At 37.5% G+C, this 72,089-nt stretch overlaps 2 protein-coding genes and 1 long non-coding RNA gene across 3 annotated transcripts; 2 read left to right on the top strand and 1 right to left on the bottom strand.

Annotated features, from left to right (window-relative positions):
* The first annotated feature begins 17,493 nt into the window (after positions 1 to 17,493).
* Positions 17,494 to 42,798, top strand: elovl6 (ELOVL fatty acid elongase 6). Its single transcript, XM_041989933.1, has 4 exons — positions 17,494 to 17,717; positions 35,657 to 35,788; positions 37,452 to 37,603; positions 40,742 to 42,798. The coding sequence occupies exons 1-4, from the start codon at positions 17,635 to 17,637 to the stop codon at positions 41,182 to 41,184; spliced, it is 810 nt and encodes a 269-aa protein (XP_041845867.1). The 5' UTR covers positions 17,494 to 17,634; the 3' UTR covers positions 41,185 to 42,798.
* Positions 42,799 to 43,346: 548 nt separating this feature from the next.
* Positions 43,347 to 60,846, top strand: LOC121643436. The gene is made up of 3 exons (XR_006011113.1): positions 43,347 to 43,632; positions 59,617 to 59,730; positions 60,772 to 60,846. It is a non-coding gene; the product is annotated as an uncharacterized LOC121643436 (long non-coding RNA).
* egf (epidermal growth factor) lies at positions 52,366 to 69,070 on the bottom strand. Its single transcript, XM_041990855.1, has 22 exons — positions 68,850 to 69,070; positions 67,350 to 67,531; positions 66,524 to 66,751; positions 66,099 to 66,301; positions 65,862 to 65,975; positions 65,449 to 65,571; positions 62,690 to 62,812; positions 61,460 to 61,585; positions 61,159 to 61,295; positions 60,757 to 60,905; positions 60,417 to 60,521; positions 59,598 to 59,821; positions 58,388 to 58,555; positions 57,987 to 58,136; positions 57,727 to 57,894; positions 57,511 to 57,627; positions 56,632 to 56,754; positions 56,199 to 56,361; positions 54,830 to 54,994; positions 53,479 to 53,569; positions 53,043 to 53,139; positions 52,366 to 52,926 (listed from the first exon to the last, which is right to left on the bottom strand). The coding sequence occupies exons 1-22, from the start codon at positions 69,000 to 69,002 to the stop codon at positions 52,739 to 52,741; spliced, it is 3,297 nt and encodes a 1,098-aa protein (XP_041846789.1). The 5' UTR covers positions 69,003 to 69,070; the 3' UTR covers positions 52,366 to 52,738.
* Positions 69,071 to 72,089: the final 3,019 nt, after the last annotated feature.

The raw sequence follows: 72,089 nt of genomic DNA, 5'->3' as shown, positions 1-72,089 counted from the left end.
AGGCATGTACTAGTCTTATTTGTTGTTAATGATGCCATATACAAGAAGATATACAGTGTGTCATACTGCTGTGAGGTTTAATACTGTTTGTGTAGTTAGTGTAATGCTGTGATCTGTGCAGGAACTCCAAAACTTATGTTTATTTAAAAATCCTCTGGAGATTTCAGCCAACCTCTTTAGCTGGTGACTCACAAAAACAGTGTTAAGGTCACATTTAATGGTTGTAGGTGATTCCTGTTGGGTCAGACTGCTCTGTTTTACTTTTTTTAAAAAGAAAATGAATCAGCAACTTTTGAGAAAAGCCAACTTTCTTTTTGCTCAAAGAAAAATCCCCTGTTCACATGAATCCATGTCACTCTTATTGTCTTACTTATGGCAACAGAAACTTGAAATTGAGGGGAAAATAAACATTTGTGGGAGAAAATAGTGAGGTTAATGCTGCACAACATGCATGAAACACATGTTAGACGATATATAAATAATTAACTTTTTCCTGAACACAGAGAAAAGTATCCAAAACCTGCTCAATAAATTTCAAGCATGTCATTTTTCCTGGCTGTATGTTGTATCTTAGAGAATACACCATCAAAGATAATCAATAGGTGTGTTGGGCCAGGGAAGCATCTAAAACCTGCAGGAGAGTGGCCCTCGAGGAGTTTGAGTTTGAGATCAATAATCAAAAGACAAAAGGTGCATCATTTTATTTAGCGTATAAGAACCAGCAGAGGGTGCCAGAGATAATAAAAGCTCAAAAGACAGCAGTCATTCATATTAAAAGACATTTTTAATTAGAAAAGATCCAGTTTTGAACATATGTCATTTGTGTTTAATCAAGAAGAAGCAGAGTTTGTCCCAGATTAAGTTGTATCTTTTAGTCTTTAATGGAAATAATTTCCTCAATTTACATGAACTCACAAGTGCTCGTTTCACATCATAAAATATTTTTACACCAATTTCAGTATTTGACAGTTATATTACATAATTTGTTTTTGCTTGTTACTGGTTTATTATTGCACTTTGAGTATATATATTCAAGATTTTGACATGTACTGTTAGCCTATAAGATCATTAAATTCACTCAGCAAAAATAGTCAACCAGACTGAATTTCACATCAAGAAGGGGGAAAAAAAAAGAAAAAAAATGGTGAAAGAAAAAAAAAGGTGGGGGGGCACCTGAAGTGGCCTCCTTTGCGTGACAACAGCACTGTATTCTCCTCAATTTATGAGGTATCATGGCAGGTAATGAAGCAGAAAGGTCAGGGGGAATGTGTTTTCATCTGCACTAAACCAATAGGTCAGATTTCCACTTTCAGGACTACAGCTATGTGACTGCAGCTGGTGCCCTCATGGCTAAAACAATACATTCACCTCATCCACTCATACATCATATCATCAATTTCCCATCTTATTGGCAAAGTCACACCGAGGACTGGGAGATATTACAGAATAGATTTACCGCAAGGGTTCGTCCACATTCTCAGATATAAGATAAACAGGGTGTAATGTAAGCCATACATTATGAATCCAATTTGTTTGGGTGAAATCGGAGTACTTCAGGTGCAAAGTAGAGCTGCACAAGAACCACTAGATGGCAGTATGCTTGTTAATATGGAGGTTAACGTCTCACTGAGGAAAGTCTTGTGTTCTTTTTCCCAGATAGTCTGCATACCAGAAATGCGACTTTAAGCTAAAGATTAAGACTAAAATTATTCTTCTTTTCCTTTTTGGCTTTTCCCTTCAGGAGTCACCACAGCAACTCATTTGCCTCCATCTAATCCATCCTTTGCATCCTCTTACACCAGCTAACTTCATTACTCTTTTGCATTACATCCATAAATATCCTCTTTTGGTCTTCCTCAAGGTCCTGTGCCTGGTAGCTTCAATGTCACCCTCCTTATGACTAAATAAATACATGTTTATAGCTCCTATGTCCTTATCATCCTGTTTCCATGGGTCTGAATCAGTCCAGGCTGTACTAGGTTGCACAAAGAAGAAGGGTGTAGCAGGGTCCTGGCCATCCAAACCAACCCTGTTCCACAAGCTACACCAATCCTGACAGGCCACCACCACCAGCATATCTGCCCTGTTCTAATAATTCTCTTTTTCTTTTCTTTTTCTTTATTTTTTTTTTTATTTTTTTTAGATCAGACCAGACCGGTTGTGGTAAAAAACAGACATGACATGTAGCATGGGCACTGCTCTGGCTGGTAGGCAAGAAAGGCCTAAGCAGATACCACCCAGTCCTCACTGACAGTCATCCACCTCGTGTTCACCCTATTCTGTGTGTTTGTGGGTATAATAAAGATAATGATAATTATCATAATCAAAACTGTATTATTATCATAATCATTAACCACTGCCATATCAGCTCTGCTAACAATATTTATGCATGTTGTGTGTTGCGCCAAGTGTGCACGTTATTGTAAAATACGTAGATGTACAAATTGACGTGTTCATGTATGTATAACCTCTGATTTGAAGTGGTTTTGTTCTCTCTCTCTCTCTCTCTCTCTCTCTCTCTCTCTCTCTCTCTCTCTCTCTCTCTCTCTCTCTCTCTCTCTCTCTCTCTCTGTGTGTGTGTGTGTATGTGTGTGTGTGTGTTATCTGGAAAGTTTCTCTAAAGGCTCCAGTTTTCCCCAAAGGACAGTGTGTCACCTGTACTGAGAGCTGTAGGTTTTGCAGTTTTGAATTATATAATTGACTGAAATTAAATGTTTGTTTTGTTTTTTGTTTTTTATTTCCAGTTTCCCTAATTATTTTCTTGGCAATATTTTGAAAGACTAGTAAGCTGGTTTTATATTAATGCATACATTTAGTGTTTGAAGACCTCCCAAAAAGTATGGGCATGGAGAGAGCGGGCATCTGCCGCTCAGGACATCTGAAAGTTTTTTGTGTGACTGTCAGAAAAAAAAACTTCAGCTATGGAGTCCAAACCCAAACTACTGATCAGCTACACCCATGATGTGTGCAGACGTCAGATATCATCATATATATTTAGAGAGAGCGAGCAAGCAAGAGAGAGAGAGAAAGAGAGAGAGAGAGAGATTCCCCTTTAATTGTAATACCGATGATGAATTTAATTTAAAATTATTTAAAAGATTGTTGATTTCCAATTTCATATCTTTTAACTGACTCTTTAAATGTCACAAATTGACATTATTATGATTATTATTAAATAGATTATTGACATTATATTATTAAACATTTCCTTGTTGAATAAACAGCTCACCAGCTAACAGGTGACCAGTGTATTGAATTTTAATTGCATTACTTCAAAGTAGTTTCCATCTGTCAACACATATCTCCATATTCCATTTATTTAGTTTTTTCTAAAATTGCTTCCCATTGAGCCAGAAGTGCTGTAAGTAGCTTTAAGGACTAACATTACAGTGCTGCTAAGCCCAACATCACGCTTTAGTTTTGCATTTTGCAAATTTCTTTGCATAGATTTTTCCAAAGGAAGACTGAAGCACGAAGCCTACAGCTTGTTAAGTCACTTTCACCTTTTTCCAAAAGCTTAAAGTTTTAAATGATTGATAAATTCTAAAAGTTGCAAATTACCTCATTCAGGAAGTTTGAATTGGTACTGTTCGTGTTTGTAAATGAACTATGGCTTCAAATTATGCTTTAATACAAGGTTTGGAAGAGTACTGTAGTACACTGCAGATTAACATGATATAGTGTGAGTTTTGCAGGGCATCCAGATGACCCCTGGAATGTACTAGATAATTCTCTTTTTCTGGACGATAATTATTAAAATGAATGTTATATTTTAGCCCAAGGACAGCACAGCAAGAAAAATAGAGCAAGTTAAGAAATGTTGAATCTACAAAGGCAAACGTGACACAGGGAGGGTGTGTGTGTCATGATGATGTATGTTAGAACATATGTGAGAGCCATGGGAACACAGTTACTGTTCCTCAGAGAAAAAAAAAAAGGATAACACATAACAGCAAAAACTGAAAATCTGAGCCTCGGAGCACATCTCAGCACAGATTAACATCAGCAATTTGCAGCATGCTGCAGAGAAGAGCCAAGAGGACATTTCATGGTCATGGGTTATCTAGTGGAATTACTGCAGCTGGTATCTCTGTGATCTAAAGTGAGACAGTAGCTAACAAAAGCAACTGTTTCATAATTCTGTGGTACTGACACCATAACTCCATTGTTCAGAGTTGCTCACTCGGCTGAACTTCAAGGAGTCCTGATGTTTAGCACATTTTTTCCCAAGAGATGAGACAAAATGAGGTGGTCAGTGTTTCAAAAAATGCCTTTAAAACCTTTAATTTAATAGTGGGTTAGTAGGGTTAGTTAGTTAAGTGAACATCCATGTCTCCATTTGTCTCATAGAACATGAAAAGATGAGACTGAAATCCTATGAGGTAGATTTTTTAAATAAACTTGATTTTAATTGAAGAGTCAAGCTGCTCTTGTTGCTCTACTAGATGTTTCCTAGATTAGTTTTCAGTCCTTCAGCTAGAATTATTTCCTCGTGGTTGCATGCCTTCAGCAACTGGTCAAGCTGAAGTTTACATGAAAACTCTGTCATTTCTTGTACTGGGGAGATTTCTGCTGGAAAAACTTAATCTGATCTTTTTATTATAATTATTATTAACTCAAGCATTAAACTCTAAATTTACTGGATCTCAGCACTGGAGGGAGTGTGGATCATTCTTTGCAGATCTTGCACATGTTTTCTGGTTACACCCAAAAGTGAAATCTCTCCAGAGGAGATTTGTTCATTTAATTCTGACATTTAGGGCTTTACATGTGGGATGTGTTTCACCTTACTGTACCTTGGAATCTTACCTAAAGGCCTAAGGAAAGATTTTTATGGCTTCAAGTAAAAAAAACTATTACCAACGGCTGGCTACTGAGGATCCCTGCCAATAGAGCACATTTTCAATTTGTTCAATGGAGAAAATAACATTCCATCTCCAAAAGGAAAAGGGAAACTAGGTAAGGACCTATGTAGTATGTGAGATCACCATAAAGTTGATCTTTGACCAACAAATCCTCATATATTAACTTTGAAGAATTAATTTCATTCGTGTTTAATAAATGCAATTGACAAACAGGCTACAAACACAAACAATTTGCCCACTACTGTAAAAACTAAAGAAAATAAAACCAAACAACACCAGCTCACTATCAAACCAAATATGAAATATGGAAAATCTCTGTTTCTGCTCCAGACTTGGATGTTAAATAAAGAAGACAAGTTTATTTACATGGAACATTATTGTGTCACGATGAAGCTGATGTTTGATCTTTGAATATCAAATGTCAGCACCACGTAGTTTTATTGTTTTTTTTACATATAGTGCAGAAATTCCAGGGTTGCAAACATTAAAGCATTCTGGGAAAACACTACAATCCTCACATTTGAGTATTGATACCAAACTTGCATCAGTCCCTCTATCAGAGTCAGAGTCAGTGAAACAAAGAAAACATTGTTTTAAATTCAAATTCAATTCAAATTCTCTTTAGGGTCCCTTTAGAGAAGACAAAGTGTCATTTTTCCCTGCTGTTCACCTAAATGGAAATGGCCACTAAGGTGTCCTAGTTGTTCTCTGTTATTAGCTGTGATTTTATTTATTCTATTTAATCTCATTTATTGTTATTGAATTGTGTAGATCTCTTTTTTTTTTTTTACATATACCACTGGTTCTAATTTAGTTTTTGATTGATTATTGTGATTTCTCTCTGGAGACAATAAAGAATTTGAATTTGAAAAAGTTGTATGAAGGTTTTAGCAAGATCATGTTTGTAGGGTCTTTTTTTTTTTTTTACTACAGATACAGTCCAATATGATTAGAGGTCATGAATGATTTTATCTGGTTGTAAATGATGTGACTGCAGCGTTTTATGCTTGTTGGCTTATTTTACTGCATGAAATATCAGGTTGGTTAATTGAATGGAGACTCTGCATTGGCTTTGGTGTCATGAATGTCTTTATTGGCCACATTTATGAAGGTGATTCAAGATACAGCATTTGAGATTCAAGGTCACTTTATTATTCCTGAGGGGCAATTTTGTTTGTAGCCAGCAATGAACAAAGAGTCTCTCCAGAGAGGGCTCATCACGGTTGCTGCTGTAGCGCACTTATGTTTTGTCTGGTCTAGATTTTAAACTTTACTAATTTTCATTTCAATAAAACATTTATTTATTTATTTATTTATAAACTAAGCTCACATATCTCAAACAGTGAACTGGTCAGCTGTGCTACCGGTTTTGACCAAAAATCTTTTCTTCTAAACATCTTAAAAATTCACTGGTTTTGCCCCATTTACACATTGGTGCACATCAGCACTGAACTATTTGATTTTTTTTTTTTTTCTGTAGCAAATTTATCATATCAACAATTAATAATATAACCAGCTTTTATTTCTCTGATAGTAGCTTTTTATAGGTGATGCCTCTTCCTGCCAGTAATGATTTTCTCTTCATCTAAGAGATGTCTTCCTTCTTCACTGCTTGCCATCATCTCTCGCTAGCTCATGAAAAGAGGGAAAGAAAATAAGAGACCCCACTGTTTTTCTTTTCTGCTGGAGGCCACCACATATTTAGTGCCACAACTATTCTGTTACTTGCAGTGTTATGTTGAGTTCCTGGATTGAAACTGTGCATCAGCTAAATCAAAACTGGGAAAACTGGGAAAGGTTGATGCTGCCGTAATCAAGTCATTACCAGTTCAGCAGTTTTGCACAAGATTGTGAAAAATGTAAAATAAAAAAATAAAACATAAAAAAACATGCATGGATGAAGAATTGTATGGTTTATTTTTGTTGTTTAAAGGGTAGTGTAAATGCATTGATCAGCTACTCAGAATATTTTTTTAAACAAAGTCTTTTGTTTAAACAAAGTTTGTGTTTGTTACATGGAGGAAATATGTCTTAAAAGATAACAGAGAAAATGAAAAATCCTCCACTGTTTGTTTCCTATAGAGGAACCAGTCAAACCAGCATTTTATTGTATTCCAAGTCTTTTTTTTTCTTCTTCTTCTTTCTGGTATGTCCCTAAATAACTAAATTAATGAATTAATTCTTTCATGTGTTAAAAGCCTAAATGAATTGCAGCACTTCGGTTAGTCCAGCCATCGCTCTTACAATCAAATTGATGTAATTTACATTTAGAATAAAGGAAAAATGTTTGGATGCTCACACTGGAAAAGAAAATGGAACCTAGATAAAAATACATTACTAAAAATATTGTTGTTTATTCATACAGTAACTATTTGTTTAACCATTTTCAACCACAGACAGACAGGTTCTCTCTCATGCATGCATATGGATACAAATACATGTTTCCCCATCAACGCAGGTTTGTTTGCTTCAAAGAGAACAAACTGATCCCAGCTGCTGCTGTTTGCACTGCCCTGAGCAGCACATGTTCTGCTGGGAGGCTTGATGATGATATGTTTAGACAGACAGGTGAGAGGTTACACCTTCCACTCCTACAGCAAAATTACTCTCAGGAGAGCCATAAGAATGAAATCCAAAAGCTGGATATTTTAGGAAGTATAATCAGGTAACAAGGGAGGACAAAGAGCTCAAATGAGAACAAAAGGTTTGAGGACAAAAGGGCAGTTCAGTCACCTGGCTCAGCGGACTAGATTTATTTATGTGGATACAACCAGATATCATCACTCCCCATCAACCCCTAGTTGTATAATTCAGGTACAAATATGTTACCAGTCATAAGGAATCATGTTGATTTTGAACTGATGCAGTTGGTTGTTCACCAGCAATGTATCTCTAAACTTTGAGAAAACATTCTGACTCCGATCAGCATGTGCAAACTAAGCAATCTATGTAATGTACATTAGCAGGAAGACATGACAGCAATGCAGCAAATAATAACTCTTATATCACAGGTATTTATGGTGGTAGCTGACAATCTACAAAATATATGTCTGGTAATAAGCTGAGAATTGATGTAAGGGAATCAGGCTGAGTACTGTAGCAGCATAAATTATAGTAATGCAATTATCATAATGTGGTGAACCGTTCTTTGAGTGCTATTGAACGATTTCTTGCTAATTTTGTACTGAACAGGTTTGTCACGATGCCAAGATTCCAGAGATAAGTGTGAAAGCACAGAATGTGCCAGAGAACAACAGTTATATAAAAGGTACACACTCCGTCTTATGCAGTTCATCAGAAACATAAATAGTTGGCTGTTGTTACAGAAAGGTAGATTAAATTTGATCGTTTCTCTGGGGCTGAAGTTTATGACTCTGTTAAACTTCTTTAAATTAGCTTTCTGGCAAGAAGTTTTGTTTCTACATCAGAGCAGAAAATATGCAACAGAAAGCTGCAAAAGCTGGTATTATTGTTTCAGTTTAAAATGGTTGATTTAAAAATCCTACAAGAAACAGTTAAACATCTGCAGCTCATCCAAAACGCTGCTGCTAGAGTTTTAACCAGGACTAAGAGATCTGAACACATCACACCAGTTTTGAAATCTTTACACTGGCTTCCAGTTAGTCACAGAAAAGATTTTAAAACCCTTCTGATTGTTTACAAATCCCAGAATGATTTAGGCCCAGAATACATCTGTGATATGTTCAGAGAATATAAACCTAGCAGAGCTCTTAGATCCAAAGACTCTGGTCAACTAGTCCAGACCAGAGTCCAGACTAAACATGGAGAAGCAGCATTTAGCTGTTATGCTGCAAACAAGTGGAACAAACTGCCAGTGGAGATTAAACTTTCACCAAATGTAGACATTTTTAAATCCAGGTTAAAAACATTTCTTTTCTCATGCGCCTATGCATGAAATCTGCATGGAAACTTTTTAACTTATCTTGCTTTTAATCATTTTAATGTAATTTATTATTTTATTGTGATTATGTGCCTTTGTTTTATGTAAAGCACTTTGAATTGTCCTGTACATGAAATGTGCTATACAAATAAACTGCCTTGCCTTGCCTTGCCTACAGAGTACAGACAGTTCAGGCGAGGTCTCTAAAATGGCCATTTTGGCAGTTTGGTACCGTTTTTGATAAGGTATGTTCACAACGTCTACCAGTTAGGAATCTCCAGATTTTAGACTTTAAAACACATCAAAGATGTTAAAAAAACTGACTCATTGAGCATGTCAAACCAAATCTTTGCCCTCTCCCTTCATTTTTATAGCATTGCTTGTAACCATAAAACTCCAAAAGAGCCACTGCCCAGAAAGCTAATAATACAGAAAACATACTGACCTCAAATCAGCAATTCAAGCAAGAAAAAAGTCTATTCTTTAGTTAAATGCAACAACATTTTGTTTCTATGTTTTTTTTTGTTTTTTTTTTTTGTTTGTTTGTTTGTTTGGAGAAACTTGCGATAAAATATGAAGGCAGCACACCTGGGTGAGTGTGATAAAGAAAGCTATTTATTAGGTTGATAAAGATCAAAGCAGGTGGGGAGTGTGCAGTGTGCATGTTTGTATGCAGTGTTAATAAATGTGTGAAAGTTCAGTCATATTGCATCACAGGCTTGGCTCAACCCACCCATTTACCTTTATGACCGATGAAGAAATGGTTTTCACTTGGAAAAATACTGCTTAAGCAATCATTGCAAATATATTTCACTGTATTTCAAAATGTTGGGTTACATCAAATAGTTGAGTAACAAATCAAAGGTCTTTTGCGATCCATAAATAAGGTAGTGAAACATTTAGTATAATACTCTGTTTTCCTCTCATTTGTTTCTAGTATGGACACTAAACCCAGTATTTTGGTGTCACTGACAGTTTAACTTTGAACTTACTTTGAATTGTTTTGTACATGAAATGTGCAACACAAATAAATTTGCCTTGCCTTACTGAGATATAAATGCTTAATGAATCGCTCTGTTACCAGAGAAATACAGGTTCTGTACAGTCACATAATATAGAAACCTGTGATGCAACCTGATGGAAAAACCAGTTATTAGATGACACCTCTCACACACTCGTGTCTTCATGCTTGACATTACATAGACTTCTACAGCTTTTCCAATTCAATTATTTCTGTAAAACTCTTGTAAACCACTAACAAAGGCTTGAGAAACAATAACAGAGCTATTGAATGTCAAACTTATGAGAAAATACAGTTCAAGTTAAACATGTCTTGGAAAAAGACAAAAACTTTGAAAAATATGTCTTATAAAAGCAGGATTAGTTGCAAGAGAACTAGTTTCTTGTACGCCTCAGGCAAATACACACAGACTCGTGTGTTTAAAAATATTTTTCCCCACCTCCCTTTTTCACAAAAACAATAAATAAAAAAAAAATCGACGTGAATCTGAACACACATAGACACTCGGGGAATGAAAATATATTAATCTGCATTGGTATATTATTTGAATAATCCAAAAGCATTGGCCCAAAATGAAAATCAAACATCAATGCAGCATTCATTGTGAGTCACACTTAGGAAAGAACATGTGGAATTGTTCACATTTGCTTTGTTTTAATAGCTACAGTATCTCCCAAAAAATAGTTGAAAGATCATTAATCCACATACACTGAAAAGGTGTTTTGGTGTTGTGCAGAAGGTAGCTCGTCTCAATGAAGCGTTAGAACAAGGGCACTGATAAATCAGTGGAGACATATGGCAGGACATTGAACAACCAATGAAGGATTCAACTTGATTGAACTCAGTTTAGATGTTCTCACTCGACTGAATCGACAATATCAGTGGTTATCAGTCCATATGGGACAGAGAACCTTTATCATTATACATATCACTGATCAGCAGCACTGATCCAGGAAGACTTCCAACCCCATCCAATGGGAATCCAGTTCGCCGGCAGACCTTAAATCCTCAGCATTACGGCCCATTTTCAGGAAAACATTCAAAGTGACAATAAGTGGAAGTTCTAGACTGGAGGAATTAAAAAAAACAACTATGTGAAGAACTAGAGGTGTAATTCTATCCAGAATAGCATGACATCACACACCATCTCTCTGTGTTGATCTTCAGCTCCTCGTTTACCAGCTAGTCCAGCCTCGAGTTCATGTTCATATGAGTCGCCTCCTCTCCTCTGTTGCTGTTTCTTTCTGTCTGTTGTATCTTTATCTCATCTTTCTTCTCCTTAACCCCCCCCCCCCCCCCTTTGTCAGTCTAGGGCTAAGTCCAGACTAAAGATTACATTGCAAAAATCTGTTGCCAACTTGATTCCATCTCATCAAATCAATATAAAAATCACCACAAATGATAAATAATCTCTTGTCACAAACTTTCCCCCAAAATATTAACCACAGTATTCGTAAATGTCTCAATACATGAACCAGGTGCTCTATTTATGCTACTTAGGAATGTACTTTGTGGAATGAATCTCAGCTGTTAGACTCTCTGTTAGACATCTTTTCCAATCCCTTACACTGGAATTCTTTCTGTACATAAACTGCAATGCCACCTCTCCTTTTATTTTGGTGGATGACATTGAAATGATCCTACCTTTTTAATAAAAAATCAAAACTGTTTTCATATGTTAGCCAAATCTCACTAATAGCAATAATTTAAAATGTATGTTTGAGGGATTGTAAGTAGTTTTTTTTTTTAGTTTTTTTTTTTTGAGCAAAATTTGTATAAAATTTACTGTTGAAATGTATGATTGAAAATCCACCCAGACTGAGCTCATTAAACTGGTTCTCAGAATAGTAAAATGCTTTTGTATCTGGATCAATCTCCCTCTCAAAACTCAATAACTTATCTTTAATTTATCTCACAGAACTCAAATTAAACTCCCAATACTTTTTTACAATAAAAAATATATACTCAGTAATATAGTTTTTATTCTCACAAGAAAAACATTTGAACTCTTCCATAGCATTTCTTATCTTTTTATTCACTTGTCTTTTTTTCTTTAAACTGTTCCAGCTCACTCACATTCTACAACCACCTTAGCTTGCTCAGGGGATCCATTTAACTTGATGTAAACTTTTCATTTTTGACCAGGTGGCTTGTTTTTCATTTTGTTTTCTCAACAAATGACCTTGTTTTTGGTATCTCAGCATTTTTTTTGTCAGATGCTCATTTATAGACAAGCCAGTGCTTGATTGCTTCAACACATCAATCTTGTGCTTCCTATTAACAAACTTAACAACTGAAGACCTAATTTTATTGTCTTTGTGTGGAATTGTGTAACATATTGAGATGTGCTTTATCTTTAGGGATATGTTTTTAATGTTTGGGTGTTGTATCACTTGCTCCTGGAGATTATGCAGTTCCTCAGGAGGTGCGTCTTCACCATGCTGGTCACTGGCTACGGTCCTGGCATACGCAGCCACAATTTTTGGTTTCCAGACCAGTGATGACAACATCATTAATGCGGGAATGCTGTTCCATCTCATCAATTCGTTGTTCCAATACTTCAGTCTTGTGATCTTTCTGGTTACGGTTACTTTCAGCTAGGGGACATCTTCCATAAGGCCCACGAGACTGACTTGCTGTTTGACCACTTTCTCAATTTCCACAGACAAAAAAAGACTGACGGATGTTTTAATCTCCTCCAACTCCTCTGTCAACCTTTTAGTTGCCATGATCCACTATCTAAACACCAGGAAGGCTTGAAAGCAAAAAAAAGGTTTGTTGTCTGCCATCATGTGCTCCCAGGCCTCGAATGATATTTTGAAAAATACTCCTATTTTGGAAATAAATAAATAAATAATAAATAAACAAAAAATATATAAATATATAAATAAATAAATAGAAGTAAAAAGGTTCAATCAAAATTTTGCTTTATCAGTAGCAATTTTTCAAAAATTAGCTGATGGTTTACTGCAGGTATCATTCTCTTCCTTCACCACTAATATAGGGGAATCCAGGACTTTTCTGAGATTTTCATTAGACATATATGTTGTATGGTTTCATACAAACAAATAAAATCACTGACTGTAATGATGTTTTTTTCAGATGAGATGTATCAGAACAATGATGATCACACTATTTTCCATATTGGGTAATAAAAGTTCATGCACATGTTTGTAACTACCATTTTCAAATATGGCTTTGTGAGATATCGGTTTGAGCATGATGAGGAGAGTTTAGTTTCAGCCATGTCTTTTCAAAGAGTTAGTTCATGGTTATTCTTTTATATTCCTTATTTTGTATTTTTTTGCAAGAAATTTCCCTGTAACTAAAAAAAAAACAATCATTTTGCTGCTTTATATGGTGAGCGTCCCAGAGATTGTTTTCTGCTTGCCGGGCTAGAGCAGAAGTTTATAGATTGTCTCGTCTTGCTTTGTTGTGTTTTTATATAAGTTTACATATAAGTTTTTAATTAACAAAACATATAATGAGGAAACTCTGCCATCAAAGCTTAGAGGATTGCTGCTTTGATTCAGCTTCAGCATCTTCTGGGATCCGCAGGCCCTTATTTATTAAGATGGACGGATTCTGCCTGTTTTATTTTCTGGACAGACACTCTGTTCCCTCGGACAGGGACAACATACAAGAGAGACCAAAACAACGTGATAAGACAGAGCCTAGAGGAAACCTTAAGAAAAAACCACCTCAGCCCCCCCCCCGAAGAAACCCCCAAAGCTCTCAACGAGGACCCACCCCCTTAATCTCATCATACTCCATCCAAGTCACCCTCCCCCTCCCCATCCTCCCCACCCCTCCTGGACTTCACCTCTCAGATGAAAGAGCTGGTCACTATTGCGACCAAACTAACCCCATGTCACAGTATGTTTCTGTCCCCAGTTAACCCCCCACCGGGGCAGCTAAAGAGGGGGCACCCAGCCCCTCCTGTACCACCATGCCAGCTTCATGTTTCGGATGTATGATGTGTGGAGGGTCCAGGCTGTGTAGATAACAGCAGTCATGATTTTTCCCAGGTCCAGTTGGATCCCTGTTTATTAGAAGGTTCAAAAATATCTGTAGTGTTTGGCAACAGAAGGAGAAAAGTAGCTTGGTCAGAACACAGAGAGCTGCTTTCTAAAAGGTTTCCAAGTCAAGTTGACATACCCTGTGAGCCACAGTGTGCCCCCAAACATAGGGTAAACAATTCCAATTCCAAACCCATTAAGTTAGCTTTATTAAATGTTAGGTCATTAGTAGGGAAAACGTTTTTAATTAATGATTTTATAACTGAGCACAACCTTGATTTTATGTTTTTAAAGCTTTGAAAGCTTATTATAAAATAATATATCTAAATTTCTATAGACCATCAGGGCACTGCACAGAATTTTATGAAGAGTTCAGTGAACTGCTGGCTACAATCTGTTTGGATTTTGACTGTGTAATTATTGTTGCCGATTTTAACATCCATATAGACAATCCTCAGGACAAAGCGACTAAAGATCTGGGTAACAGTCTGGAGAACTTTGGGCTGACTCAGCATATTACAGAGCCCACACACATTAAAGGACACACTCTAGACTTGGTGATTTCGAAGGGTTTGGATGTTTCCAAGGTTACTGTGTGTGATGTGGGCCTGTCTGCTCATTACTGTGTTTTCTTTGGGTGTACAGTTTCTGTTCACACAAATGTCTCAACAGAGATTATCACAAAACGCTGTATAACTAAAAACACGACTGGGATGTTCAACCAGGTCTTCTCTTCAACACCTGCCCTGTCAGGCGGTTCAGCCAATGAGCTTGTCACTAGTTTTAATGCTAAAATGTCAAGTATTATGGATGTCATTGCTCCTATTAAGGTGAAAGTTGTCTCTGGAAAGAAAAAGTCTCCATGGAGAAATTCCACACTGGTAAAGCATGGAAAAAGAGAGTGTCTGAAAGCCGAGCACAGATGGAGAAAAACAAATCTACAGGTTCATTATGACATGTATAGAGAGAAACTTCACTCTTATAATCTACAGCTAAAGAATGCAAGAAAGTCCTATTTCTCTGACATTATTAGTAAAAACTATCATAATGCTCGGGTCTTATTTGCTATTGTTGACAGGTTAACAAACCCTCCTGTGTCAATAGCACCCGAACTTTATTCCACCAAGGCCTGCAATGAGTTTGCCAAATTTTTAATGGAAAAAATCCAAAATATCAGGGAAATAGTTGGTTTATCAACAGCAGGTTAAACAGACATACTGTGTCTATTGAAAACCAGTTTAAGCACCATGACACAGTTTAATCCCATTAACAGCAAAGATCTGGGCGACATCTTATGTCAGCTGAACTTCTCCTCTTGCTGCTCGGACATCCTGCCCACAGGTTTCTTCAAAAAGGTCTCAAAGGCTCTGGAGCCAGATCTGTTGCAGATTGTGAACTTGTCCTTAATTTCTGGTGTCTTCCCAGAACTTTTAAAAACAGCTGTAATCAAACCCCTGCTAAAAAGGGACAATCTAGACAAGACACAAATGAGCAATTACAGGCCGATCTCAAATCTTCCTTTTCTAAGTAAGATAATTGAAAAAGCCGTTTTTCATCAGCTAAACAACTTTTTAACACAAAACAACTGCTATGATGTCTTCCAGTCAGGTTTTAGACAGCACCACAGCACTAAGACTGCTCTGACAAAAGTCATTAATGACATATGTTTGAATACAGATGATGGAAAAATGTTAGTCTTAGTCTTACTGGACCTCAGTGCTGCATTTGATACAGTTGACCACAATATATTGCTTAAAAGACTGGAGAACTGGGTGGGCCTCTCTGGTACTGCACTACTCTGGTTTAAATCTTATTTAGAGAATAGAAAATACTTTGTGTCAATAGGTAACTTTACTTCTGAACAGACAAGAATTACATGTGGAGTTCCCCAAGATTCCATCCTGGGGCCTCTTCTGTTTAACATCTACATGCTCCCACTGGCACAGGTCATGAGGAAAAACAAAATTAGTGACCATAGCTATGCAGATGACACACAGATTTATATTACAATGTCACCAGGAGACAGAGGCCCCGTACAGGCTCTTGGTAAATGCATTGAAGAGATTAATGACTGGATGTGTCTGAAGTTTCTTCAGTTAAACAAAAACAGAACTGAGGTGATTGTCTTTGGTGCGAAAGAGAAACGATTAAAGGTCACCACAGAGCTTCAGTCTATACCCCTAAAAACCACCAACCAGGCCAGAAATCTGGGTGTAGTGATGGACTCAGACCTTAACTTTGAAAAACGCGATAAGGGAATTACAAAATCAGCCTATTATCACCTTAAGAACATATCAAGGGTAAAAGATCTCATGTCTCAGCAGGACCTGGAAAAACTAGCCCATGCTTTCATCTTTAGTCGGCTTGATTATTGTAACAGTGTTTTTACAGGTTATACCTAAAAAAAATCAATTAGACACCTGCAACTTATTCAGAACTCTGCTGCTCGAGTCCTCACTAAGACCAAGAAAGTGGACCACATCAGTCCAGCTCTGAGGTCTTTACACTGGCTGCCTGTTCGTCAGAGAATAGATTTTAAAGTTCTGCTGCTGGTCTATAAAGATCTGAATGGTTTAGGACCAACATACATCAGTGACCTCTTGACCCAGTATGAACCTACCAGAACCCTCAGGTCATCTGGTTCCAGTTTCTTATCAGTTGCCAGAGTCAGAACCAGACATGGAGAAGCTGCATTCAGCTTCTATGCTCCACATGTCTGGAACAAACTCCCAGAAAGCTTCAGATCAGCTGAAACACTCAGTTTATTTAAATCAAGGTTAAAGACCCACCTGTTCTCTGCTGCATTTCAATAGTTTTTAATTAGAAGTCAAAATCTACATCTGGTTCTTTTAAGCTGGAATCATGTTTTAATATTGTCTTTAACTTTATTTCTTGCATTTTATCTATTTTATTTTGGCAAATTCCTTCTGCTTTTATTTCATTAATTGCATTTCTTTATTTATTTTTTCTTTATTTATTTATTTTTAATGCACTTGTCTGCACCCTGCTGTAATGATTTATGTAAAGCACTTTGAATTGTCTTGTACATTAAATGTGCTATACAAATAAATTTGCCCTTGCCTTTGCCTTTGATTCTGCAGGGCCCTATTGTTTATGAAATGCAATATCAGACAGCCTTAAGGGTAGTGTCAAATAATGGTCGAACTAATCCCAATCACTGGCAGCATGGGACTGTATGACATTTTTGCAAGCACTGAGAGGTAAAACTAGTATAGTATAAACTAGTATAAACTGTAAGGAAGAGTTAGATGGTTGCTGTAATGAGCTTGAGGCTGCTTGCAAGCACTTTGTGACTACAAGATGCTGGGACACAGCTGGCTGAACAAGCAGCTGCTTCTGAACAGAAACTTGAGTGGCATAAGATTTTAATATTTCAATAACTGATTGATTGAACAAGGAAAAATATACCGACTCAACCACAATTTATGTTGCGGTCATACTATTTTTATTATTTATTTTAATGGCAAGAATTGTACAAATGAAAAAATGTACAATTCTGTGAGGCTCAGATAAATTTTTAGGGGATTGTTCTGCTTGAACTTGAAATGAAGATGTAACTAAAGACAGTAACCAGACGGCGTTAGGACCTAGAGTCCGCCTTCTTCAGGAAGAGGGCGTAGGCTTGTCCAGCCGGTGGCGGAGGAGGGAAGAGCAGGGACTGCCGAGCTGCTCGCGCACAACCGCGAAGACCTTAAAGCGGCGCGAGCGATGCTAGTCACGGGCTGAGAGGGGACAGACTCAACAGAAACACATCTACCAAATATCGTCTTTTTTTCAACGGGTGAAGAGAACCACAGGGCAGCGAGCATGTCGGTGTTAGCTCTCCAAGAATATGAATTCGAGAGACAGTTTAACGAAGACGAAGCAATCCGATGGATGCAGGAGAACTGGTGAGTCTGCACTAAGAGGCTAGTCTCGTTATTAATTTCACATCACATCAACCGGGGTTCTACCACAAATTCAACGCGGTGTCCTCGTGCTAAATATGAACTGGATGCTGAAACAGCGCACATGCATCAGCTTTGCTTACAGGGATTAAACCTCGCCCTGTCTGTTATATCAGTCTCTCTGTCATCAGCTGCAAATTACTGAACGTGCTTCATAAAACGGAAACGGGCAAAGAAAAATAATCACATGGGCCTTTAGTAGCGCGCGAATACAATGTTCCGCCACACATTCTGTCTGTATATTAGGTCATAAAGAATACTATGGCTTCAACTTTTACGCGACCGTTACATTGCGCATCCTTCACGGGTAGGATTTGTCCTTGATGTTCTGTGTTTTATTCTCCTGGCATCATTATCATTGTAAAGGTCATCCATCCTCCAGCTGCATCATTCGCTCAGTCACTGGGCCAGTAGTTTATTAAGCCAAGCCTCGCCATAGCTGGCACACAACATGCTCAACAGGCTTCTCTTTTCATATAACCGGCCTGATGGTTCTTCCAGTTTAAAGTAGGGTTGTTGAAAACTACATGCCAGTCATTTTATGGAGTTTTCCAGGAAATGGAAAAAGCAATATGGACCTTTTTTTTTACATTAACTCTGCAATAAAATACTATACTGATTGATTTTGAAGTTATTATAAAATGTCAGATCATAGAAAAAGGACAAATGTGGTATCTTCTAACTGCTGTGCACAGCTGAAAACAAAGAAAAATGGTAAATTTGGCACAAGATATTGATTTTAATATCAGACTATTTTACATTTTTGCTAAAAGAATTAAGAAAGATGGATCCACAATCAAAATATTTCTATTTCTATTAAACGAATAACTTCTGCTTAAGCAGTCTAATTAGATTTCTAAAGGTATTTATTTATTAAAAAAGGAATCTAAGAAATAAATAAGGTGCTACCAAACGAACTTAACAGTGCATTTGCTGTTATGAAACTTTGCTGAAATTAGCAGTGAACCATAACTTGGAAATAAAATCATGATGTCATTGTTTGCCTAGGGTGAAATCTGTCAGGGTTTGCACAAGCTACAACATTATATTACACTAATGTTTCACTATTACTCTTGCTTTTCATCAAATATTGCATTTTGGTTCTGTGCAATGATGCATTTCTCAAGTAGGTCATTTGCAGGTCCACCCAGCCATCCACTGCATGGACTCACTGGAGGGTCATTGTAGTCCAGGTTGATCAAGAAATGGCTCTTAGCAAAACAAAATGAGTCATGCGTAAAGTTGGCATAAGCTTCATTAAGCATTCAGTGGCACAGGGTTTGTAAAAAAGCAGCACAGGGTGAGCAGGGCTGTTTTACTGACTCAGTTTGAATTGGTTGTAAGAAGAGTCACATTTAGCACATTACTCATAGCACAAATTTCCCTAAATAAAGCTCTTAGAGCCAATTTTTTTTAAATAGTTTCCTTCTTTTTCATTAAAATGAAGCATGTGTCTGTGTACAGCGGAGAGAAAGGGAGGCAGCGTGGTTGCAGCGTGTAGGAGCTGTCCATACCTTGGTACTGACAACTGACCAATAAGGCTCATGTTCTGATGTCTGCTGACAGAGCATTAGCCAATCACGTTGCAGCTGATCTGTGTCAACCTCTTTGTTGTTCCTGTAGTGGAGGATGTCAGACTGGGCCAGTGCACATGGCCGTTAGAGGCAACAACCACAGGAAATGGGATTTGATAGGTTGTTTATTTCATTTATAATGTACACAGTGAAACTTACACTGACATGTTTGTAGCCCAAGGGTGTAACAACTTTAAAGAAATGTGCCAATTTTAAACCAGTTGAAATGTTTTTACAAATTTATTTCTTTAGCATTTCTTTTTTTATTTTGCAATTTTTTTTACGTTTATTTTTTTTATTAATCTTGCCTAATATTTTACTTGTGCACTTTCCCCAAATAATAATAAAAAGTAAAAAGGTTACTTCTAATGCAATGTATTAAATTTTTGCCCTTGGGTTGGGTGTAGACATTCACCTATCTGCTATTTTCCCTGTGAATATCTGCAGTTTTTAGTTAAGTTCTTAAAAGGAAAATTATTATTGGCCAGAATTGTAACTCACAACAGAACCTAAAAAGTTAAAAACTCTCCTTTGCTTCCCCTAAGTAAAAAAACATATCCTAATTGGTCAAGAAAATATAAATTTGAAGATTTGTAATTACATGTAGTTTGCTAACCACATATTACTCATAATATTAGTCATCACATATTTATGAATTTACTAAGTCAGAATCTAGTACTTAAAAACATACATGTATTAGTTTAAACATATATTTATTAATGTTCAGTAGTGTTGCCACAAGAATGAAATATAACTTGACTATAGTCTTTTAAATCATTGTGAAAAATAAGATTATAAACCTGTTGGCTTAATTAAGCCTGTCTACTTGTAGCCTCCTGATAGTAATAACAAGGGACATATACAACATCTGTTCTCTGCTAATAATGGATGACGTATTAGTCCAAATGATTCATTTGTCATGGTTCAGTGGACGATGATGCAGTCAATGATTTTATCCAGAGAGAAATGTTAGGCTGTGATAGTAGTAGAAAGCCAACTGTTCATTTTAGACACCACTATCAGAGGAAGTAGCTAGCAGATTTAACTGTGTTATGATGTAACTAGGAGCCAAATTATAAGATATTTAAATTTTAATTATCTTAAAAGTGCACTTTATAGATTATTAATAAAAACAAAAACAAGACTTGATCTCGATCATGTATTCATCGTTTGTGGTAAAGTATTGGTCTACAGAGGCGCAAGCCTTGCTTATGCTTTGCAGACTTTCGGCAGAGTGAAGATGCAAACTGATGGCGTGTAGGTATTAGGGGAAAAAAAAACACGATCAGGTTGCACATGCAAACATAGACTTGCATTGCCGTGTAAACTTCTAAAGAAGGCAGATTCTTCCCATGGCGTTGTGTGGAGAAGTGGAAGTCTTTTTATAATCACAGTGAAATAAGCTGCACATTACTTTTTATTTCTCTGATCGACTGATAAGTTCTTTGGTTGACGGTTTGCTGTACTTACGCAGAATTCAGTTGCAACTTGGAACTCAGTTTTCATTCTCCATGTAGGGAAAATCAAGGAAAATGCCACAGTAAGTCAGATTTTCATGTTAGTAATACAGACAATGTTTCCCCAAAATGCAGCATAAACAGTAAAAATAATAGCTTTTTCGTCTTTCTTTGACTTTGAGTTCCACCATCAAGCTCCATCTATTGCAGCATTCCTAGAGGAGGAGGGAAGTTTTAAAGGTTTGGTTTATATGTGATATTTCCCATAGTATGCTTTTAATCATATATTTTTTATTGTTAAAAGAATAAAATCAATGTAGCTCTTAGCTGACCTGCATATTTCAGATGATTTTTTTTATTTGCTCCCAAGAATAATTATTTTTTATGGTTGTTATTTTGATTAATTAATTTAGTTTTTGTAGAGGTGCCTTTTTGATCATTGAAAACAAAATGAATTAGTTTTGTCCTCTGTACAGTCTCAGCTCCACTCATTAAAACATCAAGGCGTCTGTGGACATTGTATACATATACTTTGTGTGCAGGTCATTGTTTTGCAGGGAAGAATAGAGCTTGGTACTCTGATCTGATGTGCTCCAAGGAGACATCCCCACATTGTAAAGTAAGCAATTAAAGAAGAGGAGGAAATAAACATTGACTTAACTGTTGTGTGACCACAACATAGTACTACTGTAGTCAGCTGTATAAAATCTCATCAAACTTGACATTGCTTTTGAAGCTGTGGTACAGTTATTGAAAACACTGAATCAAATCAAACATTCTTGAAGAAAGGAATTAGATTATGATCATTTTGTCCCCTCAATCCCCTTGTACAACACAGAAGTCTCAGCTAGGGTTACAGAGCATAGCAACGTCAATATGTGCTATACTGATATTGCAAAAGACTGCTCAGACTGCAGTAAATGTTAGACTGTAGACATTTTTCAGGACATACGTTTAAACTTTAATAAAATGACAATCATCCTACTTAGAAAACGATCTGTACCTGTTATACACCCATCCAGAGTTAAAATACCATTATTTACCTTATTTTCTGGCAAAACTGTGCTTAAAGAGACATGCATGTTCAATGTTTTTTCAACTCCCATCTCACTTAAACAAAATATATTGTAAAGGTGCTTCTTCAGCCTAATAATGTGGTAATAGCTAAATGGTAATGTTTGGTAATTGCATGTGGTGCCTGAAAGACAGTAACGGTAGATTAGTTTCTTGTTCATGGAAATCCTAACACCAGCTGCTTCAGTGCAGAATTGCTTGCCTCAGCAGTATGTAGTTATTCTGGCATGCTAATAAACTGTAACTTTAATAGCGAGCAAATAAAAATGCTGTGACGCAGGTTGTTGAGTGTATCTGTCACACACATTATTCAGGTGCATTGAATTTTTTTCCCCACAGAGATGCATTTTAATTTGAGGTAAAGCTTCCTTTATATCTACATTACTGCATATGCATTAATTGTTTAAGACCACATGCAGCAAGAATACCCATTTCCACACTTTGAGGGTGTCTCATGATAAGATTGCCATGTTTTTCTTTGTGACTATACAAAAGGGAGTTTTTTCCAGGTGTTGACCACACATCTTAAACCTGCTGAATCATCCTGTAATCCACAGACATTACCATTCCTCATTACCATGCCGAATGCCTGAAATCTATGCTCTACTTTTGAAAAGCATCTGATGTAGATTGCATCCCCACTGGTCTTTGCACTTTTGATAATTTCCTGGGGTGTTGGCCCTGTGGACTCTTAACAAGAAAATCAGTATCCCATAATGTGTCAACAAGAATGAACGACAAGAGCCTTTGTTATTTTCTGAATTTTTATTCCAGCTGTTTAAGATTCAGCTGTTTGGCTCATTTCACTTCTGCGTTGGATCCGTACAAAAATAAAGAGCAGGGACGGACGTTGTAGATTTATGAGAGGTTCAGAAAAGTTTATTTTCTTCTAATGCTGGTCTTGTTTATTTATGTCAACACAGCTGATCATTGTTTTGGTTCTGAAGTATCAAAGCTCATTGACTAGTCTTGGAGGGAGTGTCAGGTTTCTGAGACTGGATGAGTCCAGGAGATAAGTCTGCTTCATCCAAGTCTCATGTTACTTACTCATTCCAAGAGCTACCCAGCCTTTGGTTTCAGAGTTCTTGAGCCCTTTCCTTGGGTTCAAGAGACGAGTAGATATTCATTATTTAGGCATCATTATTGTAGAGCTTATTGGAGCTTCTTTTAAGGAAAATACTTGTCAGGGTTTCACTAAAAATTCGATGTCCATCTTCGATCTACATGCATTTCTAAATTCCAGGATTAGAATTACGTAGATATATTTAGAGGGAAACAAAAGATGTGGGAGTAGTGGTTTTAAAGTCACAGTAAACACCAGCAAAATTATTAAAAAGAAGTTGATTTAAGATGCTTATGTTGCCTTTTTGTGGGTTTTATAATAACTTTGCAACGATTGCGGCGTGTCATGATGCTTTCACAGACAGACTAAACCAAAGCTACCAGCAGCATGTTTATTTAACATTTGAATGTAGAAAATCAACAGCTCATCTTATGACGGTGATGCAGATAAATGTACAAAGGCTTCTTCCTGCATGTTGTTGCCATTTCAGCAAGAGCAGCACATGGTGATGTGATCAGTTCTGACCATGTTAACCCAGAGTCCACCTCAGGCTTGATGCTGGCTTGGCTGCTCCCTTTCTCATGATGGGTGAGGTCAAAGATGGAGATGTAGGCTGAAGCATTAAGGTTTGCCTTAAGTGTTGCTGTAATCTGGTGTCACTTTTATATTAAATCAGCCTGTGAAGGAAATGCTTTCATTTGAGCAAAGGAAGTAGCTGTTGATTGTACATTTTATTGTGTGTACTAATGGGTGTTGCATGTCACTTAAAAAGAAATAGGAAACTCAGCATCCACCTGACCTTATGTTTTATTGACTTATTTGTAAATCACTGTACAGAAGTCTTGAGCCACCCCTTGTTTCATTATGGATTGCCAGAAAAACAGGAAATGGATGCAGCAGTTTATTCCAAATAAGAATTAAGAATGTCCTCTTGCCAGCCATGGAGACCATTTTTGATGATACAGCAGTTAATGGCCAAGTGAAGCAGTTTACTTGTATATCCCCTTTTAATGTACAGGACAATTCAAACTGCTTTACATAAAACACTAAAAGCATTACAGATACTAAGAAATAGTAAAGGCAGCAACAAATAGCAAGAATCACAATAAAATCATGTATTACATTAAAACGATTAAAGCAAGATAAGTTAATGGACCAGCAAATGGATCAACTGAAGGACCAGATGACTCTGTCAGGCCTTGTGTCAGGTTGCTGGACTTTTTCCTGTTTCATAAGGGCATCTCTTTTAGATACTGTCTGCTGTTTTTCTTAGAGAACACATTAAAAAATTGAACTAGATTCTATGAAAAATTTTGAAAGACCTTCAGAAAGCATTGAAGTCTATTGCTAAGCACTACGCCTAAAGGACGCAAAATGTCTGGCTTCTTGGAAGCAAATTAAAGGAAAACCAATGGTTGCTTAATACTTTTGCAAATGTAATTTACACATTAGACCTAGTAACTGCATACAGTTACTAGGTCTGATAGAAGTGTTGCACACTTGACTGTGTGCTAGTGTTTCCTGAATAGCAGGTTATTCTGTAACAGGTATGTCGTCTTATTTACATCACTCCTTGAGCTCATTCTGTGGTGTTGTGTTCATCCCACACTTTGGCTCAGGAATGCTTGCCTCCATTGCTTAAGATAGAAGAAATGCTGAAACTGAAGGAAATGAGCCTGCTTGTGTGTGTGTGCACACGTTCATGTATTTGTTGAGCGTGGCGTTGAATGTCCACATGTAACACTGTAAACGCACACTTTTAGACATTTAGAGGAACTCACTGTTACAGGCATACTCATCTTCAGACTGCAAACACAGGATTACATAACATGTGAAATCTCCAGGGCCTATTAATACAGATCCAAGTTCCACAGCAGGTTAGCCAGCAGCTTTATACAGCACTCAGTGGGGGAAGGGAACGTCTAAAGGATCAATGTTCTTCTTAGGTTATGCACTTCGCCAAAGAGGCTATGCACAAATAAATTGACCATCAAAAGCTAGAAGCTAAGAAAAACTCGCCTGTGTTGTCATTTGCTCTAACAGAACTTTAAGCTGATGTTTAGAGTTACTAATTTCTGTCAAAAATGTGTGGATTTTCATGTCTTTCCTAGCTGTCTGGCAGTGTTATTTAAAAATAGACCAATTATCTTAGACCGAGTAACCCTCTGCAGCCTGATCAGTATTTTCAGAGGAGCTTATTTGGTTTGTTAGTTGTGCTGTGATGACAGGGTAGAGCATAAAGCCAACAAACCTAAATTCTACAGCTTTTCCATGTCAAAAAGAAAAACCCTTTAGATATTGGATATTTATAATATTTATAATGATGCAGCAGCAATGCAAATTGTGTGTGTGGTGGGTGGGGCGATGTGTGATTTTACTTATGGGTACTAGTTTACTTGCTCGTATCATGTACATGCGCCCAGTGTTTACCGTGCGCATACTCCGTTATCATGCACATGGTTGATTTTTAAGCGCACCCCTTTTGGACACGCCATATTGGAATGTCAACTTGTAAAATCTAAACCAACTTATCTTCAGCTACCTTTCCTCCACACGTAATACGCTGGTCGGATGCTCTTGATCTAACAATAGCTATGTTTCCATTAGTTTTTTGCAAAATAAAAGTGATATTTCTAAAACCTTGAGAAAGTACAATTGCAATTTGCAGGGGTTTCCATTGAATGGTGTTTAGTGCATGAGCAGTAAGTCTCGTAAAATTACACTTTTGATATACTTCTATTAGGACACGTCTGAAAAACTACCTCACTTTTTAGCAATATTTGAGATGTTTTTCGACATATAGATGTTCCCATTATCAGTTTTTTATTGAAATATTTAGGATCTAGGGGTAATGAAAACGCAGCTAATATAGCCATGACGCCCGCGGCTGAGTCAATACAAAAGAAGGAGATGCCACGGATGCCTTATGTGTTTAACAACACGGATCCTGCACAATGTCTTGTCTGTACTTGTTTTCATGCGGTCTGATATACAATAATAGATGATTTGAGCCTAATTAGAATTGCTTCATTTGTGACTGTCTGTGATGCTTGTGGCTCTGATTCCTAATAAACAGAAACATGAAATTTGAGTCCATTAAAATATTTGCGTAGTGATGCTACTGCTGTTTACTCTTCCAGCTACATAAAAAGTTTCCATCCAACAGCAAGCCAGAAATCTCTGCTGATTCCGTTACTCCTCCATGCTGATCCTTCCCAAAAGAGCTCTGACGCTGTGGTTTTTGCGTTTGTGCTGCCTCGGGCCTCTTTGACAAAGAGCTGAGTCAAACCTATTACTGCAAGCCACGAATACACATATAACATCCCATGTAGACACAAGTAATAATCAGATGTGTTAGTTCCAGTACTTGCCTTTAAATTGCAATCTCTGACACATTTTAGCAGCATTTTTTTCTCCAGAATGTCAGAATTTTCCTTCTCTTATCAAAGTAGTGTTAAAACATGTTTGCCTCTTAAAACATTGCAAAGATTTCTCACTTTAAATTGTCTTTTATTTATTACAACAGAGCACAGCCTGTTTCAAACAATGTAACGGCATGTTTTTAATGCGGTGGGTGTGCCTTATAACTGTCAACCCTGGTTGAGTAGGGGAGGCACAGGAAAGCGAGGAAATGAAATAAATTCACACTGGTGTCTCTAATACAGCGTGTTATTTTCAGCAAATAAATATGCAACATAGCTGGCTTTCTCAAGTCTCCGTTTGTCTGACACAATGGAGTGTTTACAGGAAAAGCTGCATGCTTGTGCAGTATTTGTCACCTGGTGCATGAGAGGTAGCTGAGAACTCAGCTGTGATGAGGAGGAACACAATTCTCACTCAGGCTGATTCTAAGACTTATTTTAGGACACATGTCAACACATCTAACAGTGAAAATGATGCATCAGCTTTATTACTTATTTAATATGTCACAGAAAAAGAAAACTTGTTCCTTTTTGTTTAATTTTACATATCCTCAGAATGGTTTAATTAAGGTTTCACTAGATGTAAATTTATGAATTCACCCAGGTGTCATGAATGAGTACTGTAAATACAACTATTGATTAGGCCTCAGTTCACTCCACAATAGTAAGATACACTTCACTTTTAGGTACTGTACACCTTACTAGAGCCCCTTTTGCTTTCAGAGCTGCCTTAATTGTTCGTGGCACAGAAGGAGTTAGAATAAATCCTCAGAGATTTTGGTCCATATTGAAATGATGGCATCACAAAGTTGCTGCAGATCTGTCACTGCACATCCATGATGAGGATCACCTGTTCCTCCCAATCCCAAAGGTGATTGGGTTGAGATGTGGTGACTGTGGAGGCCATTGAGTACAACAATGCTTGGGTAGGCTGTGGTGTTTAGTAATCTGAATCTATTTACTGTTTCATAGGGCTGGGTGTCTTCACTAATTCCCTGAATAGATTCAGTTGTTGAGGAAGCTTTATAAATCGATTCAGTTCACTTTTGATTAAATTCAGTTAGATTAATTTACAGCTCATTGTGTAACACCACCTGTTTTTCTTGAATATTAAAGACTTTCTTAGATAACTGGTTTTTGAGTTCATTTACGTGACAATCAAAATCAGTTGTCAGGAAGTAATCAGATTACTGTAATAATGATGGGAATGGGATCACCTGTGTGTAGGCGCACGTGTTTATGTGTGTGTGCTCAGTGCACTAGGCACAGAGCATCTGTGACATGCTGTCATGTAAATCAGATAAATAACATCAGACTGTTTACTTTTTGGATAAAAGGACGAAGTGTAAATTGTTCAAAAGGAAATGTGACATTAAATGACCATTTATTTCAGATTTATTTAGAAGTACGTTTGTGGCGATATCGCTTCCTTTTGTTGAACCTGGTGGCGCCCGCTGTTAGCATTAGCTGCTAATGGGAGCGGTAATAAGCAGCTAAATAGTTCATTGGTGAATGTAATCCAGACTGGCGAATGAAACATCTGAGTTGGACATTATCCTGAAGGCTGATTTTTGGACAGAGGCGACACCAGAAACCAGTTGTGTGTATATTTGCTAAGATTTCGCCAAGCCCCGGTAAATCACGCGAGAGTTCTTGTCACCGGAAAAGATGCCGTATAAAAAAATATGGATATATATATATAAGTTTTATGAATCATATAGGATTAATAAAATCAACGAATCGATTTTTTTAAAAACGCAGCACTACTTTTTCTGAGATCAAACTTACTGCAGCCTAGCCTCTCTAAAATGAGTAAAATCTGTAAGATGATGAACATAAAGGTGGATGTCCGTATTTGTTGCACTGATCTCCTATTTGTTTGGTTAAACATCATTCCCTGCAGACTACCAACAATCGTTATTTTAATTAAATTTTTTAATGAATCCAAAACATGCACACAAAGCCAGGAAACCTGTTTTGCATGCATCCAGAGCATCAAACCTTCATTGGTTATCTCCTGCAACAAAATGTAATGCAGTAATAGCCACATACTGATTTATGGTTATGGCTTGGTAGCTATTTACTCCCTGTCCTTCTCCATTTTGGCCACGTTCTGTTATGAGTAGCAACTGGTACAGTATTGCCCTTATACATTGGAGCATCTCTCACATCACACAAGTAACATAGTTTTGTGACTCTGAATTAATCTAATATTGAGAAGCTTTTAAAGACTGTTTTTTCCTGTTTGATGCTGTCCTCCATTTAGGCTTGTTGCATTTTAAAAACGTATAAATTCTAGCTGATAAAAGATGGCGGCGCGGACAGCTGCAGCGGCTTCACGCTCTCCCGACAATGAGGTGTTTTCGTGTTTTTTGTCGTGTAAGTCGCAGTGTTTTTGTAAGTCTTCGTCATGTCTACCTGTCCTGAGGCGCACCTACTGTCGTGAGTTTTTGCTCGACATCAGCAAAACCATAAATTTGGACTTAAACTCTGCACACAAAGAGGAGCTACGCGCCTGTGGCCTGCCCTGGACCTCCACACCACCACCGACCCCCTGCCCTGCACCTCGCCCAGAGTGGAGGCGTCACAAACGGCGTGAGCGCAGACAAAAGCGGGGTAAGCGCGGAGGCATCCGAGCCAGGCTAGCAGCAAACCCACACAAACCGGCTATTCCCTCCATCACGCTGGCGAACGTACGCTCTTTGGACAACAAACTGGATCACATACGACTATTACGGACTACTCAGAGGACAGTGAGAGAGTGTTGTGTTTACGTGTTCACTGAATCATGGCTCGGCAACAACGTGGCGGACCACGCCGTCCAGCTCGAGGGTCTAACATGTTACCGGGCGGACAGAGCGCTCGCCGAAGAAGGTAAAACCCGTGGCGGCGGTCTGTGTGTTTACATCAACGACGCGTGGTGCCGTGACGCTGTTGTGGTCTGCAAATACTGCTCACTGTTAGTGGAGTTTATGATCATTAAGTGTCGGCCGTTTTACCTCCCGCGGGAATATTCAGCCATACTAATGACAGCAGTCTACGTGCCTCCCAGCCCCAACAATAACAACAGGAGAGAGGCAATGAATGAACTGTATCCACACATCAGTGAGCAGCAGACAGCCCACCCAGATGCATTTCTCATCTTGGCTGGGGATTTCAATCACGCAGACCCAAAGAGTGTGTTTCCTAAAATATACAAACACATTGACTTTCCAACACGTGGGAATAACACTTTGGACCAAGTTTATTCCACTCAGAAGGGGGCTTACAAGGCCCATCCCCTCCCCCACATCGGAGCCTCAGACCACCTCACTGTCATGCTAATGCCTGCACACAGACCACTGGTTAAAGTCACCAAACCAGTTTGCAAGCAGGTACGGGTGTGGCCAGAGGGGTCTTCAGAGGCACTAAAGGACTGCTTCTACAGCACAGACTGGAATGTTTTTAGACAGGCCGCCACTAACGATAACAACACAGACATTCAGGAGTACTCAGACACAGTAACCGCCTACATCACCAAGTGTATTGAGGATGTAACAGAACTAAAGACCATCTCTGTGCGGGCCAATCAGAAGCCATGGCTGACAGGTGAGGTCCACAGGCTCCTGAAGGCTCGGAACGCTGCCTTCAAAGCAGAAGACGAGGTGGGCCTGAGGACAGCCAGGGCCAACCTGTCCCGTGGCATCAGAGAGGCTAAAAGGCAGTACTCCAGGGAAATATCACACCGTTTCAGCGACAGCAGAGACACACGGAGCCTGTGGAGGGGAATACAGACCATTACGGACTACAAACCCCCACCACAGACCTGTGATGGCAACATCTCGCTGCTGAACGAGCTGAATGACTTCTTTGCTCGCTTTGAGACACACAACAGCACGCCTGCACAGAAGACACCACCCCCTCCTGGCGACCAGGTGCTGACGCTGACCCCGGACAGGGTGAGGAGAGCACTCAGCAGGACCAACGCTCGCAAAGCTCATGGTCCAGACAACATACCTGGCCGCGTGCTGAGGGACTGTGCAGCAGAACTCACAGATGTCTTCACAGACATCTTCAACACCTCGTTGAGTCAGGGTGTTGTTCCCACGTGCCTCAAAGCCACCACCATCATCCCTGTCCCGAAGAAGTCCTCACCCTCCTGTTTTAATGACTACCGCCCGGTTGCACTCACCCCCATCCTCATGAAGTGCTTCGAGCGGCTAGTCATGGAACATATCAAATCTGTCCTCCCTCCCTCCTTGGACCCCTTCCAGTTTGCATATCGGCCCAACCGCTCGACCGATGATGCCATCTCCACTGCCCTGCACTCTACCCTCACTCACCTGGACTCAAAAAACTCATACGCCAGAATGCTGTTTATTGATTTCAGCTCAGCCTTCAACACAATCATCCCCCAACAGCTCATTCCCAAACTGGACAGGCTGGGGCTGAACACCTCGCTGTGCAACTGGCTGTTGGACTTCCTGACCGGGCGACCACAGGCAGTACGGGTCGGCAGCAACACATCCAGGACCATCATTCTGAACACAGGGGCCCCTCAAGGATGTGTGCTGAGCCCCCTCCTCTTCACCCTGCTGACCCACGACTGCACCCCACTGCACAGCTCAAACCTCTTCATCAAGTTTGCGGACGACACAACTGTTGTGGGTCTCATCAGTAACGGGGATGAGACAAACTACCGGAGTGAGGTGAACCGCTTGGCCTTGTGGTGCACACACAACAATCTCTCTCTGAACGTTGAGAAGACCAAAGAGATTGTTGTGGACTTCAGGAGAGTACACCCCCAACATGCTCCTCTGACCATCAACGGTGCTGCTGTGGAGAGGGTGAGCAGCACTAAATTCTTGGGTGTACACATCTCAGAGGACCTCTCCTGGACCAACAACACAACAGCACTGACCAAGAAAGCCCATCAACGCCTCTACTTCCTCCGCAAGCTGAGAAGAGCTAGAGCCCCGGCCCCCATCATGCAGACCTTCTACAGAGGTACTGTGGAGAGCATCCTGTCCAGCTCTATCACTGTGTGGTACGGCTCCTGCACCGCGTCCTGCCGCAAGACCCTCCAGCGCATTGTGAGAACAGCTGAGAAGATCATCGGTGCCCCTCTCCCCTCCCTCTACGACATCTACTGCACCCGCCTCACCCGCAAAGCTCTCGGCATCGCTGGTGACCCCACCCACCCGTCACACAGCCTCTTCAGTCTGCTGCCTTCAGGGAGGAGACTGCGGAGTCTCAGCGCCAGGACCAGCAGACTGAAGGACAGCTTCTTCCACCAGGCTGTCAGGATGTTGAACTCTCTCCCTGCCCTGCCCACAAAACCTCCAGACTCTGAACTGTTCATGGACACTTAACTCCCAGTATATAAGCTAAACCCCAGTATATAAGCTAAACCTGCACAACTGCCATGCCATTTGCACTACTGTATTCATTTTGCACTATCTGGTTTTCTTTACCCAATATGTTGCTGCTACTTGTGCCTTTTTCATTATTTATATTTTCTTGCTTTTATTCCTTTTATATAGCATAATATAGTTTCTTATATATTGTATAGCAAAGCAGAGACATTTTCTTTTACTTAAAAGATGTATGTTAAATGTTTATTGTCTGCACCTTGGGTCTGTGTGAAAAGCAATTTCGATCCTCTGTATGTCTTCTACATACTGCAGAATTGACAAATAAAGTGACTTTGACTTTGACTTTGACTTTGACTTTGATAGTTTTGTGACTCTGAATTAATCTAATATTGAGAAGCTTTTAAAGACTGTTTTTTCCTGTTTGATGCTGTCCTCCATTTAGGCTTGTTGCATTTTAAAAACGTATAAATTCTACCAGGGCCTAACATAGGGATATTGCTGTCATTGCCTCCTTGGAAAAGTGACCAGGGTGTTTATTCACACTGTCAGATTGATGCAAAGTGATGCATGTCAGAAAAGGCTCTTAAATTTTTGAGACTACAGACAGTAACTCATGCTTCAGGGCATTTGCACAAACAATAGCAGCCCCCTCCCCCTTCTATACCACCTCCACTACCTTGTCAGCTCTGACTGCGCCCTTGGGGTTCTTTACCCTTTATTATTTTCCAGACAGGAGGATAATCCATCTTCTAAACAGTAGGCTTCGTGTATGATAAATCTGCATTTAGTTATGAGGAGCTGACATCAAGAAAGAAATGGGAAAGTTTTAGATCAATTGGACTGCCAGAAATATCATCGTAGGTCAACAATCACTCGGATAATATTTGATAGCGATTTGTCTTGATATTTGCTTACTTGTAAAATTACATGTCAAACCATGTTGGTGCTTATCTTGAAATTCTTTTTTTGCCAAGATGTCTTCAAGACTTTCTGTGTATGCTAGATTAGAAATTAAAAAGATAGACGTACAATGCATAAAGTCATTACAGTTTAGCCATGAATAGTAATCTATCATTGGCTTATTTTACTTAACATTGGAATGCAGTTGTTTTAGGTCTTTTGTAAAGTTTTTGTAGATTTGTAATGTATTGTTTTCAGCTTTTGGGGCTTATTTCAGAATGTAAATGGCATCCAGACATCTAGACTAGTTGTAAGGCAATGTGGCTGCATGTCACCAATGCATTGTTGGCATGATAACATCAAAGGGAAGCTGCAATTTGTTAAGATTTCATGCCTTAAAATAACTGATGTTTACGTCTTCTTATATTATCTTGTTTTATTTTTGTAGTTTGTGTGGTAATACATACTTTATATAGGGGTAGAAAACAAAAAACACTTGTCTCTGTAACGTCTGCACTTTAACCAAAGAACGTGATGATCACAAGAAGTGGTTTTGGGCCAGTGTTTTAATAACATAAAAAAAAAAGTTTACTTTATTATGTCCTCTGTGGAGTGAAATCTTAAGCTTGATTGAGTTACTTATCATGCTAATTTAAAAAAAAAAGGTTTGCTAGCCTCAATTGTAAAAATTGGGCTGCTGGAAAAGATTTCCATTTCGGCCAACTTTGCTACCTTATCATCTGTTTATTGTACAATAAATAAAGTAAAATGTCCTTACCAATGCTAACCAATAGATAATGTTTTAGACACCTCGGAAAAAGGTGAGCAGCAAAACTTTTAACTTTACAATGTTAGATATATCTGTTAAAGTAAAATAAATAAATTAATGCACACTAATTGGTAAAGTTGTTAGCTAACTTTTAAGTCAGCTAATTGAGCTATTTTGTTAAGTTAGTGGAGATTAGCTAAATTAGCTTATGTTAAACCTTTTAATTTAGTTTGTGCTATTCTTTTAAAAATTAAAATTTTTTTCACTTCATTTCAGATTTCCAGTCATAGAAGGTCTGGATTTACCCATGCCGTGTTCTGTATTTGTGCAGGATCTCATTATACTTGCAAAGTAAACCTGACACTGGAGAATCACAGCTCAGGCTATATAATCACTCTAACCTTTGACCTTTGGCTTTGGATGGCAGTACACTGAAGAGGAACATTGAGATTGTTTCTCTTCTGCAATCCCCTCAACCACCCTTCAGTATGTAGGACACTTAGTATTGTGTGTTGCTCTGTTCTCCCCTCCTCCCTGTGTGGTGGAGAAACAGTGATGTCATTCTGCAGTCCAACCCTGTTGTCATTCTGTGAAAGCAGCTCTTTTTGACTTTGACCGTTCTGCTTTGTCCTTTGTTCTGCAGAGGTGGACCAGATCAGTTTGTGGGTTTCTTGCAAGATTTTTGAGATGCCGAGTTTTATTCTCGGTATACTAAAACACTCAATGATGTCTGTGACTTTAGGCAGCCTGCAGTATTATTGCACGCTTTTGTTCTTTTCTTCACCGACCTGCTTTATGATCATCCATTAAGCTTCACATTTTTTGCATTACTGTCAATGATGTGGGACTTTGAGCTGGTTTTATTTGAAATACAAACCAAAGGCAGGAGCCAAGTTCAGCATTAAGGAGAGTGTTCTCAGCCCATATGCAGCATCAGTGTGACCCAGATCCTGACAGTTTTTTAATCTTCTGGTATTGGATGACACAAACATGACTGTTAATCGATTCATTCTTAGCCTAAACAAATGCCTGTTTTTTTTTGTGATAAATGTTACTGAAACAAACTTTTTCCATCACTAAGTTTATTTTTCACTGCCTGATTAGACCGCAACAACCAAAAAGCTTCTTCTTTCTTCCCAGCTGCACACTTCATCAGTAACATCAGGTAATTTATGATGTTGTAGTGCTCTGCTGGGGCTGCAAAACAGAACACAGTGAGTCAATGTTTTAAATGTGTATGTTGTGGTTTGTTGAGAATTGTTTGGAAATAATTTGCAGTGTGAACTTATAAACCAACTACTTGATTACTAGTATTTGTGTGCAGCACACTACAAAGATACTTGATCTTAAAAAGCTGCTCTGCCCAAATGTTTTTTTTTTTGCCTTTTTGTATAGTCATAGTAAAAAAAATAAATATATATATAAATAAATTCAGTGTACATAAAGTGGGAAAAGTGAAGCTTTATGACAAAACTTGGTCGTTTTCAGCTTTCTGTACAACAGAATGTTGGAAGATACAAACTCCAAACACACTGCACATCAGGCTGACGGACATGTTCAGCAAAGGCATAGCCAAACTGCTCAAACTCTCCCTGCAGAGAGGAAAGCTTAGTCCAACAGAAGGGCTGGGGGGACTCCTGTTCCATTTTTTTTTTTTTTTTTTTTTTTTTTTTTTTTTACTTACTCTTAGAGATTTTTTTAGATTATCAAGAGGAGCCTTATACCCATAAAGCTCCCCTTGGCAAAGCAGATTTGTTCAGCACAACACAGCAGCCAGACCATCATTCTGCTTGCTATGATACTGGACAGGACAAGTTAAATAAAAGAATAAATAAATAATATAGGTGGGGGTTTGAGAAACTAACTGGAACCTGCAAACTCATTATCTTAAATAAACTTATTACCCTCAACTTTTTTGGCTACTCTGCTTTCTACAGAAAGTATTTTGCACGAAGCTGTTCTAGTTTACGACAGCTTGGCCCTGTCTGTCGTTGGCCTTATTCAGCATCTGGACTGTCAAGTCAGCCACCTGTACTCCGCAATAGTGCTGAGTGCTGGGAAATGTGCATCCAGGTGGAATTTTAGCTTGTTTTTCTTTCCTTTTGCTGAAAGAAGAGCATTAAAACACAGAGTTGTTGAGTAACTACATTTTCCGCAGTGAACATAAAGTTCAGAAAGACACAGGCATTAACTTCACAAGAGTGTAGGTAAAGTCATTAGATGTCAAAGCCAAAAGCTTCATGCTCTTTCTGGTCTTTTGGGTTTACAGGAAGAAGTCATTTCTGTTCTCCGCGCTGTATGCTGCCTGTATCCTGGGGGGCCGTCATGTCATGAAACAAAGGGAGAAGTTTGAGTTGAGGAAACCTCTGGTGCTATGGTCTCTCACCCTTGCTGTGTTCAGGTAAGATGACTAAACTGAAGAAATAAAAAAATAAAGAGTTACAATGATTATTTTATAAAAAACAACGGGGAGTTTAATCTGTAGTCTGATTAATGGCATTATGTAAAAAAAATAAGTCTTCAGCTATCCACAATATTAACAAATGTTTCTGTGCTTTTTTTTTTTTTTTTGTATTTTTCTGTGGCTCAAATGGCTCAGCAGCTGATATCAAACCTCATTTTCACACCAAGATGGGAATGAAATTAAGTGGCTAAAAATCAAATTGAGATGAGTATTTTAAATGCAACAAGAGGCGGAATATTAACATCATTAAAGATGCTTGTAGAAGAAAGGATGATAGATAAGAATCACTTATACTGTAAGTAATACAAAAATAAACAAACTAATGAACTCCTGCTGTTTACATGATACTACATGATATTTGTTATAGTCAAGAAAGAAAACAACAACCAAACCACAAAGGCATAAACAGTTATTTCATTATATTGTTTTTGTTGTCAGTGGTATTATTTAAGGTTACGTGAGGCTTTTAAACCACACAGTCTCTAACGCTCTGAGATTTTCACCTGTACTTGTAGTTCTATATTTTCACCAGATGGTCACATCAAAAGCAACACAACGCTCCTTTCTTACGTCTTTATCTTCATGCCTGCAGCAGAATTGGAGGGAAGCATGATGGTCAGCCACAGAAAAGAAAAAACAAACAAACTGTGGTTTGTTCATAGAGTTGTGAGATGTTTCTAATAGTTTCTGCATTTAACCACACAGGATTTATCGTTTTGGAAAACTGTAAATCCAGTGACATTAACGTACTGATTATGACACTTTTATTAAGCTAACTTTGCTTAAGTGACTGTTTACGTACAAAAAGCAGGCAGGATTCAGCTCAGCTGTAAGCTTTTACATTTTTAGTTAATGATCAAACTAGATAAATATGGATTTGATAACTTTTAAACCTTCTTTTTCATATTTTTAGTTGACTGTAATGACTCTCATTGCTTATTCAGATACAGCAGTCTTTGTATTTTTCCAGAATGGTAAATAAAGTCTACTTTCTGCACAAAACCACAGATTCTTTTTCTTTTTCTGCTTTTAAATATCTCCACTGAAGGACATGCTGAGCTTGTAGCCTGCTCGGTCTGTAGTAGGCTGTCTCTGTTTGTGTCCAGCTCTGCTTCTTCTTGTATTATAAACATACCAATATGTCTTAATACTGTAGGGCTGTTAGATTATTGATATTCATTAATGCCGAGTCAGAATCCATAAGTGGATCAAGTTCGATGACATCAGTCCCATAGTCGAGCCTGATACAAAAATAGGATCAGATTTGTCCCGACACTGCTTCTTTTCTTTCTTTTTATTAATTAGAAATCAATGATCAGTCATTTAAGTTCTTGTTCAGCAGAGCGATGGCTGCTGGCTGGAATGACCTTGTTTACCTTTCTGTGTTGCAGCAGACCTAAAGAAGCCAGTGTTGTGTAGAGGGCCCATAAAATTGTTCATCATGTTCTTTGAAATATAATAAACGTTACATCAATAAAGGTTCTGCACATCTACAAATTTTTGTGGAACAGATTAAAAAAATCTAAATGGTACCAGAAGTAGCTGCACACTCCACATACTACAATGACTTTCTTCATCTGTCTTATCTCTGTTCTTGTAGTATATTTGGTGCCATCCGTACTGGAAGCTACATGATGTACATTCTGATGACGAAAGGGCTTAAACAGTCTGTCTGTGACCAGAGCTTCTACAACGGGCCAGTCAGCAAGTTCTGGGCATATGCCTTTGTTCTTAGTAAAGCACCTGAACTGGGTAAGTCAAAACCTGCTGATGGCTTGTCTAATAGTGTCTGGGTCGTGGGATGCAAAGGTTTGGGCAAAACCATCTCAAAACCTACTCTGAATAACCAAATGAGTTAAGAAAAAGAAGTGACCTTTAAAAGATGATTGAGTATGCCAAAAGGATTCATACCACTATGAGAGTAGTCAGTCTGCATACCTCCTCTGAGGTTAAATAAGAAAAATCTTAGAGCAGTTCTATTTAGAGCATGGATATTGGATATTTAGAAACATAAAGGGCCTTTGGTCCTGTTATCCTTTTCCAGGGCATCGATTCTTTTTATTTTCAGTGTGCTTTGCAGATGCTTACAAGAGCCCATCGAAGTGTATTGAAAGGATAAAAATTTAAATCAACTTGTTAACAAGCCACATATTTAAAAAAATTAACAGAACACTAGCCTATTTAGATCTAAGACCTCTGTGAAAGTAGCCTACGAGCTAACATTATTTTTACTCATTACACAGTATTGCTTGGATTAATTTCAGTACCACAGTTTTATGCATGTGCTCTTAGCAAATGTTTCCAGACACACTGAATTTCCTTTTTAAAGTCCTAATAATGCATAAATAATGTTTTGTCTACATATTTAAATACCACTGAAAAACCTAATGTTTTCAACTTCCTCACAAAATGTAGATCTATAATAACCTGATAAAGCAATAAATCAGAGGTTTATTTTTCAGGAATTTATTGGCATTGAGAATCTATTTTCTGTTTTTGCCATCTTTGTCTCTCTGGTGGTTGAACACCTGGCCTAAACTCTGAGCAGCTCTTCCTGTCTGCGGGAACGAATGGTGGCAGCTCTTTTTGCTCTTTTACTCGTTGACTGTCCAGACAATCATGTCAAGACTGAAAACCAGAGGCTGAATAGTCACTCTTTACCTCTTAAGGCTTAGAAACAAAAACAAACTAGAAGCACTCAGAGGGCGCAGATCTCCGCCACGCTATTCTAATTTTTGTTTTTGCCTTTGATTGTGGGCATTATTTTCTAGTTAAAAGCCCTAATGGCAAAATGATCCCCATAGTAAACAATCCTTTAAAATAATGCCTGGATCTACGTGGTGATCCGGATCACCCCCAAAATCTAATCACTTGTTTCTTATTCCATTTCTGGGATTTCCTGAAAATCCGTCCATAACTTTTATGTTATGTTGCTAACAGACAGACAGATAAATCAATGCAGACGAATACATGACCTCCACCTTGGTGAAATTAATAATGACATGCCAGTTTAAAACGTGTTGGCTGTTGACCTGTCCAGGGTGTACCCTGCCTCTCACCTGCTAATAGCCAGTTTAAAACGTGTTGGCTGTTGACCTGTCCAGGGTGTACCCTGCCTCTCCAGCTTACCTATGACCCTGAATTGAAATAAGCTGTATAGAAAAAGAATGACAATTTAAAACATTCACATTAAGCACAAACACAACACGTTGTTATCATACAGATCCAGTCATTTCAGTTTGTTTCTTCCCAAAGACATTTTTGATCAAGTGTGTGTGTGTGTGTGTATATATATATATATATATATATATATATATATATATATATATATATATATATATATATACATAAATCTAAAATAAAAACCGTTTCAAAACCAGACAACACATTGATGCAACACACGTCAGTGGAACAGGGCATTAAATTAACCAAGCCAAATGAGTTCAAATTAAATTTGGTTGGGGAGGGGGTTAAATGAAAACTTAATGGTCAGTTTACTTTAGTATGCACAGTGTCATTTACATGCTATTGCCTGAACAAAGTGCAGCTGAATGAGGAGTGAAATTTAAACAATAGAGGATGCTAAGAAATTATTGTTGTTTGGCACTTTCATGAAAAGCACATGAACAAAAAAAGTTTAAGGAAACATGTATAACATAACTTGTCTTGTTTTCTTCAAAAAATATATGACCAGTGGAAATTCTAATTGGCTGGTAACTTTAGGAACTGACCAGCTCAGTTGGCTGGTGATCAACAAAGTTAATGTAGAGTCCTGTGTAATTGAAACTATCCTATTTGATTTCTCAGGGGTGTCCATAACCACGGTTTCAGTACCCTTGTAGAGTTAGGGGAAAACTGTGTGTAAATGTTTCCCAGATAGTACTTTGTATCTTGGCTGGAAAATTGCAAAAAATGATTTATTATTATCATTATTATTAAAATACTTCACAAACCCTGGTTTTGACACCAAATGGAAATGTGACTCCTTGGTAACATTTGTTCCACAACTTCATAGAAAGCAAAGTGTCTCCATACTTTAGATTTTAATGCAGATGGTGCTGGTAATATTTCATGTTAGCTATCTTGTGCATAGTACAGTTTTTGCATGTGGTTCACGTCTTTTTTAAGTTCCACCTTTTACATTCTATCAACATTATCGTATCATTGAACATATAGAAACACCATTAATGACATTTATTAATTAATTCAGAATCTTCCACATCTTGATGCATTTAAAAATTAGATTTTGACATTTCCCCCTAGTATTCTGTTGAGTAGGGAAGGTCTGGTGACATTCTCCTTCCAGATTTGTAATCCATTTCTGTTGCCTTCTCAGCTCCATCCATGTATTTTTTTGTTGTCATTCCTGTGCTGTCTGTAACCTTGGTGATCTTGGGACTGTGTCACAGACTGCATGAATAATTTCAAGAGCGCTGTTGGTGTCTGAACGCTCCCTCATGAGGTGTAACCTCAAATAAACTCAGATATTTAGTTTCATTGCATTCATTTTCCTGTTGGAGAGGGGCTTCTTTCCCACAACAGTTGTGACTGTTGCATTTCTAGCAACAACAAAAATTTAAATTAGGGTCTTTTTTCTGTTGTGAATAATATAACATGAACTGCAGTGGTCATTTGATGAGAACAGTCAGTTTTCTTTAGTACCTCTTATTTTTTTCTTACTTAGCACGCTGCCTTTTTGTTAAACATTGTGTTTTCTCTGTCTGCCAAAAGCCTTGTGATTAAACAAAGCTTATTTAGCTACTATCTTTATTTGACAGCAACTTGGGTTACAGCCATAATTAATTATTTTTGAGTGGATAAATGCTAACCATCTTTCTTCTTTTCCTGTCTCATTTTACCCACTCCCAACTTCTACCCTCCTACCGATAGGTGACACTCTCTTCATCGTCCTGAGGAAACAGAAGCTCATCTTCCTCCACTGGTACCACCACATTACCGTACTGCTCTACTCCTGGTACTCATACAAAGACATGGTGGCTGGCGGCGGATGGTTCATGACCATGAACTACTTGGTCCATGCAGTCATGTACTCTTATTACGCCTTGCGGGCAGCTGGCTTCAAGGTGTCTCGCAAATTCGCCATGTTCATCACACTGACCCAGATCACCCAGATGCTGATGGGCTGTGTGGTCAACTACCTGGTGTATTCGTGGATGCAGCAAGGCCAGGAGTGTCCATCCCACATGCAGAACATTGTGTGGTCCTCCCTGATGTACCTCAGCTACTTTGTGCTCTTTGTCCAGTTCTTCTTTGAAGCCTACTTCGGCAAGTCCAAATCATCGGCTATGGCTCTTAGCAAGAAAAGCGAGTAGAAAAATGCCAAAGGATGGGCGAAAGGGAGATGATTGGATAAAGATAAGGGAGTGGGAAATGGTGAGTGGGACCAATGAGTTGAGGGATGAATGGGTTAGGATGACAGGTTTGGCTCGGGGGCTGGGGCATTTGGGATATGGTGGGGGTGGGAGGATCATGAAATGGTTGGTGTTTGTGCTTGAGCATTACTACTAATGTGCAGATCTAAAAAAAAAAAAAAGAAAAAACAAAAGAACCTCATTGGAGGTGATGTCTCTCTTGAGGAATCCTGAGAAAGCAGCGCGACCATGATCAAAAGCCATCTCAAGTTTTAAACTTCCCCGTATCAGTAAATACTTTTTAAAACCTAAAATATGTCAAATTAAAAAAGATTACATCTGCCACGAGCATCTTTATTTATTATTGGGAAAAAAAAGGTACATATGAAGATGGATGGTGTCAGAATTAACGTGACCCATCTGAGTTTTTGTCTGTTAGTGTTTATTGTTTTGGTTTAATCTGTAAAAGATAAAGTTGGAGACACTGGTGAGTGAGTGAAGCTGAAGTGCTTGTGGTCTGAGTAAACTGATGGGGTGAACAGCACTGAATCGTCTTTGTCTTACATTGTGAAATGTAGTAATTTTCTCAGGTCTTAGGCCATGTTTCACTTAATATTATATGCATATCAAAAAAAACAAAACAAAACAAACATGTTCAACACCTGCTCCAGTTTACAGTATGGCTGAATTTCTTCCAGAATGGCTGATAATTGAAAAAATAAAAAAGTATGAATGACAGAACAAGGCTGATTGGAATGACAGACTAAGATGAACATACTGCACCTGGCCTTGGTTGGAAACGGATGCTGTCAGTGCTCTGCTTCACCTCTCTTCTTGTGCTTGCAGAAGTTGCCGACCACACTTTGGGAAATTGCCATTGAATTTCTAACACATTTGTGTTAAAGGGTCCCTACCAGTTTGTTGGACACTGAATGCATAAATGAAAGGCAAACATATTCGTGTTTTGCACATGGAAAAAAAAAAAAAAAAAAAAATCCAACATACAAATTGTCAAAATCTGCTGTATTGAAAAATAGTATGTATCCTTACTGGTGTCTGTTGTGCTATTGTGCATTTGCGCTATTTCACTGTCAGAAAACAATTGTTGCTGAGAAACTTAACATGTGAACAAAGTGTGCAAAAAAATTGACCTGTGGTGTTTATTTTTTTTTTGTCTGTGTTCTCATGACATTGCTGATATATTAGTTAAACATCAGTTTCTTGGTGCTAAAAGTAACAACGCATTTTAATGCTGAGCTAGAAGTTTTTCTAGTTAGAGAAGGGCCAGAACAAATTCAATTCAAGATAGCCAACATACTGTCCACCAACCAAATCACTAAAGTCAGTGTGTGTCAGTGTTGGATACAGGTTGTTGGTAAATGACTGATGACTAAAGAATAATTTGAAGTAATGAGCTTCTAAAAGTAAAAAGAAGAAAGAGTCCTCACTTTTTCACTTTACCTCCCTCTAGTGGTGTTTTGTGCAATAAAGCTTTAGACTAATTCATCCATCCATTCATTAAGACCTTTCAAAGAACTTGCATTCTGTGTTGTAATAAACTAGTTTCTTTCTTTCCTATGTGCACTATTTCAGTACATTGTCCACTGAATTTTCTTTCCACAACTGTGCTTTTCTTTCACACGTTAACATCCTGCCTACACATTTATGTAAGGTAAAAAATACGAATTTCCACAACTTTTAGCCTTTACTTTTGATGAATTTATTTATTTAATTAAGTACTACTGCTAAATACTTACACCATCGCAGGTCTGGTATTCTGGTCAGCACTGCCACCGTGATTTTCAGTGAGATTGCGTCTTCTGCGTCAAGCGTCAGATAAGTTACCTGAAAACAGGAAACAGACCGAACTGTCTGTCTGCGTATCCGTCTTCTGCGTTGAGCATAAAAGGGGCTTTAGAAGACGAGCGAAGTCTTCAAAACACTTGTATTTAAGTCTGAGTTTATTATAATGCAGGTACAGTAAAGACATTCTGATGGCTATCTGAAATAGTGACCTCTGTGATTGTGGCAATGTGAGGGTCACATTATGTTAAGAGTCCAGGCTATAAAACGGAGTGACCAAGGTAACCATTTCTGATAGCCATCAGAATGTGTAACTTTACTATACCTGCATTATAATGAACTCAGACTACAATCCAAGTGTTTTCAAGACTTTCAAGACAAGAAATACATGTAGAGAAATGTACACTGTCGCCCCCCGTGGTCACAGATTCTGATAGGTCACAGATTTTGGTGTAACACCTGACTATAAAATGATCCCGCTTCCAAATGCCAGTTAGTCAGTTTGCCAGATTAAAAACTCTCCGTTAATATGTGTCAGTTTTAATATTTTATTCTGACCGGATATGGGAATAGCCGTGGAATGTGACAGCCCCCAAAAAAGTCACGGTAAGTGTTAAACAACTTAAATATATTTCAAAAGGTGAGGTGCTAGCTTGACTTAAAGTTAACTGGCTTGACTGCAAACAGTGGTGTTCCGTTATTGTCATAAACTTCATGGTCACTACAGACATTCCGATACAATTAACATATTTTTTTCTTTACTTCTTTTTTTTTTCTTTGTAATTGAAACCTGGAAATGTGAGTTTAAACGTTTGTTTATCTAGCTAGCCAGTGGCGCTACAACAAAAGTTGACCTGTGTGTGTGCATACAATCAGCTAGTTTTCTATTCATGTCCCCTGTGTTATATTATTTGAAACAGTACTAATAATTTGATATTCAAGTCACGTTTAAATTCAAATATGTTAATAGCTGTTTTGAAATGTCACGCTGTCGAATAGTGGAGGTGGACAAAGGTGCGATTTATCTTCGTAGATAGCAGTAATAAAATGGACATCCATGTATGTTAATTTGGAAACCTATACATTTATTGTTGGCAATAGCAGTTAAAGCTTGTTGCAAAAGTTGTCTTATATTACTCGACACTAATATAATTAAATGTAGGCTCTGGAATGCAAACATGTGATCTTTCATCAAGCTGAGTTAATATGGAAAAATGTGATTCTTGGTTAAATATAATGTGTATTTGCTGTTATTTGAACTATTTAATGTGTTAAGTTATGATAACTGTTAAAAATGACAATCACTGACAACTTTGTCTATTCAGACCAAGTAGAAAACAGCGATTTTTTTGGCAGTCTGTCCCATTTCATTGCAGTAAATGTTGTCATCCATCCAGGATGTATAAGATATAACAGCTGGATCATTTGCTGTCTGTTAAGTCTCATTTGATTATTTGCCAGCCCTCCACCTTGATCTGCTGCTAAATTAATCTACTCTGTGCACTTAAACTGAATGTATTCAGTTTAAGGTGTTGGTTTGTAGTGATGATGTGAACTGGAAGTCACTGTTATTGAGTTTATTAAATCTGACTTTAAAATATTAACATTTGTCATATACGTTGGCATATTTGAAAAATATTTGTCTCCACTTGTTTCACTCAAGTGTTTCTATTATAATTTTAATCTTTTTGCAAATCAAGTAAAGATAACAAACTTTTTCTGATGCAGATTGTAAGAAGGGGTACCAGCATGGTTGTGTTAGCACAGAGGATCAACATGAGATACAGGATTATTACTGAGCCACTCACTAAAGAAAAAAGGTATTTCAATAAATGAAAGAGACTTGCATTACTATCATTATATTCATCTCAGCTAAGTGAATCAACTGTTCCCTGGGCGCTGAAACATGGCAGCCCACTGCTCTTTACTGAATCTCCTCTTAGAGATAATTCCACTGAAAATTTGTATAAAGCATTTTTCTTGCAAGGTTGTTATGTACCCAAAAGGTGTGCTTGGTTGCTGCTATAATAAGGTATTTTTATCTTGTATTTTATCTCAGCAACCTAGTTCAGGGGGGTTTTCTTTATGCATTATTGCCATCTAGTGGAAGATTGACACTCCAACCTGAAAACTTGTATCAGCAAAATACAGTAACAAATTTAACGTGTTGGTTCCTTTCGTTTTTATTTTATTTAACCAAATTTGGTAAAATACACTTGCAATAATACTGATCAAGTGTCTTGCAATTCAGATGTTTGACTTTGTTTTTGAGGCTAAAAATATTAAAATTAACTTTATCTTTCTTTTTCTCTTATTGTAATGTACATTCATCATAACCTCTTCTGCTTTTATAGTGTTATAGCTTCACTGGAAAGCTGAAATGATATTATACATTATATTTGTCATTGTATCTGGCTAAAATGATATATACATATTTTATAAGCTCATCTTAATGCCTCTACTGTCTGCAGGGAAAATGTGAAAACCACAATTTGAGAGCTATGTGTTTGCTGCAGCGTTGGTAACATTGACTGATATATCTCAAGCTGGGACTGGATGTCACCTGGGAGAATGCAGATTTTAGCCTTGAATTGTAGTACTCAAAGTGTAATCGTCAGGAGATAAAACTAGCTAGGGAGCTACCCAGGTTTTTGACTTTCCCCTTGTTCATGGTCTGCCCATAGATTCTGCCTCATGTGTCTATATCCAAACACATGCATTAGACACCCCCTCCCCTTGCAAATTTAAATCTGCCCAAATCCTCACAAACCAGCGTTACTCTGTCCTGCTCAAGAGCCGGAGGGACCAAAACTGACCTGAAGGATCAGAGCAGAGCCTTTGAGTGGGTAGCTAATTCCCTCTTTAGCCCTCATCAGCTGTCCTGTGGGCTGGACTATAGACATGAGCGACAACATAAAACTAGACCCATCTGGCAGTAATATACAAAATTAGGTAGAATAGAAGGAGTGAAATCAATAGAGTTAAATATGTACTGTTGTTCTTCAATCTTCTCCTATTTCTTTATTTTTAAATCATATGTTTCTTTTTTCTTAACTTGTATATTTAATTTTGACTTAATAATTATCTGCCAGTGTTTTCTCAGTTGTCGTCAGGACAGATATTTTGGATAATTAAGTAAATTAGGAGGTAGATTGTTGTTTTTTTTAACTGTTTTGGTTGTAAAAGAGAACTTGCAGTTTTCGTCTCCGTTCTATTGCGTTATTGCGCTCTGAAACACCATCGTCAAAGCATATTCTACTTAGTTTCTGAAGCACAACATATTTTCATCTCATTTCTCTCATGTTTGTTGTACAATTGTTACTTACCTTCTCTGGGTATTCGTAACTGCATTAGCCCTGACCTCATAGCTTGCACTTTTATGTGATGAACTTTCTCATTTACTGACTTTTATCTTGCCAACATCCTCTGATTGTATTTCAAGTTAGCCTGATATTCTGAAGCTGGAGCATATCTGCAAGCATTTGTGTAGTGACCAACGTAGTTAATGATGACCGCTCCTAGAACTATGGATTTACCATTTGCCTGTAAAGTAAAAATCAAGCTTAAAATCTTGAAGTGTGAGATAGACTGCATTGGACTGTTGCTTTTTCTCTCTTTTTCTTAGTGACAGAGGGAAAAATATAATTTTTCTGTTGATGTAAACATATGGCTTAACAAACCTGTGGAACATAAAGTTGTGTCAGCAAAATACAAAATAACTTAAGGACATTGTTGCTTTATACTGTATTTTCCTTGTATGAAAATTTGAGAAACATTTTTCACAACATTTAAAAAGATGGCAACTCCATATGAAGCCCCCTTGGGACCCGTTACTTACAGTGTGAGTGACTCTATTGCCCCCTGTTGCCCCAATTGCAGAGTAATTCAAGATAAATTGACACTGAGTCCAATTTCATCTATATGTGAAGGTAGATCTGCGTCTGTTTAGAGTGGTGCCCTAACCTGTCTGTTAGCTCTAATGGAGCCCAATATATATATATAAGTGTGTCTTGCCACGGAAATCAATATCGATGTGGCCTCTGATGGTTTTTGAGTTAAAGTGCTTTGTTTTCTGCCATCGTCTCGAAACAAAGAGACTATGGGTGCTTCTATTAACAATTCCCAGTCAACCCAGAGAAAGGTGCAGTCAGAGATGGAGGTAGAAATAAAATAGACAGATGAAGTGGTGGTGAAGGGTGGCAGCACTGGTACCAACATCACTCGAGCGTTAGATTTGGTGGAGGTTAGAAAAGCACCATCAGTGGAGCACAGATGAGCTTCAAAGAAGAGTGATGAGTTCAAAAGAGACTGGGAAGAGCCAAAAATAATCTTTCAATTCCATGAAAATTATGTTATTAGAAAGGTATGTTTTGGAAAGGGTGGAAAAAAGTGTATATATATATATATATATATATATATATATATATATATATATATATATATATATATATATATATATATGTATATATATATATATGTGTATATGTATATATGTATATATATATATATATATATATATATATATATATATATATATATATATATATATATATATATATATATATATATATATATATATATATGTATATGTGTATATGTGTATATGTATATATGTATATATATGTATATGTATGTATATGTATATGTATGTGTGTATGTATGTATATATATGTGTATGTATGTATGTTTGTATGTATAGTATGATACTGAGGCAGAAATTATGAAATGAAAAGTAAAGGGTTCAACTTATATGCCAGCAAATAAGACTAGAAGTAAAAGTACACAACCTTCTCATTGAACTTACACAGAATAGTAGTTTTATTATCCATCTGGTTTTAACATTGGGCAGTTTTATGTCATATCTGGTGCAGGTTGCAGGCACTCTCCTTCGTTCAGTCCACTAACATCTAAAGAACTGCGACTGTACTGTACATCCAGCAATCAATTCTGTGCCACTACAGTTGTCAATGGTTATGACAATTTAGCCTGTGGCAACAGCGCCGGCAGGCTCTGAAAGCCTGTTGCAACTCGCGGCTGGTTGTGGCATTTGCAGTAAGTGCCACGGCATGTTGCCGTTGCCACGATATGAGCCTGGCCCTGCTGAGTGAAGGCATGTTCTGGGAAAACATTCCCCTTAATAATTTCTTCATCTATGTCCAATAGTGTTCTAGTTCGGTCCTTCTTCTTTGGTGGAAGGCCTCCTGTACTTGCATCTACATTCTCACCACCATCTTTGACGCTGCTAGCCATGTCATTGGCGGCATTCAGTAGCAGGTTGTTTGCTCCCTCCTTCATTTCACTGTTGACATAATGATCTTTGAATCTTGCATCTAGCATGGTTGCAATAGCATAAAGAGCTCTGCTTGCACACCATCAAAACAAGCATAGACAGCTTCTAATAGAAAGCCACCTACCTTTGGCTGTTTGCACACCACTGTCTGACTAACTTGTCCTGCCCAGCAGCTGAATCAGTGCCACCCTCGCTGGATTGACCTCTGAAACAGAGGTATGTGCAGAACTGATTTCTCTTTGCTTATTTGCTGTCAGAGTCACTGGAAAAATCAAAATCATCCGCATATGCACCCAAAGCCCTCTTCTGCTCCACCAGGCTCTGCATCACATAAAAAGTTGATTAGCACCAGGTGATCTTGTAGCCTTTTAATGGGCATCCCAAGCTCATTCTGTACAACTTTAAGTCGACTGCAGGCAAGTTGTGAATGCTTGAAGTGCCTGACAATTTTCTTTGCCACGGCCACATCTGCAATGCTGTGCTGAGACAGTACACCTTCGTTCACTGCAAGCTGTGTCATGCACGGCAAACTTGACAGTCCATCATTGCCTTCGTCATGTTAAGCGCATTGTCTCTCACCACAACATGCACATTCTCCTTTGGAATTTTCCACTTTCTGAGCATGTCTTCAAAAACAGCTGCAGTGTAGGATCCTCTGCACAAAAAGTTTTTGTCAATCCATTGTGCTGTAATGCTTAGCGTGATATCATGAAATAAATGGAGAGATGTCTTTTTCTTGGAAACTAACTTCGTTGCAGAACATGGAGTCAACACATCCTGACAGTCAGTATGTATTATGAGTATGATCGATTTCCTATTGCCAGATGTGCACTGCATCAGTATAAGCACCAGTTAAAACAGATGTATATAATGTAACGTACATTAATTCAGTAAAGATCTCTTTGCATATCTTAAAGCTGTTTCACTAGTGTTTTGAATTGCTTGAACTCGTACATCTAAACAAGTTGAATCTACGACACAAATGAGGCCCTTAAAAGGCATTTAATAGCATGAAAGATGATGGCATGGAAATATGTATGTGAACTTTATTTTAGATTTTACGTTTATTTATGTAACTTCTTGCAAAGAACTTAGTTAGACGGGCTGTCTCTGAAAAGGTAACCTAATTAACAGAGCGACTGCCATTATATACATTAAAAAAAGAAATAAACGAACATACTTTCCAACTCATATTCAGCCAATAGGAGAAGGATCCTGCGTCAGCGTTGGATGTGACATAGTTTACATCTGGGATTAAAAAAAGGGGTAAACAAAAGAAAGTAAAATCACGGGTAGGAAAGTAGATATTTTTGGCGGGCAGAAGAATCGCAGTCAAATGCTAGTACGTTACTACTGGTAAGTGCAAAACGCCAGTGTTCCATTTGGATAAACACTTTCCCACGATAGTGTGCACTACAGAAGAAAGTGCTTAGCGTGCACTACATTCTAGTGCACTCAAGTAATGAGACACACTCACAGTCCTGGATTTTGGGCCATTCTCAGAATGTACTCGCATCTTTAGTGGTCCACTTCTGTAGCTGTTCTGATGTCATCAAGGCAGACTGCTTCTGATCCAGCATTAACTCATGTTCCTCTGATGATGACGACTCAGTGGGTTTCTCTGGCAGGGGGAGACGACTCAGACCATCAGCATTACCATTGTTTATGAACATAACAATACTTATAAAACAATGCAAATGAAAATACTGCAGACCGGAAATAACAGCTAATCCTTTATTATCAACCTGAAAGTAGTTCTTTTGTTACACAGTAAATGTGTGGGATGCGAAACCATTAGGTTTTTCCTGACCACCTGGCATACAGTGAGCTAACACTTCTCTCACACTATAGGAAGGTGTGTCACAGAAAAGTATCAGTTCATTCTTTTCGTCATAGTGTACTAACACACTGATTTAAATAGTTCTTTTGACTTATGGAAAAGCTTCCCTTGTTCAGGTCCCCAGTGCTATGGTTTCATCATTTGTGCCATCGGCATGTCCGAAATGAGCAGGTTCCTTATTAGCGCGTTGGTCTGGGCGCTCATATTACTCAGCAGGACAGCTCATTTCTTTTCCATGTCATTGGCGCCATTTGCCACAAAGAGAGATGGGTTCTTCTTTTTGTAAACAAACTTTATTGCAGGACACAGAATCAATACATCCTGACAGTCTGTATGTCTCTTCTGTGTGCACTTTGCACCAGACTCTGCAAAACTATTCTCTGACTAACAGACTACCATTACAGGTGTCACTTCATAACATTTAGCATGCTAACAGGGCTAACACTTGATGTCCAAATGTCTGTGGTAAAACTCACCCAAGTGCAGTTTGCAGTTAGTTTCTCAATGATGTTAGAAATTGCCATTTGCAACTCTGGTACGTCAGAAAAATACCTCCGACTGGGGACAGTGTGGCGAGACTTCATGTATTCTGAAAACCTATGAATTCCATGAATGAAAATGGCTGGTTATCCAGGGCAATACTCCATTTTTGCGTGATATCCTTTGCCCTCAGGTAGTCGTGGCTGTATTTACTGGCTTTATTCAAGGCTTGGTGAAGAGCATGCTGTTTTTTTTTTTTTTGTTTTTTTTTTTGTTTGTTTTTTGCTGGCTGTTCCTTTTCCTCGTTTTTCTTCTTCGCCACCATAAACTCATTCTAACAGTTGTGATGACGGTTATTGAGATGGTTTATTACGTTTGTAGTGTTGAAAGAGTTTGTTTTGGCCCCTCATTGCATCACCAGCACCGGGCAGTCATTGCATTATATTAATAAAATAAAACTGAATTAAGAATAGAATAGATGGACCTTTTTGTAAATATAAATTTATTGATGAAAATAAAAGCAAACTTGATCAATTTCAGCTTAACTCCATCTTCTTTCTCAATACATACATCTAAGAAAGTAGAGCTGACAGATGTCTATATCAAAATAAATAAGACTTTGCTAACATACCATGACAGTTGTTCTGCTGGGATTTATTTTACCATGATTATACCAACTTCAGTGCATTGTCTGTTCAAGCACTGTTGGCATGACTTAGTTCATTTGAAGGGGTTGGAAAAATGAACAGCAAACATTTTACAAAGCTTGAGTAATCAGTTACTCGATTCATATTTATATTTTAGAACAGTAGTCATGGCATATTCTGTGTAAAAAGGAATGCAGAAGAAAAAGTAAAGAAGAAGGCAAATGCAGGCTCTGGTAGTTTGACTAAATTGGAAGTATGACAGACATTCTTTTTCTTTTCAAAAGCAGGCAGTGGAATTAGTTTTTAATTTTTCTTCATTCACTTTGTCTACAGTATAAGTGCACTTGATCAAACACAAGCTTTCAGAACTAAAATCCATAAAGATACCGATTTAGTTTAGAAGTTGGAAGGAGTCAGAACTGTGCATTGTGTCTATTACACAGTGTATATTAAATTGAAAGATCATGGTAGTCATTAGTAGCTGTGTAATGATATATACCTATGTCCAGAACTATGCTATATGTAACATTTGAATCAAGGTATACTTATTTAGTTCAGAAATCTTACTCTTTTGTATCTTCATTTAGGCACATGTCATATAAAAATGATAAGGAAGTTTGTCCTGTGAGCCTTTTAAAATAACATCAGCTGTTATTTATTAACTAAAGCATAATACTGTGTAGAATTAACCTTAAACTAACAAAATACATTTATAATTATTTTATAGCAAAATATTTTATGAACCTGTAACTCAGCCACAAGGCTGCCAGTAAAGTGACCCATATGTCCATCTGAAAGGAACAGGAGGAGACTGAAAGACACCATCTCCTCTTGTTCCTTAAAGGTGGCAATGTCCTCAAATTTGAATAGCTTGTACAGTTCAATAGCTGGCTTTAAAGTTGAATTGACTTGTGAACATGATGCACTTCTCTTGTAGACCATCTTTAGTTTGATTTACAACAGAGGGTAAACAGTCAACTTTAAAAAATATATATGTATGCTGCATTTAATTATTTCAGCTGATTTTGTAGTAATTAGATTTAGACACATTGTGAATTTTCATTTTTTTTTTCTCCTTTGCAGCTAAAACATAAAACTAAGTTTAAAAAACTGAGGACGACTACAAATTGAGCTGTGACATTCCTCATTATACCCAGAGAAATTACTACATAGAAAGGTTTCTATCAATACTGAATTATGTAAAAACGTATTAGTGAAAGATAAGTTTTCTCCATCACATCCAGCTGAGAAGGAATACCTATATGGGTTCACTACAATTTTACTTTGTGTTTTGAGATTCCTATTTTAGCCCTTTCTACAAAGCTCTAAGGCCCATATGTTAAATATACTTTTTGAGAAACTTTTTAGTAAAACTTTATTTTTTCCTACCAAATCTACAATGTTTGATGCACCAAGGTTACAGTACTGTGCTGCGAACTGTACGGCGGTGTTGAACTAGGAAAGACACCCTGGAAATGATGCAGAATTGACAGAATTCCCAGTATTTGAGTGTTTCACTGATGGATCTGAGTTATTAACATTAGGCTGGGTGGTCTCCATAGCAGCAGCTGACACCATGGAACACTCATACCCTCTGTTGTGCTTGGACAATGTTCCTGGCTCTTCAGACGTAGTGCTGGTGCCTGACAATAAATAAATAAATAATGACAGGTGTATGAAAAATGGGCAATGAACCTAATTTTCAGAGAAAGCTAAGATTAGTTCTAGTAGAGTCAGATGAATGTAATAAATGTTGTACCTGTTTCTGAGGAGCAGGATGGGCAGACAGCTCTCCTTGGACAGCCCACTGGTGGAACAAGCTTTACTTCCACTCCACTTTCTGCCACCATGTAGAACTGTAGATTCATGGGTTCATTAAGAGACTGATCAGTTTTAATTAACACTTTAGGTCTTTCTTATTTCTTATCATGATGTCTTAAAGCAGATATTTTGAGTGTAAATTACACAGGATTTAGTGTTTATTGTTTTCAAATATGAATTTGAGTGCTTAAGAATTTAAATGGATTTAACTCAAACTAAATTGTTGTTGATTTTATTTATTTATTTTTTATGTTAACTCCTTATTGAGACTAAGACAATAATTGTGATGTAAATCCTGTGTAATTCACAAGAATCTCTGGTTATGGGGTGACTTTCTCTATTTAATATGTAGATATGACTGAGGGTGGTCTTACCCGAGGAACACTGGAAGTGGTGGTGTCTGACATGCTCTCATCTGTTTCACTATTATCCACTGAGGGCTGTTTCTGGAATATTCTTCTTGTTCTGCGGGATAAACATAAATGTGTATTTAAACATCACCCCCACCACCACCAGGACTTGTATATTTATAAGGTTTGCATATGACAGTGATGCTGTCTGCTCTTTGCAAGTTAACCCTGCAGTTTAACTCAATGAACACATTTTATTAAAAAACATTATATGTTTATTTTCACAACACAGCAGTTTCAATGGACATGTTGGTTTCTTTGCTTCCTTCACATGACTTCTCTTTGTGGGTTGCAGAGGAAACTAAACCATCAAACTCAAAGGACTGCACAAGTACACTTTCAGTCAAGTGCAGAAGGCAATTTTGAAGCAGAGCTATTGGCGACCATGTAGCGTTTCCTTGGGGGTCATACCTCACTGGCTCCATTTTGTAGCTGAGAAATGACCTATTTTTATGTGTAATTGCTGTAGAACAAGCTAAACCAACCATGTAATTGAAAGCGTGCCACTTCCACAGGGGAACCAAGAGTGTAAACACTAAGATGTGGTGAGCTGAGGGGAGGGGTTTTGCTTGTGAGTCAAGAGAGGAGGATGCCAGCATCCTTGTCCATAAGCCAGCAAAACAGTCATAACACAAATCAGCTACTTGGAGACATCACACATGGAAATAAAAGGGAGGAGGTGTCACAGTATGTAGTGTATGTATACTCTTAACTCAGCTAACCTGGGTTGCATGCTGTCATTTGTTCCACATGTGATATGCTCCTCGACCCCCCTGCTGCCATGCCGAGACACATACATTACACGGCTCATGCCACCATGGGTTTGATAGACACCTCTAAATGCTGTCAGCTCTTTCACTATTGAAGCAGGTTTTTCCCTGGTATACAGAAACTAAACAAGGCTGCTTGCATTATATATCATTACAGCTGTGCAAACACCTGCACACATGGTAAAATATGTTGGGGTGTACATAACTGAGCTTCTTCTGGATCTTTTTAGCCATTGGGGTGGAAAAGCTTGTGAAGACCCCCATAAGGTCATAACATGACTCTTACATTTACCATTTCAATAAAACTCAAATGGGATTTATTTTCATTTGTTGCTTCTAAAGATGTCCCTAATATCTTCAATTTAACAACATTCCTATACCCTCTCACTGTAAATGAGCCATGATAATCTTATTTTGATTTCATTAGCTTCTTTCCCTCGTTTTCCCCATTACTCTGTTGAACTCTTTTCTAATATTAAACTTTTGCTACTTGTTTTAATCGCTTAAAATGGCATTTGCCACCTCTTCTTCTTATCCCCTCTCACCTGAAACAGTAGGTGACACAGGCGGTGATAGAAAGCAGGGAGATGAGCATCACCATGCAGGCTGCAATGACCACATTCCTTCTCTTCTCCTTTTCAGCCTGCTGAAGCTCCAACCATTCCAGGTCACTGAACTGACAACGCTCCCCCATGTACCCTAATATACAGCTGCAATGTGTCAAAGAAAAAATGGGATTGTTTTATTAAAAAACGTTTAATATTCCATGCAAAGAATGAAACATCTAAAACAGTTTTAAAGTCAGGCTTAAATCCAGTTCAGGGTGAAATACTTTGGAACATTTCCTGAGCATTTATAAAGACGAGAAGAAAATGTGCTCAGTTTCGTGGAAAAATTCAAAGTAGTGCATAATCCTGGTAAATTAGATATGACAAGTTTTTAAAGTAAAAGATTAGAAAAAGTAGGATGGAAAATATTGCACAAAGACAGATTCCAGGACATGTCATCAAATTCTCAGTCTTAATAACATGCAGCCAGTGAGTCACTCGATGTTTTTTGACTTGAACATCATTGAAAAAGGGAGCCAGTTTGTCATTTCAAACTACTTATTACACTGAAAAAGTCACTAATACCAGCCTGCAAACAGTCAGACACCTTTCACCTTGCTACAGATTTGGAATACTGTTCCCCACGAGATACCTACCCACACTGATCTGCCTTTATTTAAGGCCGAATTCAAGACCTATTTATTTTAAAAAAGGCCTTTGGCTTGTAGTACTTTGTTTTAATGTATTTTAATGTATTTTATACTTTTTGTGCCATCATGTTACATTTTAGTTTTAAGTTGTTTTGTGCTTTTACTATTTTCTATCATATTTATTTTAATGTGTTTGTATTTATTTGTTTTTATGATGTTAAGCACCTTGGTCAGATTGAGCAGTGTTGTAAGGTGCGATAGCAATACACTTTGACTGATTGACTGATAATTGACAATAGAACTTCTAAAAACTAGTTAGTCAGGAGTGCTATAACTAGCATGATTTCACATAATATTGTTCAGTATAATGTTTGTAGAGGGTTTGATAATCAGTACTTCTTTGACTTTTATGTGGAAGATGACAAATTATCTGGGGTTACTTTAACTTTAAAGTTGGCTTTTAATTTCACATGGTGGATTGGCACTGGAGGCATTAATGGTGGAACAATAGTGACACCTGCTGCCTGTTAGTGGGAATAAGAACAAAAGAGAGCAATGGACATATATTTTATTCCAATGTTTGCATGCAGTTTCGCCCCACACATAACTTAAATATGTTCTTAATAGTCTAAAAACCTGCAAATTTGAAGTTGTTGGTAAAATGTTTAACAGTCAATGATTTCAAATGGAAAGATTAGACAAAAAGGTTAATTTACTTGCAGGCATAGGACTCCATTTCAGGAAAGTAGAAGCAGACGCCCTGGTACAGACAGTAGGCCTCATGGCTGGAGGGGCACCTCTCTGCTGAGTTATTGTTGTGGTGCTGTATGGTGTCATCAACGGGGATTCTGGGTGTCACCCATGGTGGTTTGGTCAATTCTTGAGAGGAAAATTATATTTATTTTTGTAAATATACGGTATGGCACTCTTTTGTATACGTAGATTTTAGTGTGTTATTTCGTATTCTGCAACTTTTAGTTGATGCAATAAAAAAATCGATGAAGGGAATCATCTCACATCACTGAAAAGATTTATAACATAATGATTGATGCAAAATAACTGTATTATGTTGGTGTTAGCTATAATTCACAAGCCTACTCAATTTAAATCTCCCTTTACATAAAGGCAAAATACATATAAAAGACACACCTTGACATTTCTGCCCGTTGCCGTAGTATCCAGACAGACACTTGCATATATACTTCCCTATTATGTTCTGACATTCTGCATGTTTGTCACAGTTATGTGTTCCCAGTTTACATTCATCAATGTCTAGAAAGAAAAAAAAGATTTAAAAAGGAAAATATTAAATTGATTAGGCTCTTAAAACAGACAATTATGTTTATTTTATCAGCTTGATTTTACACACACGCACACAAAAATATAAATGTATATATGTAAGCACTCATGAAACTTCGTAAACCTATGATGATGCTTACTAAAATGTCTTAGTAGGCATTTATTTGATTACTTGTGTGTTTGACTTTTCTCTTTGAACTTAGGTATATGCATGATCTCTGTCTTGAGCTTTATAAGCAACTTTGCAACAGTGAATTTTATAAAAACTTTGATTCTTCTTCATTTCCAGAACTGTGCTTAACTCCTTAAACCTTAATAGCTAAACACCTTTGACCATTTAGTTTGGAAAATTCTGAATAATGTAAACTTCCCTGTCTTAATAATTAGACCTGCTTATTAAGACGTGGTTGTTAAAATTTGATCACAAACTGAATCTGTATTAAAAATTCTCAGCTGTTGGTCTACAAATTGTTTTGCCTTATAAATTAAGCACAATAAACGCAACATCTATGAAAGTATAAGTGGGTAATAAGTTAATTAGTGGGTAATAATTAAATAATGACAACTACCTACTTTTACTCTCTTTTGGAGCAAATACAGCTAGAGGGAGGAAGAGCTATTACAAGGAGGATGAAGAGGTCCCTGGTATCAAATGGAAACCCATAACCTTATCTCAAACTATGTTTTTTGCTTTAATGCACTTTCATTGCACAGTAAAGGAATACTCACCAAGACATAACTGTCCATCACCTGTAAACCCGTCTAGACATAAACAGGTGGGGTTTCCGGCATTCAGCAGGCACTGTGCATTCACGTCACAGCGGAGAGAGTAACACTCATTCTGGTCTGACAGAAGGGGATATACAGGAGCATAATGTTCAATTAGAGAAAGATATTAAACGGTAAGAGTTGCAATTAATTTTGTTTTTTAAAGTGCACCGTTACCTGAAATCATCTTGTCTGTGAAGAGAGTTGGCTCATTGGCTCCATCAGAGTGGAGATCAACTTTCTCCTTACCAGCTGTAAACCCAGCTGTTGTCATTGGTGGGTTCTGATCATTAAATGTTTTGTTTTTGAGAGCTGTTGAATCAGAGGCTTCACTATCTCCAGATTCTGTTAAGTGATATAACAAAGTTAAGCATTTACAATTTTGTTTTACTTCAGATTTCATGAGGTATGCAGTAGTATGAGTAGGATATATTTACCTGTTGTTCCATTTAAGCCATCAATAGGAAAACAGTTTTTTCCATCAGCTGATAGGATGTAACGTGGAAGACAGGAGCAGTGGGCAAATCCCACCTTGCTTTTACACACCTGAGCACAGCCTCCATTCAGGTGAAGGCAGACGTCTACCCCTGAGAAGGAGTTTTACAAATATCATTGTTGTCATTGGCTTGCATATGGATCATATTAGGCTTAAATAACATTCTGTACTTGGTGTTACATCTTGAATTCGGACATTTTTTTAAGTGTTGCAGAGATTTTAAGAAGGGTACTCTTGCCTTGTCTTTTGAAATCATTAACGTGGAGATCATGACAGCACACCACTCTAATTCGTTTTTTCAAGGCGTACTTTAAGAATTTAATCACAGGTGTTCTTCTGTACCTGGTTTAGAGAGTGGATGAACCACCACAATGGATGCCGGCTGAACCATGCTGCCATGGATCCGCTGCAGTTTCTTCCCAGTCCGCTTGTGTATGCTCCTCAGCTGCTGGTGCTCCCAGTCAGAGATCCAGAGCTGGTCTTCAAATACTGCAAGGTCAAAAGGACGACCTGAGAAAATAAGTAGAGGACAAGAAGACCTGAGTTAACTAAATTATCCTAGGCAGGTACTTGAGCTTGAGTAAAGGCAAAGACACTGGCTAATGAGAAATTTACACACATGGCGATGGACAATGACTATAGGAAAGTCTGAAGGTTTCACTCTTTTTTAAAATGTTGTTTTCCAGTATTGATTTTTGTCATTTCAAGTTGAGTTTAAATCCCTACTTTTTCTACAGCACACAACTGCAAACTGCACACATGTTATGTTTGATGGGATGTCCTTATCAAAATATTGGCACTGAGGCATGGGATGCCTTAGCCTAACTTAACTTAGCCTTCTGATAAACACAAATATGCTACATGCTATGTTAAAGAATCTAAAGTAATCACACACAAATTTGTGTAAATCAAACTGTATTTACGGAAAGCTTTTAATAATTTTACAAGACCTTTAAATGATCCTGTAATATGAAAAAGCAGTTTTAAACATAGCTTTTTTCCCCCATAGTTAACTTTAAAGGCAGCACATCTGGGCTGTCATTGATGCTTCTCTGAAACACACTGCTTCCCCAGTGATTCAGTGGTAATGGTGAATTTCAACTGTTTTATTCATAGAAGGAAATGTAGGCTGTGTATACTCTTAAAAATTTATTGAGAAATGGTGTTCATACTGCATATCTGTATTGATTTGCTAATCAGTCATGTGGTAATTACGGTGCTTGGAAAGACTGCTATGGTGACTGATGCAAAACAGATCAGAAGTTTAGGTGTAATCCCAAAAAACCAGTCAAAAAATGCTTTGATTGGATCAGCCTTATATATGAAATTGGATTGGAGCATCCCTACATAAAACTTTGCTATCATTCCTAAGTTTACATCCTTGGTACAGCATTCATGTCACAGAGCTTCAACTGACTAATTTCCTTTATACTTTTACCGTTTTTATACTTAGCTTAATGCTAACATAGCCTGCAGTAATAATATAATGCTTTTTACACTACTTCACTGCATCTATCTATGTTTGCATGTGTATCTTTCACACAAACCTCACCTACTTGGTTCTCTAACAGAATTCGTCGATCTGAACCATCCAAGGCGGCAGTTTCAATCAGGCCCTGCTTCTGGTCACACCAGAACAGTCGATCGTCTGTGAAATCGATGGTCAGGCCGGTAGGTGACACAAGGTTGGTACTAGCTATGACAGCCCGTTTTCCCCCATCTAAAGAGGCACACTCCACCATAGGCTGGATCCCTACGTCAGTCCAGAATAACTTCCTCAAAAAGGAAAAGGAAAAAAACCATCAACTCACAAATTATTATTTTATATTATCTTTATATACTTAATCATCTATATACATATACATACAGGTCATCTATATATCATCTATCCATCTATCCATCCATCCATTTTCTATAATGCTTATTCCAACTCAGGGTTGTGGGTGAGCTGGAGCCTATCACAGCAATTAGCAGGCGAGAGACAGCGTACACCCTGGACAGGTCACCAGTCCATTGCAGGGCCAACATAGAGAGACAAACAGCAAATTACACTTATTCTCACTCCTAAGGAGAATTTAGAGTGACCAGTTAACCTAACATCCATGTCTTTGATTTGAGAGGAAGCCTGAGAACCCGGAGAGAACTCACTCATACACTGGGGAAAACATGCAAATTCACAGATAGCTGCACTGGGATTTGTCTGGTTTCATTAAAAATATGTTTTTGTGTCAAAAAGTTTAAATCTGCCTTCTGATAAACACAAATAGGCTACATGCTGTCCATTGATTTCAGCTTGAAATATTTATGGGTTTCAAATGTGAAAACTTAGAGTTAGTTTTCATTTCTATTTGTAGGAAAAAAGATGACTCACTTTGCCAGAGGATGAACTGCTATCCCTCGTGGTTTCTGCAGCCTTTCACTCACAACAGTTTCTTTGTACAGTCCAGTCAGAGTGCTGCTGTCAACAGTCGACTTTCTGTAGAGCAAAAGTAAATGTAGAAAGACTGTAAAATGGAAAATAAGCTGTTCTTAGTAGAAAGTTTACCACTTAACAAAGAAAATGTTTTCAAAACCCATCTCTATTAAGTGATTCTTAAAATGTTGACATGTTTTATTATTTTGCTTTTTTAGATTTGATATACATGAAAAATAGATATAAATATACAACAAGAGTAGCAAATATTTGGTAAAGGAGTTAAATGTTAAGTAACTTTTTATCTGTCCAGTACATCCTGCGATGGACCCAGTCAATTGCCAGTCCTTCTGGTGAATCCAAACCATGAGAGACAAGAACGTTTCGTGATCCACCGTTTAGATCGACTCGCTCAATTGTCTTCTGACTTGTGCTTGCAAAGTACACCTACAAATGTATAAAAGAATAAAGAAAGTGGAAAAATACAAAGAAAAAGCCATACTTTATTAACCACTAGGCAGGACGGCTGTCAAAGTTAAAACTGTGAATTACCACTAGATGTCACTAGATGTTTACATTTAAACCATGCTGTAATCTGAGACCTGAGGTTACTTTAACACATCAGCAGCATATGGATGTAGTCTTCTTTTGGTATAAAATTATGTAGCTTAATATCAACAAAATGTGAAGGGGGTTTTACGTGGTTCTGGACAGGGTCGTAGTCCAAAGCTAAGATTGTTCCTCTGGGCTCCTTCACCAAGGTTTGATCCTCAGTACCATCAGGGTTAATTCTTCTCACATCTACTCTATTGGCAACAAGTAGGTAGGGTGGAGGTCCTGAAGAATAAGAACATAGTTGTTCATGAGTATTTGCACCACAGTAGATTTTTTAATAGTTTTTAATAGGCTATTTATCGGCAGGGAGATTTAGAAGGATGGGAAGTGTTTTTCTATGTGGGCTAATCTGCCTCCACCATCTGCTTTGCCACAGTCTGACTCACCAGTTGCAATGCAGCGTTTGCCATCTTGATGGAGCTGGTAGCCAGGCAGGCAGCCACACTGCCACCTACTAGGAGTGATGGGAATACAGATCTGACTGCAGCCGCCTTTATCTGCTGATGAGCAACCTGCAACCACACAAATGAGTGTTAACATAGATCAGCCTTTGCTGATTACAAGCAGGCATCCAGTTAATCCAGTTTTATTCTAAATTACAATTAAAAATCTAATTCTGTCATTTGACTAAACCATTCTTTAAAACTGGTAAACAAATGCAGTCAGCAAACCCCTGCTTATCGAGGTTGTTGTCCTCTAAGTTGATTCAGAATTAAATTAAATAAAATTAAAAGAAATTAAAGAAACTGAATGGGGAAAAAATACTCAACTCCAAAGGGGAGTTCTAAAAGTGAAAATTATAAGCGTGCTGTACTAAGTGTGGTCAGGATTTTGAGCCTATCTACCCTCAATTTGACCTCTTTGATCCAACTATTATTGATTTTAAATTCATATACCATTCATAGAGGTATATATTCAAGATTTAGGATTAATTTTTCATCCCTCAAAAAGAGGCTATATAGTAAGGTTCAAGAGGGCGTCTTTGATAAAAAAAAAATGAGAGAAAAAACAAAGAAAAAAAAAAGACACTTAATTATCAAGCTGAGAAAAATAAATAATAGTAATTGTAGTTATTATGAATTTAGTAGACTCATATGCTGAGAGAAATAACCACTTTTAACAGTTGATGTTTATATATAGCAGCAGGGTGAACTGATCGCATGGGTTTCTGGGCCTCGTCTTTTTCTATCCTGATCAAAGTCAATTCGGTACATTGGAACCAATGAAGTTCTGAGTTTTCTAAGTTTTCAGTCAGTAGCTGCAGAACCTTTCTGCTGTGAAAAGCAGATATTGCATGTCCAGTCAGGGAAAGTAGAAAAAGTTTACTGGTTACATTAGCCATTTTAAGATATCGTAGAAAGAGCCAGTTTCAACATATTTTCTCTAGCATTTGAGGTCTCATCAGTTTCTCTGTCTAAAAGATGAACCCACTTTCAAAGAGGGATGTATAAGATCTACATATTCAGTATAAGAAAGAATGCTTTCTTCAATAGCATGTTTGTCAAAGCTCCAACATGTGAGAACATGACTTTAAATTAGAATAATTGCATTTTATCGCTCTACTTAATAACAGCATTTATTTTGAATATTAAGAAAATATGTCGTATTACTCCTACCAGTGCATGCTTGTCCATCCTCCTGAAGAACAGACCCCTCGGGGCAAATGCAGACGACACCATTTTCCATTTGTAGGCATCCATGGCCACATTTTATATTGCTGCCTTCACATAGTATGATTTCTATTTTGAAAATGTAAGAGGGAAAGTATATCTTCATAGACTGTAATTATGAATTATTGAGTCAGTCAGAATCTTCAAAACATTAAAGAAAATGTAAAGTAAACTGCTGGACTTTTCTTTTAATTAATCATTGAGTGTACTACAAACAAAATGAAAATGATGCATAATGATGAAAACATTTTCAGGTTATTTTTAGGCCTAGCTGGTGTAGATGATCCGGATGGGCAACAAGCTTCTTAGAGCTTGTCCTGGTACAATCCGTTTAAGAAAGCAGACTTAATCCCATTGAAAAGGTAGAAAGTGTGATGAGAGGCTCAGTCAGTGAGAATGATGTAATGTTTGCTCACAGGAGAATAATATCGTCTGTACGAGTGAACATTGGCCAGAAATACAGAAGCAGAGTGAGAGTCTGATGTGAACCGTTGCCCTCTGCCAACTGCTGTAGCCAAAGCTCTGCCTCATATAACTGAATCATTTTGCAATCTTTCTTGATACATTCTGCTTTAGGACATGTTGCCAACTACTCAGTGCATTTTAATAATTCATATCAAGAATATTATATGCTCACAATAACTAGGTAATGCATAGACGTTAAGATGAATATTGGTTGAGTTATTTTTAATATTTTGAATTTTCTAACTGAGTATATTGGCTCCAAATCTTAAATCAGTTGAGCTCTAATTCAGATGTTTTATTTTTTTTCATTTATTTATTTTTTTTTGTTATGCAGTTATTCACTTTGTACATGTTAGATAGCAAAGGCAGCAACTGTAATAACGGGACCAAACAAAAAAAAAACAAAAAAAAAATTCTTAGGATTGTTGTTGTCATCTATTAACAAAACAGAATCCACATGCTGCCTAGTTGTAGCCTCTTCTTTGTAATCTCTGCTGTCATCTCCATTGTCTAGCGTGTTAACTTGGTCGCATGTTTGTTCTCTACTGGACCTTGGCAAAGGTTATCTACTAAACAGCTTAGATGGACAAAGCTGCTGACAAGATATGTTCCCTACTACAAATGTCACCTCATCATTTAATCTCATTGTGTCTATGAACCTTTTCTATTGTCTTGGCTTCAAACCAGCGAGATAAGAATAGAAGAGATTAGGATTAGAGCTGGATTGATACAACAGACAGGCCAGTATTGGCTGATAAAATTATCCATTACCCATATAACAGTACATGTTTATATACCAACTGATAATCTATTTCAAAGCATTTTTTTAAATAAATAAAATAATAAAATGAAAAAGAAAGATGCATGGAATAATTCAGTAATGATGCTCTGATAGCTCTGATTTCATTGCTAAGACTTGGCACTTCGAGTGTGCAGCACAGCTGAGCAGGCCGTGGTGCAGAGTGAAGCAGTGTTTTTTATAATGAGCCAGTCACTAGTTTAGGGAAATACAGCATTGGTTCAGGAGAAATCACCTTTTGACAGAATGGCTCTAAATCAAATGTATTTTGGTTTGTTTTTAGGTTAAAAGTATTTTAATTAAATGGCAAAAGCAACACCTACAATAATAAATGACCACAGAGAAACAAGAAGTATAGGTTGTGGTTGTTTATTTAAGTACATTTTTTCTAAATATGCCTCCATGACTGCAATCTATATGTTTGTGCCAACAGATTAGATTGTCTGAGTTATCTGTTTACTTAAAGAAGAGCTATTGTTCTGCTGGAAGACAACAGATCTGCCTTAAAACAAACAGGAAGAGATGTTCATAGCAGTACAAGTGAAGCAATGGAATAGCTAAATAAATACAAGCAACATGCTGTTTGTGTATTTAAGAGTTCAAAATACTTTTGGTCATTATTGAAGAAACTAGTTTATCATTTTTAACAAAGCTCAGTACATAAGTATTCACATAAAAAAAATGTAAAATAACTTTTTTTCTTCTAATATGTGTTGTTGCTGCTTCCATTTGCTTTCCACAGCCTAGCAGTTAAAGTGCTGTTGGGCCTTAAGCGTGTGACAAAGTGTCACTGTTTTGACCCAAGTAACCTAGCACACAATTGGGAGCTCACATATCTGTAGTTTGTCTGGACGTCCATGACCCAGCCTTTTTATAGGTTCTCTAAGGTCAAAGTAGAGACTGGTAGACAAATACCAGATTTAAAAGCAACACAGAGGATCTAATCTCATTAACCAATGTTGCTGTCACTATGTTGATCAAAACAACTTGATGAGTAAAACAAGTGTTTTAATAATAACTTTCTTCTTTCACTGTGCAAGGATGATGCATAGTTAGGCCTTAGTGTACACACCTCTTAGGAATCTTATTTTTAATGTTTACTGAACAAAAAAGCTGCATTCTTATATATTCACTAATATGATGCTAAACTCTTTAAGCTTAGAGGATTAAGAACATTTTGTTGGTTGTTTTGAAATCAGAATATGTGTGTTTATTCTTGAAATGTCTAAGTTAACAGTTTGGGTTTAGTGGGTCAAGCGTAAATGCATCTAATTCCATCTACCAGTGATTTCACTGTTATTATAACAGTGAAATAATGGCATAAAATAAAGCAAATTTTTTTTCTATGTTTCATTAATTATTTGCACTCCTTACATAACAATCAGTGCAATTAAAAATAGCTATATAATCAATATTTTGATAGAATATGTTTCTAACTTACCTTGGCATGTTTTCCTGTCTGGTAGGAGCGCGTATCCTTTTGGGCAGGTACAGAAATATGAGCCTGGGATGTTTTCACAACCAAGAGAGCAGCCATGGTTCCAGTGGGCACATTCATTTACATCTATGCCACACACAGATAAATATAATGATGTAAGCTTTTTTTGTTTTCCTTTCAAAGTAGATGCAAATACCATAATGTAGTTTATTTGTTCTTCTAAAATACGTTTAATTCAAGTAATAGTATATTTGGTGTTTGCAGCGGATAACTCAGCACTGGCCTTATACACTCAGTCATGGCTTTTCTTTGTTTTTTTGCACTCCTTAATAAGCTCCTCACTTGTAAACTGAACAAACATGATTTTGCTTTAATTATTTAATTTGTTGACATTGCCTTGAAGATGCTGCACCAACCTTCACAATAACTGCCTTGTTTACTTGGAGCAAAGCCTTCGCTGCACTGGCAAACCCCTTGATCTGCTAGACGGGAACACACGTTCACACAATCCCCACTCTGTTCATCACAGCCTGTTTGGGAAGATTAGCAGTCGTTTACATTATTGGAATACTTCCACTGCATCATATTTTATATTAGAAGTAAACTGTTAGGAAAATAAAGAGACGTTTATATTAAGTTCAGTTGTAATCTACCTGGAAAGGTTGATGATGAGTCTTCCATTGGTTGGTTGAGGGGATGCACCACCTTGATATCAACCGGAGGTTTTGCCATTTTCCTAATGTTTACATCCACCGGCTTTCCACCAGTGTATTTGTTAACTCGTTTCATAACCCGAGATGCTGCATCAGTGTAATAGAGGTGCTCCAGGAACACTGATATTCCAAGTGATTGAGAGCTGTCAAACGAAAAAAAAAAAAAATTAAGTCCATTCCTATTATCGGCATAGCAGCTCACATAACTGTACCTGAAATACTGCACCAATCAGCTACCACATGAAAGTCACCAAGAGGGAGGGTAAAGATTTTTGTTCACATTGCACCATTGGATTGTAGCTTTCAAGTAAATGTGAATTTCAAAGTTTCAAAGAAATTAATCAGAATACAAAATCCTTGTTTACCGGAGTGGCTGATCAATGATGTGCAAGGTATTTCCATTGTAGTCACAAGAAGCGATGGCACTTTCTCCTTGCAGACCAAACTGAACCCAGAACAGCCTTTTGTCTTGTCGGTCAATCGACAGTGCTCTGAGTTGTTTGGATATTTTAATTAGTGTTGTTTTCATCTGACCCATGACATCAGAACGTTGAACACTTGAAGTCATCTCGCCAGACAGCCAAAATAAAAACCTGCAAAATATTAGTTTTGAACTAAAAGAGAAGTCTTTACACTTTCTTTTATAAGTTGGCTTTATTACTGTTTGTTATAAAATAGTGTACTTAAGAAAATAGCTTCTCCTTGTTTGAAGTTGTTCTTATATAAATGCAAACAAGACCATGAATCAGGAGCTTCATAATCATTTTTGCATTAAGTCATATTTTACAATAAATAAAGCTATAAAGAGAAGAGAAGCTCTTAAAAATCATAGACAGAATGTAGTTGTTTAACATTTAACAATGACTAAACCTAAATTCAGTGACATTTCAGCAAAAAGTGCCTAGTTAAAAACAACAGTCACTATCTTTGATCAGAGAAGCATGTGGCATGTGAGAGTAAGTCTGTCATTTCGCATCTATGTGCCAGCCACGCTTGATGGAAAGAGATTTACAGTCCTTTTTTTGGAAAGAGAAAGCATTTATGCAATAGTCATACTCAAAACTGAAGATCTGAAAATCTGTTTAAGAATCTTTTATCCCACTTCAGTTCTAAAATATGAATCAACTCTTACTTTTAAAATGTGTCGAGCATTTAAAAAAGTAGCATCATTATAAAAACATTTTGGAGTACCTGACAGTGGGGTCAACACTTATGTAACTTGGTTGGGTTAAGTGTCTTAAGAGTGTTCTCTCATTTTTCCCATTTGTATCCATTCTCTTGATTTCCCCTTTTTCTCCATTTGTCCAATATACACTGTTCCGAATCCAGTCCACCGCAAGGCCTGAGATGTGTTTGTCAAATGAATGTAGCTTCTGTAAAACAAACATTGATGTTAAGTAATTTCAGTCAAAAATTCCAAAATAACCCCGGTTTTAAGTACATTACTGGAGCCGTTTTTGCCCTGCAGTGTCCCGAGGCTGAGAAGCCACACTTCATAGCCTTTTTCCCAGAATCTCACATTACACTGGATTTCGCTTAATAGAACCATGACACACTTCAGCAACTAGATATCAATACTCTAGCTGCTTTGAGCACATACCATGGCTGATTGAGCAAAGAGACGCAAGAGGAGAAAGCAGGGAAAGAAAGACAGACAAAGATAAAGCAAGAAATAAGACATGAGTCAACATCGGACTGACTTTTACTGGCTGGAGAGAGCTCAGAGAAGAGATAGAATGCAAGACAGATGCTTAATTAGTCTTCATAAGGGGGCATGTGAAAATCTGCCAAAGCTCAGTAGTGTTGCTTTAAAAGTGGTCATTGTAAGAAAACATGTTTAAAATATTAAAAGGCAAACAGCATCTAGCAAGACATTTAGTAAAGGCAATACATGTAATGTTCTATAAAAGCACATGTGCTTTGCTGCTGTAACTGAGAAACTTTGCGGACATACCAGATTTTCTTGGAATGCTGCATTGTACCACTACATGTCTATAGTAGCCAAGATGTTAGTGTTAGAACAGTTGTGATATCCCAGAAAGCAAACAAAAGCCCATTTGTTAAAAGGGCTAAATTGTTAACATTTTTTGCTGTCTGTGCTAGAACCCTAGCTAACTGTATAATGTATAAAGTTACTGTTATTGTGACCGACCCACATACTGTGGAATGCTAGTGCTAGTTTTAATGTTTATAACGGTTGTCAGTCAGCTTTTTTGCTTGGTGATTTTTCAGTTAAAATTAATGGAATCAGTAGTTATCAACTGGAAGGAGAGCAGCCAAATATTTTTTTTGTTATCTTTTTACTTGTTTTCACCAACTAAGCTGATGAAAATAAATAAAAATAAGACTTGTAAATGAACAAATTAGTCTTGAATAGGAATCGAAACACCTCATCTAGTTAAACTCAGTGATCATTTTCCAAACCAAAAGTCCCCTTTAACAGACCATATTTATGGAGGTCCCATTAGCCAGCAAGCATAATTCAAAGGAATTTCTATGGATATCTTAGTATGAGACACCAAAGAACCCCCTTTCAAATCCTGAGGGAGGCCAACCGAATATTAGTCAGATGGTTTTAATGTTGTGGCTGATGATTGTGCATCATCTGCATTAAAAATAGAAAACATTTCTTAGAAGTGATTGTTTGCATCCCCAACGTTCTTAGCAACTTTAGAGCAGTTATGTAATCACCTGTCTGTGTGCTCCTTTCACAGAGACTCTGTAAATGACCCCTTTGCGCTTGTCAGCCCAGTAAACTCTCTCTTCTTTGAAATGTAAGTCGAGCAGAATAGAGCTTCCCACGCCTGCCACGAGCCTTCTGTGGTTCTTGCCATCGAGGCCCATCCGATGAATGGATTTACCATGACCGAATATCAGGAAAGGCTGTGAAGCTACAAGAAAAAATCAAACACACACATCTTTCATGCCTTCAAAACATATCATTTAAATAGTTGTAAAGCCCAACGTACTTGTGTAGTCACTGATTTGTTTTTTGGGGCAAGGATGTTGGTTAGCAAAGCAAATAATTTTTGTACTTTAAAAAGATTTGTTTCACGCATGCAACTTTGTCCTTAAATTGCCAAAACTAACAAATAAGCTGTTGTTCAATATAAATGCAACCCACCTAAAGATTGTGTCACCAGTATTTATTACGCATTTACAGCCAAGATTTTACAATTAATAAAAAGTACTTGACTTTTCCAATATTGACTAAAATGAACTCTTGTTGCTGCATCTCTGTTTATTTAAATGTTTGAACCCTGCACCTATGCAACAAGTTTATAGGTGCAGTTTTTAATGCATTTGAAAAAAAGCTTTTTTACAAATATTTCCTCAGTTTAAATAAATAAATCTTTTGGACAAGAAGGTAGCTATGGCAGCATTTAGCATTTTAATAGCTTCTCCCTCTGGCTTTGCATCATTCTGCTGTTATTTTTAAATTTGTCATATTGTCTAATTACAAACCTATTCACTGTTTTAATGGGGTGAAGTCTTAAGCAGCCACAGCTGCTTCTGGATGAAGTCTCGTTCCTTAGCAACAAATGGCTTTCTCTATGTGCTTTGACTCTTGCAAATACTCTACAATGAATGTGGTGAAAGGGTTTAGCGATTTACTTTCTCTTGCAGGTTTCTGCTTTGGATCACAGCAGCACTTCTTGTAGATTCTGTTAAACAGTTATTTGCAGCAACAACATACCTTTTCCACCATTTGTAAATAAAACACATCTCCATTAGAACATGCCTGTTGTTAGCTATAGATCACACCAAACTTAGAAAAACTTGGACGTGAAACCATTATGTACACTTTTTCCAAGTAACTAGAGACAGAAAGTCCTTGAGTCTGTTACGATAATGACAACATCTTGCCCAACAATAGACACTACTCTTAACTCTATGGAATGACGAAAACAATGAGTAACAACAGACAAACAACATAATGAAATGTCTGGCCTGAGGTCCCCAAAAATGTCTGCTGGTGATTAGTTACTATTATGCATTTGATGAATCATTGCTTGACAAGTTCACCGGGTGGTCACCATGATTCATGACTCACCTCAGTTAGTTGGATGTTATTGTGAGGAATGAAAACATTTTGTTTTTGGCATTGTGGCAAAATTTGTTCTGTGAGCATTTTAGTTGATACTTGAGTTAAATAGTTACTACCATGAGTTAATTGTAATATCCAGGCAGAAATGAAGGTAATGATTGACAACATGAGGCAGAATTTGTTGAGTTTGTATTTGTACTTGTTGCATTTAGCTGCATTTATGATTTGCTTAGAAATGATTACCCATACAGCCTTGTTGAATTAGTGTTTTTGCAATGATTATGCTTTAACTAACTGACATACAAGTAATACCACGTTAATCAGTTAATATAAAATTAAAATGATGCTTTGAATGTCTTCTTAAAAGTAACTGCAGCCACCCATCCCTGCTAACTAATTACAAGACAATTTTGATAATGTTTTAGTTGCAGAATTCATAAATAACTCCACATTTGGGGTGTGGGCAACACATTTGTGTTGCTGTGACAACTAAGACAAATACATTCACATTGGGAATACATTGTCAAGTGAAAACTCTCCTTTTGTTTTGTGTTAATTTTTGCTATGTCGTGTTTAAGCAGCATCTTTACAATAACAGGACCTCATGCTACTTTAATGCAATTTCTTTAAATATTGGTAAACTTTCACATAAAATTCCAGGTTTCAGAGTCAGATTTTATGAGTGTCCATTGTGATTGAGGATAAAAAAAAAAAAAAAAAAAACTTGGATGGAAGGCGATCCACTGTGGCTAACAAAATTAAAACCTCACTGTGATGGATGCAGATAAATAACATGACTTTTTTTCAAAAATGCCATTATTCATATTTATAAAAAAAAGACATAATGTCATATTAAAATAAAGCTAATCTTTTGGGTCTCACCATCTGTAAATGAGTGACGTTCTTGTGGTGTCCCACTAAAAACTTTGGCTCAGCCTGAGATACACCCACACAAGTTAGTCACTATTTAAAGATCTACTAAGTTAGTTCATACCAAACACATAAATAAACAATGTGTTTAGTTTAATTGAACTTCATTGCAGATCGTTACTATTAGTTATAATGGTTAAATAGTTAATGTTTTCTCCTAATTCTTCTGTACTAACATGATTAATCAAAGGTATATAAAAACAGTATTAACAGTTTAGTATTTGTGAAAATAATTCCTCATACCCTTTTCTAACACACTAATCACTAAACTTACCCAAAACACTCTTCATTCCCATTATGTTTATCTTTTAATACCATTAAAACATATTTATTTGCATAAGAACAAGAAATTGTATTAACAAACTCATGTTAAAAACAAGATCAGATATACAGTGAGGTATCCAATAGTACACAATATCTAAAAAAAATAGTTATTATCCAAAAGTGGAGAGATGCCAGACTCACCCATACAGCTGCTGTTTCCTCCTGCTCCTGGCGGACGCTCATCCCAGCATGAAGCGCTGAGTGCCAAAGTTAAAGTGTTTTGCACCATGAAATAGATCAGTACTGTTGTTATCATTACAGCCAACATAATCCTGTATATTGATCCTGCTGCTCTTGTTCACTTTGTCTCAGGCATTCCCACTATCATCACTGGCACATAAGAATTCCTGAAAATTAAACAAAGTTTTTTTCTGGACTCTTTGCATTCTTGTCAAAGGCAGTGAGACAGTAGAGACTTACATGCCAGGAGATGTTGCACTTTAAGGATGCAAACCCCACTGAAAAGACTGTGTATTCTCAGATGAGGAGGGTTATAGTGTCAGTGCAGTGTTTAACCCTTAGAAAAAGAAAAAAAAAAATGTCTGGGATGCTGCTCTCTCCCCACGCTAGGTCCTCAGGCTGCCAGTCTGTTTTGGAAGCAAAGATTGAAATTCCTGACACCCCAGTGG

Source organism: Melanotaenia boesemani, chromosome 7 (assembly GCF_017639745.1).
Source record: "Melanotaenia boesemani isolate fMelBoe1 chromosome 7, fMelBoe1.pri, whole genome shotgun sequence".
Classification (NCBI taxonomy): Eukaryota; Metazoa; Chordata; class Actinopteri; order Atheriniformes; family Melanotaeniidae; genus Melanotaenia; species Melanotaenia boesemani.
This window is presented reverse-complemented; position numbering and strand designations above follow the sequence as displayed.

Coding starts and splice junctions, on each gene's coding strand:
- elovl6 (XM_041989933.1), top strand. CDS start 17,635: ATGTCGGTGTTAGCTCTCCAAGAATATGAATTCGAGAGACAGTTTAAC. Junction 17,718..35,656: donor CGATGGATGCAGGAGAACTG/GTGAGTCTGCAC, acceptor TTGGGTTTACAG/GAAGAAGTCATTTCTGTTCT. Junction 37,604..40,741: donor TAGTAAAGCACCTGAACTGG/GTAAGTCAAAAC, acceptor TCCTACCGATAG/GTGACACTCTCTTCATCGTC.
- egf (XM_041990855.1), bottom strand. CDS start 69,002: ATGGGCCTCGATGGCAAGAACCACAGAAGGCTCGTGGCAGGCGTGGGA. Junction 61,586..62,689: donor GGATGGACAAGCATGCACTG/GTAGGAGTAATA, acceptor GTGTGGTTGCAG/GTTGCTCATCAGCAGATAAA. Junction 61,296..61,459: donor CAAACGCTGCATTGCAACTG/GTGAGTCAGACT, acceptor CTTATTCTTCAG/GACCTCCACCCTACCTACTT.